The sequence below is a fragment of the Haliotis cracherodii genome, unplaced genomic scaffold (assembly GCF_022045235.1).
Source record: "Haliotis cracherodii isolate W230 unplaced genomic scaffold, xgHalCrac1.p SCAF_4, whole genome shotgun sequence".
Classification (NCBI taxonomy): Eukaryota; Metazoa; Mollusca; class Gastropoda; order Lepetellida; family Haliotidae; genus Haliotis; species Haliotis cracherodii.
The window spans coordinates 65,499,607-65,560,554 of record NW_027266297.1 but is presented as its reverse complement, the minus strand read 5'-3'; the positions used below and the strand labels follow the sequence as shown (position 1 = coordinate 65,560,554).

The 60,948-nt window shown below is 42.0% G+C and overlaps 4 protein-coding genes and 1 pseudogene across 4 annotated transcripts; all 5 read left to right on the top strand.

Annotated features, from left to right (window-relative positions):
• Positions 1–6,284: 6,284 nt before the first annotated feature.
• On the top strand, positions 6,285–15,895 carry LOC139479812 (actin, cytoplasmic-like). Its single transcript, XM_071262692.1, has 3 exons — positions 6,285–6,410; positions 9,138–9,906; positions 15,159–15,895. Exons 1-3 carry the CDS (start codon positions 6,285–6,287, stop codon positions 15,893–15,895), a joined length of 1,632 nt encoding a protein of 543 aa, XP_071118793.1.
• A 1,702-nt stretch (positions 15,896–17,597) lies between these two features.
• LOC139478286 (actin-like) lies at positions 17,598–22,796 on the top strand. Its single transcript, XM_071260701.1, has 3 exons — positions 17,598–17,684; positions 20,084–20,210; positions 21,652–22,796. The coding sequence occupies exons 2-3, from the start codon at positions 20,088–20,090 to the stop codon at positions 22,651–22,653; spliced, it is 1,125 nt and encodes a 374-aa protein (XP_071116802.1). The 5' UTR covers positions 17,598–17,684; positions 20,084–20,087; the 3' UTR covers positions 22,654–22,796.
• A 1,154-nt stretch (positions 22,797–23,950) lies between these two features.
• On the top strand, positions 23,951–24,752 carry LOC139478287 (actin-2-like; annotated as a pseudogene).
• A 958-nt stretch (positions 24,753–25,710) lies between these two features.
• On the top strand, positions 25,711–48,349 carry LOC139479604 (actin, non-muscle 6.2-like). The gene is made up of 6 exons (XM_071262444.1): positions 25,711–25,922; positions 33,848–33,904; positions 36,310–36,412; positions 44,489–44,594; positions 46,001–46,160; positions 47,368–48,349. The coding sequence occupies exons 1-6, from the start codon at positions 25,711–25,713 to the stop codon at positions 48,347–48,349; spliced, it is 1,620 nt and encodes a 539-aa protein (XP_071118545.1).
• Positions 48,350–53,674: 5,325 nt separating this feature from the next.
• Positions 53,675–58,844, top strand: LOC139478753 (actin, cytoplasmic-like). The gene is made up of 2 exons (XM_071261366.1): positions 53,675–53,981; positions 56,707–58,844. Exons 1-2 carry the CDS (start codon positions 53,856–53,858, stop codon positions 57,709–57,711), a joined length of 1,131 nt encoding a protein of 376 aa, XP_071117467.1. The 5' UTR covers positions 53,675–53,855; the 3' UTR covers positions 57,712–58,844.
• Positions 58,845–60,948: the final 2,104 nt, after the last annotated feature.

Genomic DNA, 60,948 nt, shown 5'->3' with positions numbered 1-60,948 from the left:
TAAGTCTTACTCATCCATAAGAGTTTCAGATAAAACTGAAAACTCAGTGAACAAGTGATCCTTTATTTGCTGCCTACAGTATTGTCAGATCAAAGGTTTTCGAACATCATACGTTTCCGGGGATATACGCGGTACCGGTACCTTTTGCGGCCATCCAGCCTACCCCTGCAACCTTGGCTTTCTGTATGGCCAGTTCCATGCTGAAGTTGCCCACCACCGGACCAAGGACGTTGTTGCCGTCGACGTGGGCTGTAGCGGCCGACTCCCGGATAATGCTGGGCTCGGCGTCGCTAACGGTTTTCCTGACTCTATGTCATGGATGTACATATCTGTAGGAGACAGGACAAAACAAGCAAAATGAAGCTATAGTGTCAATCATGTCTTACTGATATTCAAACATACCAAGACAATGAAGGCAGAAATACAAACTGTCAGGGTTTCTTGGAGGTAAAGTAAAGTAAAGTAAATGGTAGTACACACAGATATTGCAACTAATTAAGGGACCGGTCATTTAAAAACGTCCATTTTATCATGACCATCCCCCAATAAGTGTATACGCATCCCTCAAGGGATAAAAGGAGTATATATATATTTATCATCCAAAACTGGCTCCCACAGTAGATATCGCTTGGGTGAGATCAAGCGATATCTACATTGTAGATATCGCTGGAATGAAATTTGCATCACAATGCTTTGCAGACCATTGTGATGTCATTGGTTACCATGACATCACAATCATCTGACATCACTAATGGCTCTGCTACTGAAGCTGTTAGCAGTGCTTTTTATACTTAAGACACTGATTATTACTGTGTACAAACAGAAAAAGATGGAAGAATGATGTTGGATGATAAATAAAATCTCACCCTTGTGTCTTTTGATATAAAATATATCAACACTTGTTGATAAAAGTGGAAAAGTCCTCGGCGATAAAAGTGGAAAAGTCCTCGGCAAGCCTCAGAGTTTTTCCACTTTTATCAACTCGTGTTGATATATTTTTTATGAAAAGACACTCGATTGAAATTCTCTATATTTATATGAGAATAAAGCACCAAATTTTGTGATATTCCCGTTTTACAAATGTGAAAATGATGCACTGAAAAAGATAAAAAAAAGTTATTTTATTAATTAATACTTTCAAACCAAAATTAAATGGCCTAAAATAATTGAATTATTTTATACAATTATTGTACATTTCAAGGCTAATACAATACTTATTTCTGTTCCAAATTACTTTTAGAATCTGTGGAAGCATATTTATCCATGGACGTCTGTTCCGCGACAGCCTTATACAACCTGGTGAAGTCCCATCAGCGGAAGACGCACCTAGTCTGTTGACGCCGTGGCTATAGTGTCCTCTGTGATCAGCTGTGACCAAGGAGTTCGCCAGAGAGGTGGCATGGTCCGCGCGGGTTCCAACAGTTGCCATGCACTCTTCTATAAATCGCTGGACTTCCTGGACGGGAACAGCCGGCCATGAATCCGATGCACTACTGTAGAAGCACTGACACTGTGTCTGTCTCCCCGCCTGCAGCAGTCGCATAGCACGGAAAAGTTGACAAAGTGTTGCCATTTTGTCAAAGGGAGGTTACTCTAATATAATATGCCAATTATTCATTTATAAAGAAAAGAGAACACCACGGGCTCTTGAACAAGAAGCAGGACAATGGTATTAGTATAATACAGAACGCATGTCTTTATAAATCTGGGTTCGGGGTTTATCAAACACCACCATCCTGCTTCGTGGAGTTATAAAAATGTAGTAATCAAGTAAACAATTTTGATCTTTACCAGCTAAACTGTTTATGGCATAGATCAGTCTGGTATAATGATTAGCAATTTAGGTCGTGATTAATTTAACAAGACAATTAATGTCTCAGTCACAAGAACCACTGTAAAACATCTCGCTCACTTATAAAAGACGACTTTATCTTAAAACAGGCCATCATCTGAGAACTTCAAAAGAATGTTTGAATGCATTCTTGTATATAATATTGTTGAATTTTTTATCATCCAAAACTGGCTCACACGGGACATTGCGTGAGATGATAGATCACTTAGAATAGCTTATGCAAACTCAATGACTCCAGCAACCCCGTTGCTAGGCTGACGTCACATGGCATTGTTTCGCCGGTGGATCTTGCAACAAAGAAACAGAAACATGATGTTTCACGAGACACATGGATTATCCTATTTATTATATACTTTTTTAGGTAGCTGTCTACCGGGAAATTAAATTATTTCATAACAAATGTAAAACCTTGGAACGTTAATTCTCCCTACCTTACACATGGGGACGGGCCACTACCCCTTGTACTTGCGACTAAAAAAGTAGTTTCGTGTTTGCATAATCATAACCAATATAAACAATAGTAACAAAACACATTTCGGGTCGCGAAAATTCTGTATCATACATATAAATATGATTATATACAAAATAAACTTTAACAAAAAATATTCTTGAAAACTTCGAGACCGCTGTTTGAAGCGAAAGATACACACTGGTCAAGTTACAAAAATGGCCCTTTGTGAAACGAACTGTCTCGATTGACGACTTAAGTGATAACTTTAGTAAATTTACAGTTCATAACGGAACATTTTCAAGAGAATAACAAACGCCATGAAACGATATTAACTCCATAAATGACCATCTGTCAATATTTTGTCTTTTCAATGTGGATCTAACGTAAAATGGAAGTCAACAGTTTGTGAACGTGCCAGACACTTACGATAAAGGGAGACAATTCGAGGGGAGGTCACTCTTGTATGAAAGTTATGTTCAGAGCAGTGAAATATCAATTGTCATGTTCACTGCAATGAAAATATAACTATTCATTTGATTATGCCGGATTAACGCGTATGTCGGATAAGGGAAATTAAGTAGTATCAACTACACAGTTGATAACGATACGAACACGTAATAAAAAAATATAAATGAAAAATTCATATTGTTATCCCACATTGTTAGCGGAATATGTTTTCTAATCATGCAACAGAAAACAACTGCGTTCTTCTGTATATTCTTTATTTCATATGCCGTCGATTTGTTTTGTATCATGATCTTTATAAGAAACATTTAATACTTTATTCGTAACATATGATATTTGTCCTTTAATCAACTGGTGTATTTTTTACTGATTGGCCGCCCAGAAAAAAAACACTTTCATTCATTCATCAATGTCATGGTTGAATATGGTTTAACGCTGTTTAAGTAATATTCCAACCGATATCAAGAATGTACCGTTAATAATGTATACAGTTTAACGTATTGTCTTCGACCAACGTTTGTCTATAAATGAAATAAATAGAGGATATTTCATGTGTCGAGTGAAATATCATGTTTCTCTCATCGAGTGACGGGGGGAAAGGAGATATTTTCACGAGTGGCGTAGCCACGAGTGAAAATATCTCCTTCCACCCCGTCACACATGGACGGTTTTCCACCCCGTGTAAGTACGACTAAAAATGTAGTTCCGTCTTTGCTAAATCTTAAAAAAATATAAACAAAAGTAACCAAAAATATTTGATGTCACTAAAATTCTTTAGTATATACTTTTGGTGTAGTTGTCTGCAGGAAGATTAAATTATTTCATTACAAATGTAAAACCTTCAAGCGTAAATTCTCCCTACATAACACACATGGACGGTTTTCCCACCCCCTGTAAGTACGACTAAAAATGTAGTTCCGTCTTAGCTAAATCTTAAAAAATATAAACAAAAGTAACCAAAAATATTTGATGTCACTAAAATTCTTTAGTATATACTTTTGGTGTAGTTGTCTGCAGGAAGATTAAATTATTTCATAACAAATGTAAAACCTTCAAGCGTAAATTCTCCCTACATAACACACATGGACGGTTTTCCACCCCCTGTAAGTACGACTAAAAATGTAGTTGCCTCTTTGCTAAATCTTAAAAAATATAAACAAAAGTAACCAAAAATATTTGATGTCACTAAAATTCTTTAGTATATACTTTTGGTGTAGTTGTCTGCAGGAAGATTAAATTATTTCATTACAAATGTAAAACCTTCAAGCGTAAATTCTCCCTACATAACACACATGGACGGTTTTCCACCCCATGTAAGTACGACTAAAAATGTAGTTCCGTCTTTGCTAAATCTTAAAAAATATAAACAAAAGTAACCAAAAATATTTGATGTCACTAAAATTCTTTAGTATATACTTTTGGTGTAGTTGTCTGCAGGAAGATTAAATTATTTCATAACAAATGTAAAACCTTCAAGCGTAAATTCTCCCTACATAACACACATGGACGGTTTTCCACCCCCTGTAAGTACGACTAAAAATGTAGTTCCGTCTTTGCTAAATCTTAAAAAATATAAACAAAAGTAACCAAAAATATTTGATGTCACTAAAATTCTTTAGTATATATTTGGATATGATAACAATAATGTTTTCCTCGTTTTCGATTGAAAATGATACCATTGGCATAGACAGGACCAGTGACCGTCCTGTGACAATAACGACAAACATTCTGAAAAATCCCAGGCCACCATTGAAATGCATTTTCGTAAACTTGAAGTACCATCTTTTAACGTCTGGTATGACGCGGCCGGGATCGAACCCCGGACCTTCCGCTCTCCGGGCAGACGCTCATCCCCTAGACCACTAGTCCACTGCAAGGAAGCAGACATGGCGTATTCACATCTCACCACTGGAACAAATATAAACTTCGTGCAAAACGTTCCTTTTGTATTGACTTGTGCAGTCTGTTATAGACATATACCCTTGACAGGTTAAATTAACATTTGCATTCCCATGTTAGGGGTCGACCATTTGATATTCTGATCTGGTCTCAATACAATCACAGCAACCCCCCGGAAAACCAAATGTTCGGTCCACGAAGCGGCAATGTGGACCATAGTCTATTTGGTGTCATTCAGATTATACATGAGGTGCACACGGTGACACCGGCTGGATATTCAAATGTGTGGCTGTACAGTTTTCTATTCACGTGTATATATCTTTGCTCTATAAATAACACATTCTTACAGAACAAGAAATACTTAAACACTGTATTGTGACGATTGAACGCGCCCTTTCTCCCACAAAACAAGTATAAACCGAGACCTTTCTTTTTTATCATTGGGTTCACCGATATTTGTAGTCCAAAATTATGGCCGGGGGTATTAAAATGACATTTCAAATTATATAAATTTATCTCTTGAGGTATTGTCGGTTGGTTTGATGTTTTTGTTGTGTAATGCTGCACTCAGCAATATTCCAGCAATATGACGGCGCTCTGTAAATATTCGAGACTGGAAAAGACAATTCAGTGCTTGGCATTATGAGAATCGGTCTACGCAATTTGGATGCGATGACATCCATCAACCAAGTCAGCGGGTCTTACGACAAGCATGGTTTGCTGAACGTTAGTTCTAACCCGGATCTTCACGAGTCAATTTGGGTTAAGGGGTAAACAATGTTTGTAAACGATTTGCTTTGAGCGTTTCTTTGAATAATAGTCATTATCAACACTGAAATGTGTTGACCGTCACGACAAAAACAAAACACGTCTTTATTCCATACTTGAGATATGAACGCACCCTCTACCCATGTGAGCTGAGGGCAACAAGTACCACATTTTAACGTCTCTTGGTAGGACGCGGCGGAAGATCAAACCCCCGATCTTCCGCTCTCCAGGCAGTCGTTCTATATACTAGACGACGGGGGAGATGGTACTGTAACGGTGTCGTTAGGCCAAGTCGTCTAAGGCGCCGCGATTCGCAGTGCAGAGTTGCGTCCCTTGGGCACGCCAGAAACCTATGATTGTGGGTTCGAATCCCGGTTCGCCCCGATTATGTTTCTAGGTTTGTCAGCACCCTACCCATGCTCGTGGGTTTCACTGAAGTGGTAAACGTCAGAGACCTGCATGATTTCGGGCTTTCCTCCCACATTAAGCTGACACGCCGTGATATAACTGTAAAACTGTTTTAAGCGGCGTTAAACCCAACTCACTCACTCACTCTCTCACTCATTTTGTCTGGTTGTATTGCACAAAGGCCGTATACATGTAGACGCGACAAGACAGTTTTCCAAGAGAGACTTAAATGTATTTTTGAGAACACCAGGCTTTCCTCGAGAGAATCCGATTGTGTGGCGCCACAAAAGCCTGTTAACCAAAACACTATGGTGCCGATCACTTGTATCCATGTAAGGGATACATTGACGACTTAGAAGTATATAAACCCACCAGTCCAGACTGGTACTATCAGCGTTACACCCCACAGAAGTGAAACACATTTTATACCTTTCTGCCCAAATGTGTGACGGCGATGTTGCTGCGTTGGTTATCGACAACGGCTCCGGAATGTGCAAGGCCGGGTTCGCCGGTGACGACGCCCCCAGAGCTGTCTTCCCCTCTATCGTCGGCCGCCCAAAACATCAGGTAAGTATTCTATGATGTGTGTGAAGGTTCTTGGATACTGCCATCACTGTTTACTGGTAAGCTATGGATATACAGGACCCCGTTAATACGGACGGTGGGGTTCCAAGTGAAATCATCCCGTGTTATAGATATCCGGATTAACGAGACATTGTTATAGAGAGATTTTCTTTGTGTAAATGCAGACTGGCATCGTCAAACAATCCTGAACTAAGGGTTCGGATTAACGAGGGTTCAACATATAAGATTCTTTCTGGGTGTAAAAACCGCCGCAGAGCAAAAGGCACCAATCAGCTCTCACCAAGCAGTGACCGCGTCAACCTGGGGCCCTGAATCTGTACAAGTCAATTCAGACCAGTGAAGGTCGCCAGCTCGGAGCGATGTCATTATTTGTAGAAAACATATAATGATAATTGTTTGTTAACAAAGTAATAACGCTCTCTCTTTGAAGGTGGCGATATTGAAAATAACTTTGACAGTCCCTCGAAGTTCCTGATTTACTTACATCGAAATTGCAATTAACCCAAATCAGTTCTAATTGTACTTCTCAAAGATTGCATAGCTACTGAAATTCAAATGTTAATATTGCGTGAAGACATGAACAAATGTCCGTTGCTATGCGCCACACAATGCCAATTACCAACATAATACTCAGTAAGATCATCCCTCAAATTGAGAGCACCTGACCAAAACTGAAACGTCCTCATTCTCCCAATAAGTGTCTGGGCGGTTGCCAAGGCAAGATTGTTCCACCCTTCAGTCAGAACATTGCTGAGTTCCTGCAGAGTTTCTGAAGGACAGGGCGTCGTGAGTGGGCGATGTGTGTGATAGGGTTGATGTTTTGTTGAGATTGTGTTCCAGGCATGGTTAAAAGTCACAACTGATTTTACATGAAAATTCCATGACGTGTATACAACCTAACATATGTTATATATGTTTTATATTGAGACCCACAGTTTTCCCACTCATGAAATAGTGTTCATTTTCACATGTATTAACCTTTGTGAGGTAACACAGTGTGTGAGTTTGCGCGGTATAATGTTGATGAACTGCGAATGTATTCATTGACCAGGAAATCCACAAGGTAATGGACCCGTAAAGATCCGGGGTAGAATAGATCTTCAGCAACCCATGCTTGCCGCAAAAAGGCGACTATGCTTGTCGTAAAAGGCGACTTACGGGATCGGGTGGTCAGGCTCGCTGACTTGGTTGGTGCATGTCATCGATCCCAATTGCGTGGATCGATGCTAATGATATTAATCACTGGATTGTCTGGTCCAGACTCGATTATTTACAGACCGCCGTCATATAGCTGGAATATTGCTGAGTGCGGCGTTAAACAACAAACCAACTAATCACAAGGAAATGCCCCAGCATTAATTGAATTGTAAGATTATGTTTTTTTCTGTTGTATTTTATAATCTTAACTTTTCATATGAATCTAATGTTGATCTTTCATTTGTTAAAAGTAACATTTTTTTGCACATAAAAATTCCTAGGGTGTTCAATCTTACATGTCAGGACTTCAGTTGTGTGCATGCTGCCCTTTGTCTTTCTCTCGCACACTTTTATCGAATTCCATTATACCGCGACGCACTGTATTATTTCATTATAAGTTATCCCGATGTCTTTTTATACTTTCTGGACATTTCTTGCATTTAGACGGTTTATAAGTTGGATAAAAAGTCGCCTCTGTTTTGACTGAGAATGTAAGCTGGGACGCTGGGATATTGGGTGGGCTTACTTGATAACAAAGAACAAATGAAATAAAATATTACAAAACTGTTGTTTCTGTATTATTAGACAATAACCCAATTTCGTCCCGTCAATGTTTATTTTATTGAAAATAATTGTGAAAAATCTGGTTCCAAAATGATGGTTGCGTTAATATGATGATGCAACTTATATTCACACTCACAGACAATTTTCTTGAAATTCTTGCAATTACCAAAAAAGAGACAAGTTTCACACAAAAAATGGGAAGGGGTTTTAGATCGTGGAGTTGCGTGCCTTGGGTACGCCAGAATTCTATGACCGTGAGTTCGAATTCCGGTTCGATATTTCAAGATTTGTCGGCATCATACCCGTTCTCGTGGGTTTCACCAAGGTGGTAAACGTTTGAGACTTGCATCACTATCAGGATTTTTCTCAAGTGATATAACTTTAATGCTGTTCAAAGCGGTGTTAAACCCAACTCACTCACCCACCCGCTCGACACTGTACATGAATATATAGCCTGTAGAGATCTATACGTCCTGTTTGATCGTGCACCAACCCCTGCGCAACTAACGGACTCCAACAGGTCTTGTGACGAGCCGGGGAGATTGGGCTTCTCAGCGTCAATTGAAAACATCTTTTATTGACGCTCTGATTTCATGAATAGACTTTTGAATCTTTATGAATCTCACCCAACTCTGACTAACAATCCTGGTGTTATTGAAGGGGGGATATGTTTGTCCATACTGCGTTTTGCCCGGCATGAAGTTCATGCAATAGCTTTTGTAGAGTGAGTGAGTGAGTGAGTGAGTGAGTGAGGGAATGAGTGAGTGAGTGAGTGAGTGAGTGATTGAGTGAGGGAATGAGTGAGTGACTGAGTCTTTACGCCGCTTTCAGCACATTCCAGATTACCCCGTCGTTTGAACATGGCTAAAACCGGCGTTAAACCATACCTACCCAAATTGTGTGCCTGGGATATTCACATACAGACAGCTCGATTATACGAAGCACTAGTTCAAATGCTTTCTCAATTCTTTCCTGGGTGTGATGGTCGGTATGGGACAGAGGGACAGCTACGTCGGTGACGAGGCTCAGTCTAAGAGAAGTATCCTCAACCTTAAGTACCCCATCGAGCACGGTATCGTCACCAACTGGGACGACATGGAGACGATCTGGCATCACACCTTCTACAACGAGCTCCGTGTGGCCCCAGAAGAGCACCCCGTCCTCCTGACTGAGGCCCCTCTCAACCCCAAGAGGAACCGTGAAAGGATGACCCAGATCATGTTCGAGACCTTTAACTCTCCAGCTATGTATGTGGCCATCCAGGCTGTCCTGTCTCTGTACGCTTCCGGTCGTACCACGGGTATTGTTCTGGACTCTGGTGATGGTGTCACCCACACTGTCCCCATCTACGAGGGTTACGCCATTCCCCACGCCATCATGAGACTGGACCTTGGCGGGCGTGACCTTACAGACTACCTCATTAAGATCCTGACCGAGCGTGGTTATTCCTTCACCACCACTGCCGAGCGAGAAATCGCCAGGGATATCAAAGAAAAATTAGCTTACATTGCTTTAGACTTTGAACAGGAAATTAAGATTGCTGCCTCTTCCTCTTCATTGGAGAAGAGTTACGAGCTTCCCGACGGTCAGGTCATCACCATTGGCAACGAGAGGTTCCGTTGTCCAGAGGCTCTCTTCCAGCTTTCCTTCCTGGGAAAATCTTCTGGTATCCACGAAAAAACATACAAGTCCATCATGAAATGTGATGTTGATATTTGTAAAGACTTGTATGCCAACATTGTTCTCTCAGGAGGTACCACCATGTTCCCCGGTATCGCCGACAGAATGCAGAAGGAGATCAAGCCCTTGCTCCAGCAACAATGACAATCAAAATCATCGCTCCTCCAGAGAGGAAATACTCCGTCTGGATCGGTGGCTCCATCCTTGCCTCCATGTCCGCCTTCCATCAGATGTGGATCAGCAAGCAGGAGTACGATGAGTCCGGCCCATCCATTGTTCACAGGAAGTGTTTTTAGGGACTGACGTTGCACACGATAGTGACATTTTAGCGAATACTTTGAATGATTTATAGGGCCTCTAATAATTATTGTTCTTCTGATTGTTGTTCAAATCTGAAGATACGGAGGGCGATCTGTTTTGTTATTGAAATAACTAAGTAAATTGTATCAGGAGCCTTTGTGTATTTACTCACATACTATCACTCTCATTTGGTATTGATGGCTTGATGTTTATCGCACCTGTCATATACCAACAGTACAGCTACATATTTGTATTCGTTGATACAGTAAAATATATTGGATAACTTGTGTTGGTGGAGAGGGCTACTCCACAGGCCTTGCAGCTTGATAATACACAGAACGAGGGCATCTTTAACCTCAACTACATGTGGACAATCTGAAAAACAAAATTAATATTTATTCACGCGAGAGATTAAAACAAACAAACAGACAGACAGATATCCCCTCACACCCTTCATACATCCGGATTAGTGGGGCATTTGATTCCCCAAAACGTTTAGTTTTCCACTGAAAATTTGCATATATTTACGTGCGTGTAAAACGGGTTGTTCAAGTCAATATGATATCGACTGAATATTCATATATGTTTGCGTGTTTCACGATAGAATAAGGAAACACAGGGATTATTAATGGTAGATATTTATAAAAAGGAAACCTACCCCCCCCCCCCCCCCCCCCCCCCCCAAAAAAAAAAACAACAACAACAAAATAAAACACACAAAAAAACGAAGAACAAGAAGAAGAAATGGTGAAAAGGAGACAGTGGGCATCTTCTGTACACCTACAGGGACTGAGGTCGATATGTTCCAAGAGGCAGGGAGAATGATATCGGGGTAGTTAGAACGATGTTATACTTGGGGCATACATATTCAGCTATGCATGGCGGGAGATGTTCGGTATGTGCATGTCAGAGTTGTCTCCCTTACATAACCTACTTCTATTCATGACCTATTTTATAACTTCCTACTTTGCCCGCCTGTTGATACCACGGTGGTTGCTTGGCGACAAGTTCGTTCGGTCGTTGGTTGGTTTGTTGGTTTGTTGTTTAACGCCACACTCAGCAGTATTCCAGCTATATGACGGCGGTCTGTAAATAATCGAGTCTGGACCAGACAATCCGGTGATTGATATCATGAGCATCCATCCACGCAATGGGGATCGATGACATACATCAACCAAGTCAGCGAGCCTGATCACCCGATCCCGTAAGTCGCCTCTTACGACAAGCATAGTCACCTTTTACGGCAAGCATGGGTTGCTGAAGACCTGTTCTAGCCCGGATCTTCACGGGTCAGTTCGTTCGGTCACATTCTTATCCTGTCACAGACACGGAGTTATATGCAGGGGACCGGTGTCGCGTACAGCATCGTAATTACATCCACAAACGAGACCATGTTCAAAACACGGGAGTCAATATAAGGTTATATTAAGCACTGCATCCCACTCAGCCTGGCAGTGGTGAAGGGATTGACAAGGGATTGGTCTGGATCAGACAATCAAGTGATTGACATTATGAGTATCGATCCACGCAACTGGGATACGATAACATGCATCAACCAAGTCAGCGAGCCTGACCACCCGATCGCCTCTTACGACAAGCATAGTCGCCTTTTATGGCAAGAATGGGTTACTGAAGACCTGTTCCACCCCGTATCTTGACGAGTCACACGTTAGAGTGAATGCAGCATGCTAGGGGAATTAGTGCAACATGTTAGGGGAGTTAGTGCAACACGTTAGTGGAGTTAGTGCAACACGTTAGGGGAGTTAGTGCCACGTGTTAAGGGAGTTAGTGCAACACGTTAGGGCAGTAAGTGCAACATTTTAGGGGAGTTAGTGCAACACGTTAGGGGAGTTAGTGCAACATGTTAGGGGAGTTAGTGCAACACGTTAGGGACCGAGTTAGTGCAACACGTTAGTTGAGTTAGTGCAACATGTTAGGGAAGTTAGTGCATCATGTTAGGGGAGTTAGTGCAACATGTTAGGGCAGTTAGTGCAACATGTTAGGGCAGTTAGTAGGGGAGTTAGTGCAACACGTTAGGGCAGTAAGTGCAACATGTTAGGGGAGTTAGTGCAACATGTTAGGGGAGTTAGTGCAACATGTTAGGGGAGTTAGTGCAACACGTTAGGGGAGTTAGTGCAACATGTTAGGGGAGTTAGTGCAACACGTTAGGGATCGAGTTAGTACAACACGTTAGGAGAGTTAGTGCAACATGTTAGTGGAGTTAGTGCAACATGTTAGGGGAGTTAGTGCAACACGTTAGGGGAGTTAGTACAACACATTAGGGGAGTTAGTGCAATACGTTTGGTCATGGTCAGGGCATCAGTCTGTTTGTGACCGTTGATTATATTGATTATGCATGAGGTGCACACAGTGACACCGGCTAGGTTTACAAATAGGTGGCAATACAGTATTCTATTCACGTGTATAAATCTTTGTTCTATGAATAACAATTTTCTTTTTAAAGCACTGTATTATGACGATTGAACGCGCCCTTTCTCCCAAATAACACAGTATAAACTGAGATTTTTATTTTTTTCTTTGGGTCAAGTGATAAACAGTATATGTAAACGATTTGCTTTGAGCGTTTTTTTTAACATTTAACCAGTGACCATCTACTGCAATCGTCTCTGGAGATTGTGATGATTAACACTGAAATATTTTGACTGCCACGAAGAAAATTAACAAAGGCTCCTCTCGGATTTCACAAAGACCGTATACATGTAGACGCGACAAGGCAGTTTTCCAAGAGAGACGTGAATGTTGTTGAGAATGGCAGGTACTCCCCGAGAGAATCCGATTGTGTGGCGCCACAAAAGCCTGTTAACCCAAACACTATGGTGCCGATCACTTGTGTCTATATTCCATATAAGGAATACACTGACAACTTGGAGGTATAAAAATCCACCAGTCCAGACTGGTACTATCAGCGTTACACCCCACAGAAGTGAAACACATTTGATACCTTTCTGCCCAAATGTGTGACGACGATGTTGCTGCGTTGGTTATCGACAACGGCTCCGGAATGTGCAAGGCCGGGTTCGCCGGTGACGACGCCCCCAGAGCTGTCTTCCCCTCTATTGTCGGCCGCCCAACACATCAGGTAAGTATATTATGATGTGTGTGAAGGTTCTTGGACATTGCCATCACTGTTTACTGGTGAGCTATAGATATACAGGACCCCGTTAATACGGACGGTGGTGTTCCAAGTAAGAAATCATCCCGTGTTATAGATATCCGGATTAACGAGTCATTGTTATAGAGGTTTCCTTGTGTAAATGCAGACTGGTATCGTCAAACAATCCCGAACTAAGGGTTCGGATTAACGAGGGTTCAATATATAAGATTCTTTCTGGGCGTAATAACCGCCGCAGAGCAAAAGGCACCAACCAGCTCTCACCAAGCAGTGACCGCGTCATCGCTGTGGCTGAGGTGAAAACTCGTCAGTGAAAAGAACTTGTCCCCACTGCATGGCCGTCCAGCGTAGACGCTGTCTGCACCACTGTAGACGTGCTTGACGTTAAATTGTCTTGCAACATCACGTTGACTCGATCCCGCTTCAAGCAGACCAATGGCTCACAGGGGCTCATTTTCGGACAGGCGTGGAATTTCGTAATGTTGAATAATTGCGTAATTTTGTTGTTTTTCTGAGTGGTTGTTGTCAGCAAGATGCTAAACATTGCATATGGAATCCCGTTAACGCACATATGTTTATACCCATTCTTGGGTAGTGAAATGCATGGGGCTTGCATAAAGGTCAACTTTTGCATGGAATGCATGCTTTTCTGTAGCAGTTGCGTTTTTGTGACTTGATTCCATAGATGTAATACAATATTGAAAACCAAACTTTACTTGTTTGAAAAGTACACTTAAATATTGGTATCACAGGTATCAACTTTTGTTGTTGAGCATATATTTTATTGAAAATAATTGTGAAATTCCGGTTCCAAAATGATGGTTGCGTTAATGTGATGATGTAAATTATATTCACTTTCACACACAAATGTTCTTGAAATTCTTGTAATTACCAAGATAGAGACAATGAGTAAGTTTCACACAAAAAAATGGAAAGGGGCTTTAGATCGTGGAGTTGCGTCCCTTGGGTACACCAGAATCCTATTACCGTGAGTTCGAATTCCGGTTCGATATTTGTAGGTTTATCAGCATCATACCCTTGCTAGTGGGTTAACCAAAGTGGTAAACGTCTGAGACTTGCATCACTTTCAGGATTTTCTCCAACATAAACCGACACGCTGTGATATAACTTTAATACTGTTCAAAGCGGTGTTATACCCAACTCACTCACTCACTCACACGCCCCATTCTGTACATGAATATATACTTTTTTAGGCTGTTTAGGTCTTGTGACGAGCCGTGGAGATCGGACTTCTCAGCGTCAATTGAAAACGTCTGTTATTGAAGCACTGATTTCATGTATAGAGTTTTGAATCTATTATATATGTATCTCCCCAAACTGTGACTACCAATCCTGGGGTTATTGAAGGGGGATTGAGTTATTTCCAGAAGAGGCTCAGGCCATTTGGTAGTTTCAGCACATTTGAATCATGTCCTGAAAACACCACTTTTGCCAGCTACAATATGACATATGGGTCATTCTATTTTTTTTTATTGTCAGTGGAGTACGGCTGTGATATTCACATGCAGGTTTGACAATGATAAGAAGTTATTGTACAGAATATATATGTTGTCATCAATTTTTCCAGGGTGTGATGATCGGTATGGGAAAGAAGGACAGCTACGTCGGTGACGAGGCTCAGTCAAAGAGAGGTATTCTCACCCTCAAGTACCCAATCAAGCATGGTATCGTCACCAGCTGGGACGACATGGAGAAGATCTGGCATCACACCTTCTACAACGAGCTCCGTGTGAATCCAGAGGAGCACCCCGTCCTCCTGACTGAGGCTCCCCTGAACCCCAAGGCCAACCGTGAATGGATGACCAAGATCATGTTCGAGACCTTCAACTCTCCAGCTATGTACGTGGCCATCCAGGCTGTTCTGTCTCTTCACGTGACTGGTCGTGTCACGGGTATTGTTCTGGACTCTGGTGATGGTGTCACCCACACTGTCCCCATTGACGTGGGTTACGCCCTTCCGCACGCCATAACAAGTCTGGATGTTGCTGGTTGTTGCCTCACAGACTACCTCATGAGGATCCTGACTGAACGTGGTTACTCCTTCACCACCAATGCCGAACGAAAAATCGTCACGGACATCAAGGAGAAATTAGCTTACATTGCTTTAGACTTTGAACAGGAAATGCAGACTGCTGCCTCTTCCTCTTCATTGGAGAAGAGTTACGAGCTTCCCGACGGTCAGGTCATCACCATTGGCAACGAGAGGTTCCGTTGTCCAGAGGCTCTCTTCCAGCCTTCCATCTTGGGTATGGAATCTGCTGGTGTCCACGAAACAACATACAACTCCATCATGAAGTGTGATGTTGATATTCATAAAGACTTGTATGCCAACATTGTTCTCTCAGGAGGTACCACCATGTTCCCCGGTATCGCCGACAGAATGCAGAGGGAGATCACAGCCCTTGCTCCAGTAACAATGAAGATCAAGGTCATCGCTCCTCCAGAGAGGAAATACTCCGTCTGGATCGGTGGCTCCATCCTTGCCTCCATGTCCACCTTCCATCAGATGTGGATCAGCAAGCAGGAGTACGAGGAGTCTGGCCTATCCATTGTTCACAGGAAGTGTTATTAGGGTCTGAAGTTGGACACGATAGTGACATTTTAGCGAATACTTTGAATGATTTATAGGGCCTCTAGTAATTATTGTTCTTCTGATTGTTGTCCAAAACTGAAGATACGGAGGGCGAACTGTTTTGTTATTGAAATAACTAAGTAAATTGTATCAGGAGCCTTTGTGTATTTACTCACATACTATCACTCTCATTTGGTATTGATAGCTTGAATTGTATCGCACCTGTCATATACCAACAATACAGCTAACTATTTGTATTCATTGATACAGTAAAATATATTGGATAACTTGTATTGGTGGAGATGGCTACTCGTCAGCCCTTGTTGCTTGATAATACACATTATTATGCCTCAAAGTGAGATTGACCAATCAGAGAGCAAAACTACTGACCCCACATGAGCCTGTATACCCTCAGTATAATCCAAGATGGTTGTTACTGACCTGAGACCGTATACCGTCAGTAACAGCCATCTTGGATTTTCCAACACCCACCTCACATATTTCCCATGGCATTTCTGGCACCGAAATTCGTTATTTGACACTGTTTTGTGTTTTACAATCATTAATTGTTGTGTGCAAAGACATTGATATGTGTTTTAGATCACGTTCGTGACTTTATTGATAAAGATTATAAATAAAACTGTCAACAAGGTTTGGCCTCTAAAGTTTGAAGAGTAGTCTCCCTTTGACCCTTAACCTTCAACGAGCTGTTGTAAGTGTCAAGTTACCAGAGAGTGTAAACTATTCGACATCATAAATTCGTTATGGTGTATTTAGTTGCTGTATACATACGGTGTCATATTAAGTTAGCAGAAACATGTTTGGCTCGTCTCACGCCTCGCCCATTATATTTTTCTGCTAATTTAATATGACACCCTATACGGCAACTAAAGTCACCATAAAGAATAGAATGATGACATCATTGACCTCCACTACATCTGGAAAATTGGAAAAACAAATATTGATTCAAGCGAGAGAAAAACGAGCAGACAGACAGACAGACATTCCCTCGCAAACTTTATACATAGTTGGGCGTTTGGTTTTTACAGAGTCCCCAAAACGTTTTAATTTTTCCATTGAAATTTTGCACATTTTCACGTCGATGTAAAACGGGTTGTTCAAGTCAATATGATATTGACTGAATATTCATATATGTTTTCGTGTTTCACGATAGAATAAGGAGAAACAGAATTATGAAAGGTAGATATATTCATAAAAAGTAAACCTACACAAAATCACAAAAATGTGAAACTGTTGAAAAGGAAGGCGGTTTTATTTATACTCCAGTTAATCGGTCAATTTAAGATAGTGTCAAACCGCTAGAGTGAGTGATTGAATTGGTTTTAACGCCGCTTTTAACACTATTCGAGCTACATCACGGCCTGTCAGCTGAATGTGGGAGGAAAGAGAGACGGTATGGTGCTGACAAACCTAGAAACATAATCGGGGCGAACCGGGATTCGAACCAACAATCATAGGTTTCTGGTGTACCCAAGGGACGCAACTCTGCACAGCGAATCGTGGCGCCTTAGACGACTGGGCCACCCGTGCCCCCTCATACATGTATCACAAAAGAAAGAAAATATGCTGAAAAGTAAGGCGGTTTTATGTATACGCCAGTTAATCAGTCAATGCAAAATCGTCGAACCGCTAGAGGCGTTCGTACAATCTGAAGCAGACGCGAGAGGCATTCACGCACCACCGGCCATCAGAGGATGTGACAAGTCGCGGTCCGCGCACAGGCTGAGACAGTGGGCGTCCTCTGTACACCTACAGGGACAGAGGTCAGGTATGTTCCAAGAGGCAGGGAGAATGATATCCGGGTAGTTAGAACGATGTTATACTTGGGTCAAACATATTCAACTATACATGGTGGGCGGTGTTCGGTATGTGTATTTCAGGGTCGCCTCCCTTACATGACCTACTTATATGACCTATTTTATAACTTCCTATTTTGACCGCCTGTTTTCATGTCAGTGGTTCCCCTGCGACAAGATCGATGGGCCACATTCTTATCCTGTCACAGACACAGTGTTAAATGCAGGGGACCGGGGTCTCGACTTTACGTACAGCATCGTAACTAAATCCACAAACAAGACCATGTTCAAACACGGGAGTTCATATTAAGATTATATTTAGCAGGTGCCTCCCACTCAGTGGTGAAGGAATTGACAAGGGATAAGCTGAGAACGACTCTTAGCAGGCCAGGCTTCTGACGACTGGGACCACCCCCGAGGTGTTATGGGAGTTAGTGAAACACGTTAGAGTGTTTGTTTGTTTATTTGTTTGTTTGGTTGTTGTTTAACGCCGCACTCAGCAGTATTCCAGCCATATGACGGCAGTCTGTAAATAATCGAGTCTGGACCAGATAACCAGTGACTGACATCATGAGCATCGATCCACGCAACTGGGATACGATGACATGCATCAACCAAGTCAGCGAGCCTGACCACCCGATCCCGTAAGTCGCATCTTACGACAAGCATAATCGCCTTTTACGACAAGAATGGGTTGCTGAAGACCTATTCTACCCCGGATCTTCACACGTTAGAGTGAATGAGTGCAACATGGAGAAGTTATGCAACACGTTAGGGGAATTAGTACAACACGTTAGGGGAGATAGTACAACACGTTAGGGGAGTTAGTGCAACATGTTAGGGGAGTTAGTGCAACATGTTAGGGGAGTTAGTGCAACATGTTAGGGCAGTTAGTAGGGGAGTTAGTGCAACATGTTAGGAGAGTTAGTGCAACATGTTAGGGGAGTTAGTACAACATGTTAGGAGAGTTAGTGCAACATGTTATGGGAGTTAGTGCAACATGTTAGGGGAGTTAGTGCAACGTGTTAGGGGAGTTAGTGCAACACGTTAGGGGAGTAAGTTCAACACGTTAGGGGAGTTAGTGCAACACGTTAGGGGAGTTAGGGGAGTTAGTGCAAAACGTTAAGGGAGATAGTACAACACGTTAGGAGAGTTAGTGCAACATGTTAGGAGAGTTAGTGCAAGATGTTAGGAGAGGTAGTGCAACACGTTAGGGGAGTTAGTGCAACATGTAAGGAGAGTTAGTACAACATGTTAGGGGAGTAAGTGCAACACGTTAGGGGAGTTAGTGCAACACGTTAGGAGAGTTAGTGCAACACGTTAGGGGAGTTAGTGCCACGTGTTAGGGGAGTTAGTGCAACACGTTAGGGGATTTAGTGCAACATGTTATAGGAGTTAGTGCCACGTGTTAGGGGAGTTAGTGCAACACGTTAGGGGATTTAGTGCAACATGTTATAGGAGTTAGTGCAACATGTTAGGGGAGTTAGAGCAACATGTTAGGGGAGTTAGTGCAACACGTTAGAGGAGTTAGTGCAACACGTTAGAGGAGTTAGTGCAACACGTTAGGGGAGTTAGTGCAACATGTTATAGGAGTTAGTGCAACGTGTTAGGGGTGTTAGTGCAACGTGTTAGGGGAGTCAGTGCAACATGTTAGGAGAGGTAGTGCAACATTGTAAAGGAGTTAGCGCAACATGGTAAAGGAGTTATTGCAACATGTTAGGGGAGTTAGTGCAACATGTTAGGAGAGTTAGTGCAAGATGTTAGGAGAGGTAGTGCAACACGTTAGGGGAGTTAGTGCAACATGTAAGGAGAGTTAGTACAACATGTTAGGGGAGTAAGTGCAACACGTTAGGGGAGTTAGTGCAACACGTTAGGAGAGTTAGTGCAACACGTTAGGGGAGTTAGTGCCACGTGTTAGGGGAGTTAGTGCAACACGTTAGGGGATTTAGTGCAACATGTTATAGGAGTTAGTGCCACGTGTTAGGGGAGTTAGTGCAACACGTTAGGGGATTTAGTGCAACATGTTATAGGAGTTAGTGCAACATGTTAGGGGAGTTAGAGCAACATGTTAGGGGAGTTAGTGCAACACGTTAGAGGAGTTAGTGCAACACGTTAGAGGAGTTAGTGCAACACGTTAGGGGAGTTAGTGCAACATGTTATAGGAGTTAGTGCAACGTGTTAGGGGTGTTAGTGCAACGTGTTAGGGGAGTCAGTGCAACATGTTAGGAGAGGTAGTGCAACATTGTAAAGGAGTTAGCGCAACATGGTAAAGGAGTTATTGCAACATGTTAGGGGAGTTAGTGCAACATGTTAAGGCATGTTATGTGCCACATACTAGTATACGGTTTGTCAATATTTTTTAGTTTTTCAGGACGATGGCTGAATTATCTTCCCCTGTTGTCATGGACAACGGTTCGAGCACGAGCAGGGCGGGGTTTGCAGGAGCCTCCCAGCCGTCATGTGTCTTCCCGTCCATTGTCGGCAGGCCCAGGGGACAGGTCTAAAACCAACAAATATATTCTTGTATTTGTACATTTGTACGCGCGGTAGGGCAGGACACCCGGTGTCGTCATTGATTTTCAGTGATCCATTCATGTAGTTATCATCGTTATTTGGCAATGGAATATATTTTTTCGGACAATCGAGACCCGTGTGTTGTTTTACACCACAGTGGGCCATGTTCCAGCTGTATCGAGTGTGGACCAGGAAAAAAACGGCGGGAATAAATCTTATTCAGAATTTCCACAAGGCACTAGTAATGACAAAACTATACATGTGAACTGTTAAATAACTATAAGGGTCCTTACTTGAACAGAAGAAAAGTTTTGGTAGTGACTGGGTGAGTTTGTAACGCTGCACCATGCAATGAAATATTGCGGTCCCATGTCATATTTGTCCCTTATCACATTGATCTGCAGCACGGAAACATTATCGTCAAATACAGTCATTGTTGTAAAAAAATGATTAACGTTATCACAACGAGGACACCGGATGTCATGGGTCAGGATATCATGTACTTCCGGTAGTATTTGACACGTTGCAAGGTCAAGGTCATATGTTTTGTCAATAGAGAATTCGAATGTTATAATTATGTCAGTATGTTGTGGAAGTAGAGACAAAATGTTATTTATATTATTCATGTGTTTTACCCCAAAAGTTGTTTTGTTATTAGCTGAGTTTTTTTATGAATATAAAAACACTTTCTCGCTTTTGTTTACACGGCAGTAGAGTCCAGTCAAGAAAATATGAACCTCATTGGCAACCATAAACTATCGGTTCGTTCACAATCTGTCAGGGGAATGTTGCTCATCCTCTCCATCAATTGGTCAAATTGTGCTTACAAAGTATTTGATTTTCTGCGAAAACGTAAGCTGTAACTTTGATCAAACAACAGTTCAACAGTCTCCTATGACTTTCTTTGAACTTTTCAGTGAAAGAACATGCTCGATTGTACCTACAAAGTTATGAAATGTAGACACCGAAAGTTGATTCAGCCGGAATTTTCGACAAAAAGGGAAGTTTGGATGTCATCCCTATTGTCATACAGTCTTGTGGATATTTTTAGTTGTCTATACTCTGATACCTTTTGCATAGATCCAAATATGATACAAATGAGGCAGTGTATTAGTCTATTATATCCAGCTCAGTAGGGTAAAACAGTGGAAGGGTGTTGACATTTTGACCATTTTGAAACCACAATGAGTGCATGTTTTGAAGAGACGAGTATAAATTGGACAGTGATTTCATGACAAAGCGAATGATGCTTAGACCTTGCCCTGGTGAATATGTTAAATTCTGATAAATTGTTGCTAACTGTTACATGTCGTCTCATGGTTAGGTCGTATAACTGTATACACATTTTAGTCGTGACATAATTATATTTACTGCTAGTATCATGATATCCTTCATCATATAAAATACCGACAATCTTCCTTCCAGGGTGTGATGGTCGGTAAGGGACAGAAGGACAGCTACGTCGGTTACGAGGCTCAGTACAAGAAAGGTATCCTCTCCCTCAAGTACCCCATTGAGCACGGTATCGTCACCAACTGGGACGACATGGAGAGGGTCTGGCATCACACCTTCTACAACGAGCTCCGTGTGGATCCAGAGGAGCATCCCGTCCTCCTGACTGAGGCTCCCATGAACCCCAAGGCCAACCGTGAAAAGATGACCCAGATCATGTTCGAGACCTTCAACACTCCCGCAATGTCTTTGGCCATCCAGGCTGTTCTGTCCCTGCATTCCTCTGGCCACAAGACGGGTATTGTTCTGGATTCCGGCGATGGTACAACACATGTTATTCCCATATATGAAGGATACTATTTGCCACACGCTGTTTGTAAGACGATAATATCGGGACGAGATATAACAGATCACATGCTTAAACTGCTCAACGACAGTGGATGCAACTTCACCACCCGTGCAGAGTATGCCATCGTCAGGGATATCAAAGAGACGCTCTGCTACGTGGCCCATGACTACAAACACGAGCTGGATACGATGACCAAGTCTACAATAAACAAAACCTATATACAACCAGATGGGACGTTCACCACAGTGGGTGACGAACGCTTCAAGTGCCCAGAGGTGATTTTTAATCCTCTATTGATGGGCGTGGAAATGCCCGGTATACAGGATATTTTGTTGAGGTCGTTACAGAAGTGTGACAGCTCTATCCATGGTCAGCTGTATGGCAACATTGCCTTGTGTGGAGGGTCGACACTTTTCCCAGGATTCTCTGACCGCCTCCGGAAAGAGGTAGAAAATGTAGCACCTGCTGGAACTACTGTCAACGTGAGAGCCCCACCCCATGGACTCATGTCAGCGTGGGTGGGGGGCTCGATGAAGGCGGCCCTGCCCTCCTTCATGGATGCTGTAATGACGAAGGATATGTACGATGAATCTGGACCATCTCTAGTCCATCGATGTTGTTTTTGATCATGTTTTGACTTTCTTTACTTTGTAGAAAGTTTAATTGTTTTGTTATTTCATACATATATTGTATACCTAATATGTAAAATATGTGTATATAGTGAGATATCATCATTGTTTTCGATGGGGTACTGGTGTCTGTTCTATGTTTACGGGTTCGAATCCCAGATTTGTCCCTCTTGTGATTACGTACGAAGTGTAATTGTTTTGTTATTGCATATTGTATACCCAATGTACCAAATATGTAAAATATGTGTATATAGTGAGATATCATCATTGGTGTCACTGGGACACTGGTGTCAGTGATATCCCTCAGAGGTGTCAGTACTTTGATTGTGGGTTCGAATCCCATTTGGTCATGGGTTTGCAACACTGCGTCCAGAAGTAACACCAATGACCTGCATTACTTGAGGCTTGCCTGCCACGTTAAGCTGACACGCCGTGATTAACCCGATTGCTGTTCAAAGCTTCGTTAAATCCAACTCACTCACTCCTCCCACGTTAAGCTGACACGCCGTGATAGAGCTGAAATCCCATTCAAAGCAGGGTTTATCCAAACCCTCTCTCTCATTATTTCTGGTGCTGTTTCTCTAGAAGCAATTCCCGACCCCTACAAATGTGTTAAGAGTGAGTGAATTGGGTCTAACGCCACATAGAACAGTTTACAGGTACAATGTATAGCGTAATGACATCTCATAAGTTCAATATGAGATTAAAGCCCAAAGTTGCGAAGGTCACAGATATTTATGACTTTTTATTGAAACCAACGATCTCGAGGTTGGTGCCTACAAACTATGGATTTAAGGGAGGAGTGTTCGATCTCACACCGATCCCTTGATGCCCCTTGTGTGTGTGTGTGTATAACACCGAGAGAGACAACAAATGAGAGACAATATGGCTAATATAGGAATAAGTTTAAACATTTGAAAAAAATATGATAAATCTTCGAAATTTCGATTTTCAGGAGATGGGATAAGTTTCAAAATTTGATATTATTTTCTCGAAATTGTGATGACTTTCCTCGTTTGTTTCGATTATTTTCTCGAAATTTCGAACTCTTGAAAAATTAAACTTAAGACAAATGATTTGAAATAACGATAAATTCAAGAAAATAATCGAAATTAGGAGAACATAATCGAATTAATGAGAAAAACCCCAACATTTTTAAAATTCAATGACATAATTCATATAACGAGGAAGTGACACCATTAGGTGATGTACAAAACGTCAAAGCCAGAGAAAAATTGGTCCCGACTACTAGTATTTGCTGACAAGGCTCAGGCCATTTGACAGTTATAGCAAATTTGAATACCAGAGTATGTTCGAGACCTTCAACTCTCCACCTTTGTATGTGGCCATCCAGGCTGGTCTGTCTCTGTACGCTTCTGGTCGTACGACGGGTTTTGCTTTTGATTTTGGTGATGGTTTCACCCGCACTGTCTCAATCTACGGTTTACACCCTCCCCACGCCATAACGACACTGGATCTCACTGGGCATGAACTGACAGAATACTTCATGAAGATCCTCACCGAGCGTGGTTCATCCTTCCCAACTGCCAAAAGGAAATTGTCAGGGATATCAAGGAAACACTGGCCTATGTAGCACTTGACATCGAACTGGGAATGGCTACTGTTGCGACGAGCTACGAAGCTACGAGCTTCCCGACGATCAGACCATCACCATTGGTAACGAGAGGTTCCGTTGTCCAGAGGCTCTCTTCCAGCCATCCTTTTTGGGTAAGGAATCTGCTGGTGTCCACGAAACAATATCCAAATCCATAATGAAGTGTTATGTTGATATTTGTAAAGACCTGTTCGCCAACACTGTTCTCTCAGGAGGTACTTCCATGTACCCTGGTATCGCCGACAGAATGCAGAAGGAATCACATCCCTTGCTCCAGCAACAATGAAGATTGAGGTCATCGCTCCTCCAGAGAGGAAATACTCCGTCTGAATCAGTGGTTCCATCCTTGCCTCGATGTCCGCCTTCCAGCAGAGCTGGATCAGCAAGCAGAGTACGATGAGTCATTGCTCACAGAAAGTGTTTTTAAAGACTGACGTTGCAAGTGATAAGGACATTTTAGCGAATACTTTTCATCATTGATAAGGCCACTATTAAACATTGTTCTTCTGAACGTTTGTTCCAATGATGATTTATGTTTCTTTTTTAATACTTTTACGCAGCTTATCTGATTGCTTTAGTATGGTAAGTAACTTTGATTGCTATTTTGTTTTATATTTTAACTGTTTATCGCTTGTGTTGTTTTTGCAAGCCCCACGCCTTTCGCTACCCAAGAATGGGTATAAAAACATGTGCGTTAACGAGATTCCATATGCATTGTTTATCATCGTGCTGACAACCAACAAACAACAAAATTACGCAATTAGTCAACATTACGAAATGCCACGCTTGTCCGAAAATGAGCGTCTGCGAGCCATTGGTCTGCTTGAAGCGGGATCGAGTCAACGTTATGTTGCAAGATAATTTAACGTCCACAGAAACACCATTTGGCGTTTATGGCAACATTGGCAACAGACGAATGCAGTCAGAGACCATCCTCGGAGTGGCAGGCCACGCGTAACCAATAATCGACAAGACAACTGGATTCGAACAACACACCTACGAAATCGATTCCAGCCAGCAACAGTGACTGCAAGAAGCATCCCTGGCCTTCGACGAATATCTTCACGTCGTCGCCTTAGATGTGGAGGGATTGTCGCCAGAAGACCCGCCAGGAAACCACCGTCAAGTACGTCTACAGTGGTGCAGACAGCGTCTACGCTGGTCGGCCATGCAGTGGGGACAAGTTCTATTCACTGATGAGTCTCGTTTTCACCTCAGCCACAGCGATGGACGGATTCGAGCTTACCGACGTCGAGGTGAACGTTACGTCAATCGTTTTGTCACGGAAGAAGATCGGTTCGTGGGCGGCAGCGTTATTGTATGGGTTGGGATTACAGCAAGACAGAGGATCCGTTTGATAGTGGTTGAGTGAAATCTTATTTGAGAGCGCTATCGCGACGAGATCATCGGCCCAGTTGTTCTACCCTTTAGGCGTCGTCATGGTCCAGGCGTTACATGACAACGCCCGGGCTCCTATTGCTCGACTTGTTCAGGATTCTCTTCAACAAAACAACGTGAAAGTCATCCCATGGCCAGCTCGCTCTCCTGATCTCTCACCAATCGAGCACATGTGGGATGAGAAGGATCGGCGCCTTCGACGTCAACCTCGTGTTTCACAGACACTCCAGGAACTTAGGACACTCCAGACTTTGTGCGACGCCTGGTCCATTCCATGAGACGAAGATGCGTTGCTTGCATCGCAACCAGAGGTGGACACACACACTATTGATTTGTAAATTGACATTTTTGCCGTCATGTTTTTTTTTTATGAAATCACGCATTTTCTGAAGTCAGTATGGCAAATTAAACCATTTGAACACTTACAGGTGTCTTTTATCTGTTGCAAACCGAAATTGTTTCAAATTTGGTAAAAAACATAACTTTGCATTAAATCTTATTCAATGTCACAGGAACTTTTGTTGTTCAGTATGTATTCAGTTGAATCATATGAGAATATAAAGATGTTTTCAGGAGAACAATTGACTTCCCCTTGCATGTGTTTGTGACGGGTGCCACCGGTGGGGCAGGATACGCTCACCTTTTCGCGAACACCTGGTATCATCACTATTTGATAGTGATTCATAAACACATGCGCATTATATAGTCGGAATCGTACAATCGACTCTGCTTGATGCAGATATTTCTATTGGATATGGAAAGGGTTTTTGTCGCTTTACTTATTATTGTCAACGCATTCACATATACACCACATCCTGTTTGGCAGTGAAGCATATGCTGATTGATCTGGTACAGAGATTATATCTCGATTATTGATACAACACTACACATTTACACCTTCGGTATGTTACCAACATAATGCCTTACACTGATCGCTGCATACCCGTTCAATCAATCCACTTGTATACGTGGTATTTATGGCGGAAACTCCGGAAACAGACTGGTTGATTATTACTGAAACTGGTATCAAAGTTCCCAGGCGGCAGTGATTCATATTACTGGCCCATATCGTCGGAATACGACGTCAAGCAATCAAAGTAACCTGATCGACCGGTTCAAATTAGATAAAGAGCACTCTGCACAGCGAAATACGCGTCGTCATAGACCGCTGGGATACCAATGTCAAAAGGAACTGTCCACAAATGAATGGAAATTATACAGTCTGTACAGTGATAGTCTCCCTGGCACAACGATAGCCGACTGTGTAACCGTGGGTGTATTATCCCTGACTGTCGGTCAGTGTTACAGTGATAGTCTCCCACACAACGATAGCCGATTGTGTAACCGTGGGTGTATTATCCCTGACTGTCGGTCAGTATTACAGTGATAGTCTCCTGGCACACCGACAGCCGACTGTGTAACCGTGGGTGTATTATCCCTGACTGTCGGTCAGTGTTACAGTGATAGTCTCCCTGGCACACCGACAGCCGACTGTGTAACCGTGGGTGTATTATTACCTGACTGTCGGTCAGTGTAACATTGATAGTCTCCCTGGCACAACGATAGCCGATTGTGTAACCGTGGGTGTATTATCCCTGACTGTCGGTCAGTGTTACAGTGATAGTCTCCCTGACACAACGATACCCGACTGTGTAACCGTTGGTGTATTATTCCTGACTGTCGGTCAGTATTACAGTGATAGTCTCCCTGGCACAACGATAGCCGACTGTGTAACCGTGAGTGTATTATCCCTGACTGTCGGTCAGTATTACAGTGATAGTCTCCCAGGCACACCGACAGCCGACTGTGTAACCGTGAGTGTATTATCCCTGACTGTCGGTCAGTATTACAGTGATAGTCTCCCTGGCACAACGATAGCCGACTGTGTAACCGTGAGTGTATTATCCCTGACTGTCGGTCAGTATTACAGTGATAGTCTCCCTGGCACACCGACAGCCGACTGTGTAACCGTGAGTGTATTATCCCTGACTGTCGGTCAGTGTTACAGTGATAGCCTCCCTGGCACACCGACAGCCGACTGTGTAACCGTGGGTGTATTATTACCTGACTGTCGGTCAGTGTTACAGTGATAGTCTCCCTGGCACAACGATAGCCGATTGTGTAACCGTGGGTGTATTATCCCTGACTGTCTGTCAGTATTACAGTGATTATCTCCCTGGCACAACGATAGCCGACTGTGTAACCGTGGGTGTATTATCCCTGACTGTCGGTCAGTGTTACAGTGATAGTCTCCCTGGCACACCGACAGCCGACTGTGTAACCGTGAGTGTATTATCCCTGACTGTCGGTCAGTGTTACAGTGATAGTCTCCCTGGCACACCGACAGCCGACTGTGTAACCGTGGGTGTATTATCCCTGACTGTCGGTCAGTGTTACAGTGATAGTCTCCCTGGCACACCGACAGCCGACTGTGTAACCGTGGGTGTATTATCCCTGACTGTCGGTCAGTGTTACAGTGATAGTCTCCCTGGCACACCGACAGCCGACTGTGTAACCGTGAGTGTATTATCCCTGACTGTCGGTCAGTATTACAGTGATAGTTTCCCTTGCACACCGACAGCCGACTGTGTAACCGTGAGTGTATTATCCCTGACTGTCGGTCAGTGTTACAGTGATAGTCTCCCTGGCACACCGACAGCCGACTGTGTAACCGTGGGTGTATTATCCCTGACTGTCTGTCAGTGTTACAGTGATAGTCTCCCTGGCACACCGATAGCCGACTGTGTAACCGTGAGTGTATTATCCCTGACTGTCTGTCAGTGTTACAGTGATAGTCTCCCTGGGACACCGATAGCCTTCCTATAATGATAATGAAGGTCAAGGTCATCGCTCCTCCAGAGGGAACATACTCCGTCTGGATCGGTGGCTCCATCCTTGCCTCTCTGTCCACCTTCCAGCAGATGTGGATCAGCAGATGTGGATCATTAATAAGACCACTATGAAGTTTTGTTATTCTGATGGTTGTCCCAAATTGAAGATACGGAGGACGAACTGTTTTGTTTTTTGAAATGAGAAAGTAAATTGCATCAGGACTCCAGATAATGTTTTGAGACTTTGGGGTATTGACAGTTTTCTTTGGGTGTTTAATATACACTGGCCAAAAAAAGAAACGCATAACAGAATAATCAGTGTTTCATTACACCTTTAATGAAATAGGATTACACAATAAATAATGAAGATACAACAACCAAATTTTACACAGGATGAGGCACATGTTTCTTACACTACAAACAGTCTTTTGATGTTTTGTGATGGCACTGTGCCAAAGTCAATACCGGGTGTTACCACCACGAGCATCGATCACAGCTCTGCACTGGGCATGGACTGTATGAGTGGAATCCTTCTCCACTCATCCTGCAATGCATGGTTCAGCTGTTGAAGCGACTGTGGTTGAGGCTGTCGGCGTCGTACACGTCTGTCTAGCAGATCCCACAAATGTTCAATGGTTTTTAGATCAGGCGATTTGAAGGGCCATGGCAGTACAGTAACATTGTTGTGGGCAAGATAATCCATGGTAACACGTGCTGTTTGCGGTCTTGCGTTGTCTTGCTGGAAAATCTCTCTTCTGACGTCAATGGTGGGAATAAGGTGACGTTGAAGGATTTTATCACGGTAGCGTACAGCAGTTAAATTACCCTGCACGTGCACCAGATCTGTCTACCATTCACGGATATGCCTGTCCACATCATGACACTTCCACCGCCGTATCGGTCGACTTCATGAATACAGTGTCAAATGTAGCGTTCATTTCACCGTCTGTAGACACGCATCCTACCATAATGGCGATACAGCATGAACCGCGACTCATCACTGAACCATATCCTTCTCCAGTGCACTAGGGTCCATGGTCGAACATTTCTGCTCCATTGCAGGCGTGCACGACGATGATGTTGCCGCAGAACGGGCGCTGTATATGGTCTCATTGGCCGTATCCCATGTCGATTCTGATATCCCGTGTCTTAGACGATTTCTGATGGTTTGCGCTGAGACTACGAAGACCAGGAACACTGTTAGCTGTGTATGCTGCAGTGATTGTCCGGTTGCGAAGATGCAACACCCGGATGAAGTGGTCCTGCGCCGCAGTTGTGACCCTGTGTCTTCCACTTCTCGGTCGAGTTGTGGAGTCTGTAGCGCTGCCACAGACGAGAAATGGTACTCTGCCTCACGTTAAAGTGCCTGGCTACTGATGTCTGACTTCCTCCAGCTTCCAGACGTCCAATGGCTCTGTTTCTACAGTCTTCATTCAGTCTTGGCATCATGAGAGTCACGTATACAGACCATCGGAGAGTGATTCGCAGCAGGACTGCCAATTTTTTATACCCATCGGTATAAGGTTAAGTAGCCGTATTTGCACGTGCAGCATGCTTACAGCTTTTTCTCCAAGCAATTCCTCCCAGTTTGGTTTCAAGATGCTGTATTTTGGCGACAAGTCACTAAATGTTGTGTTCGGGTGCAATAAACTAGTGTAAGGTCAATATTCACAGTTAGCAATGACATTTATATTGAGTTCAAGCCTTCAACTTTAATAACAGTCAAGTTTGAAAAACAGATTTCAGGTATGCGTTTCTTTTTTTGCCCAGTATATATTACTCCCTTGGGTCCAGCCCAATGGTTATTTTTCAAAGTTACAAAAGGCTTTGTAACGGATGGTTGTTGTACATTATGCACTACAATATGGTTCGTGTATGCCTTTATTCGATTAGTAAATACATTTGTGTTAGGAAATACAGTTAACTAAACTGAAACGGCTACATTGGATAATTATGGTCAATTGTGTTTTTGATTTTCATGCGTATTGGTACGCAAGCAACTCAAATATGTTTGGTTAATGCTAATTTATGTATGCAAATATGCATCGTATCTGGAACTCTGATTGCTCTTAATATTCAAAATATGATTACTATTTTACATTTGATCTGTTTATCTCTTCTTAGGTGAGAGCGTTATATATCCTGATCCCTCTTTACCCGGACATGTTTTGCAGAAACTACTGAAGTTAAATGTACATGAATAAAAAGCTTATTTAAGAGAATATATACTTATCAGGACTGAGTTCTAAAAATTGGTGCCATCAGTTATTTTTTCCAGACAACGGGCCTTTTGTGTTTATTACTTTCAAATTTGATAAGACTTTATCATGAAATAAAGCCACCATAGTGCCCATATCTCTTTACAGGACTCTTTTTTATAGTTAACAGTAACTTTCACTACCTTATGAACAAACAGAATTCTAATGTACCCCATGCTAGGATAGGTGGCACGGGAGGTCCAGTCGTCTATGTGCAGAGTTGCGTCCCTTGGACATGCCAGATTCATATAATCGTGGGTTCGAATCCCTGTTCGATCGATTACGTTTCTAGGTTTGTCAAAACCATACCCGAGTCGTAAACCTCTAAGCCTTGTATCATTTTGAGCTTTACTCCCACAATAAGCTGACACGCCGTGATATGACTGGAATATTGTTTCAAGCTGTGTTAAACCCACTCACTCACTCATGGCTGGGTGATAACGCTGTTTTCTTGCTGACATCCACATTGTGGCAAAGTAGGTACTTGGTTAGCTTAAGAAAACCAAACTTATCGTCATAATATTTTTGGTCAGTTTAACAGTGATAGTCCCTCTGGCACAACGATAGCAATGATATGTGAGGTGTAGCGTGTCTAATATTATGAATACAGCATATCTCAGTCTCATCAGTCCGGAATTGATTGATATATTTATTATAGACATACTTTACGGTATTCACACCATAAGATGATGAAAAATGTATCCTTATTTCACAAAGCATCATTTGAGAAGTACTGATGAAGTTACCACCCGCATTTATTTCAAGGCAGTTTCTAAGATGTGATTGATCTATGAAAGAAACCCAAAATATGTTGTACTTTACAACCAGATCTACGTTTTAGGAGATTCGGGTTTTTGACCATCTGACCATCTGAGTCATTCGCTGCTGGGTGAACACGAGTGGTTCAGTGTTGGGCATGACCGAAGCCTGAGCAGCATTCTGGAGTCAAACCAGTTCCAGAAACATAATAATGAAATTGAGTGGTTCAGTGTTGGGCAGAACCGAGGCCCGAGAAGCTCCCTGGAGTCAACCCTACCAAGCTATGAACATTGTTTTGTGTTTTGCAAACTGAATAGCCAGTTTCAGAAACATAATGATGAAACTGACTGTGTACTGGGGAAAAGCGAAAATCCACAACAATCTCAACATTAATCTATCAAATGAGGAATCAATTATCACCCATATTACATGAGTACATTCAGTCAGCACGAAGTGAGCTCCCCTGTTGATGTTGCATAGTGTTACGTATACATCCCCGTCGATCAATGACATTTTACCCAGCATACTCCCAGCCAGGAAATGCAGAGAGTTTATAAGGGATTTTTCAGAATGAATACTCCAAAATATTTCGTAATTGTTAGAAATATATTCGAAAAATAATTTGGTGTGATTGTTAAAAATGATTCAATATCGTACCCTTAAAATGTTTCTTGATGACACACACTTGATAATAACAAAATATATGACGAACAAGCAGCTCTTAGGCACCGATATGCAACAACGGATAACTTGTTCCCACTAACTTGCATTCATACATACTTAAGTACACGGTAAGGTAGACGATTCCCATTGCCTTTGTGCCTCACGAATGTACTCCTTCTTCCAGAGGCAAGGGAGTTAACTGCCAATAAAAGTCCAGTTTCCACCCTTGACGAACTAGGCTGGTATTATGGAGTTACATTTTGGCTGGACTAACGAGTCTATGCATAGTCCAATTAAAATCCGCGCACCGAAATCGAAATCTGATTGTAAACTATCGTGCAGATTTCGGTCGATTGCAGGATTTGCAAAGCATGTGCAGCGCCAACTCGTTGTCAACAGATATTTTCTAATTTTCTTTTCATGTTTTTAAACAAGGTTCTCACGTGATTTTATGCACTTCGCGATGTAAGACTCGTTTTATCACAATATAGAGCTTGATTATCGATCAGATGGTCTTGACTGGGCGCCGCCATTTTGTTTGAAGCAAATGTAAGTGATACGAGAGGTGGAATCTGATTGGTCCTTAGGAGAGGCATAGAAGGGACATAACTCGTAATAGCCACAGGTGACGCGACGATTGAGCCCAGGAATACCTCCCTAGTTCGGCAAGAGTGGAAACTGACTTTTAAAGTCAGTTAAATCTCTTGCATCGGGAAGATGAATGTAATCTTGTTACAGTTTCCTGTTTATCTGGAGTACTAAATCGTCATAAGAACCAGTCGATTGATACTCACCTTGGTTAATAAAGTATATTTTCATCTGACCCCATAGGGTAAGAGGCACACAACCTCTCGTTATATTCGGGATAGACTGTAACAGCACAAATAGTATGGCTGATTTTTAGAGAATCGTTTCACGTAAAGAAATGTTATACCATAGGCCTGATACCACAGGAGTAACCTTGACCAAACTGCTGGTCTAGATTGCTGACGAGATTATTCTTTAAGATCTTTTTAAACAAATATTTAACACCTTCAAAATATTTCTTTCTGAAATTTACATTTCTTGTATAGTTTAGAACCGAATATAAAAGCCAGTTATCAGCATGGAGTAACGGAGATATTTTCACAATTATAAAAGGATATATACCTCGTTAATATTTTTAAGGTAACTATGTGTTCTTACTTGATGTTGAGAACAAAGTATTTTAAAACTGACAAGTCCAAATGTTATCCTAAAGTATCATTGCCTTCTAAGGTGGTGAGGTGAAATTGGGTTTAACGTCGCGATCAAGGTTATTGCACTTATACAGCGACGTGCATGGACGTGTGTGTGGCTGCTTGTACTAGTCCGGACTGATGCCGATTTATAGTGCTAGCCCACTGAAAAACCATGCCACAGTTTAACATGAATACCCCACTCAGACACAGTATTCTGACTCCGAGCCGACCAGTCCTTGTTTTAGCCCCTCAATACCGAGCGCCAGACAGGGTAACATCAAGTACCATCTTTTCACGTCTTTTGGTCTGACGCGGCCGGGCATCGAACACCTGACCTTCCGCTCTCCAGGCAGACGATATACCACTAGACACCACGGAGGCGGTAATTTCCTTGTAATATGTATTCAGTTTGTTTATTATGTATTTCTTTTTCTTCTTCTTCTTCAGATTAGAAGAATCAAATGTAGCAAAGAGGGTTCTGGTGATCCTGGCACAGTCAGGCTGGTTAGGCTCATCATCAGCTCGGGGTCCTTGCCCCCTTTTTATGCAGCCCAGACAGTGAATGGGACTTCTCCCAGGAAGCGCTGCCTAGTCGAACCCATCGACAATTTCTCGGAGAACGTGAAGACTCCCCAACAATGCAGCCTTCTCCCAATGTCGGTCAACAGATTTTGAGGTACTAAACCTCCGGACAACTTTGTCCTTTGGATGCAATCTTGACATTTCGAAAGCGAGGTCTGCATATTTGCCATTCACATTTGTGTCAAAAGGGACAGAAAATTCAATGATATAAATGATTTCATTGGATTTATAAAAAAAGACAAGATCAGGTGTGTTTGCCTGGATAGGTCTAAGGTTGTATACGGGCCTATTCCAAAGAATTTTGTATTTATCATTTTCCATGACACAATCTACATATACTGGGTGATACCATGGATGGACCTGTGTCAAAACAACAAGAATGGCGAAGACGGTAATAAAAGGCTGCTTACTCCAACATGACACCGACATGGTACTAACAAAATACCCGGTCACCAACAAACAACTTCCTCAATGTACATCAACAAGGCATCCGGTGTTAACAAATACCGTTCCAATATGCGGCTGCTTCACAATGGAACTCTCTTCCACTCAAATCCATAAATCCTACTCTCTCATCTTTAAAAGTCAAGACTAAAGACACGCCTCTTGGGATGTTACGAAAGTCAAATAGCATTATTGTTATTATTATATACAGGTTAAAAAAAAGAAATGCAGCAAAGAGTGTTTGGTGATCCTAGCACAGTCAGGTTGGTTAGGCTCATAATCAGCTCAGGGTCCTTGTCCCCTCTACACACAGCCCAGACAGTGAATGGGACTTTTAGTCAAACCCGCCCAGAACTTTTCGGAGAATATGAAGACGCTCCCAACACTGCTGCCTTCTGTATTACCCATATTGTCAGAAGGGCTTATTCACGGCAGCGGTGTTAACATATTGTATGGTATTGGGGAGGGTGAAGTTGACTGAAACACAGAGAAACATGTTTGATGTTGGTATAAATGTACGTCCTGTCATCGCAGGCTCTTATAGAGGTTGTATCTTGGAAATGTTCCATCACAACTACGACAGGTAAAACACACTAAGTAGTTATTTGTATATTTCATGTGTGGTGAACTTGATACAAGAAATCCTTTTAAAGTTTTTTCATGAAGCTGTTTCCCGACATTTTCTAAAATCCTTAGGAAACACTAAACATGTAATGTGTGACCCCATTTCTTGTGCGATTAGCCTTCGATCGATTAAAAAAGGCGAGCGCCGACACGCCGATCAAACGGCAGTAGTTACCTTGCCAGAGGACAGGTTTATTTGCTCAGGCAACCCAGTCAGTGCATGGTGTGAGGAGGCAAACTCAATGAAGCATTACTGATTTTGGATCAGTTCACCCCACCCACGTGGTGTGATGTTATCGTAGTAAGTAAGCGATAGCTAGTTGCAGTTTCTTAGCTACTTAATCACTCCTGTGACCAGGTTTGTACGAAGTTCGAACAAGTACTGACGCATCGCCAGACAGTCAAGTAATAAATCTGATTGTGCACCACGAACCCCCGTAACTCAACACCACTAATCTGTTGTATGTACATATGCCATATCAGGGAATACTTTGAGCATACAGAAGTATATTAATCGACCAGTGAAGTCAAATTCAAAGATATTTATTGTGTTTTAAGTCGTCATGGGAGCTGCATGTACATGTAAGTACAAAGCTTTACTTATTCGGATAAATCTTAAGTTTAAAGGTGAGGGATAACTAGACAGATAGCGTTCAGGTAAAAGGCCCTTTTTCTTAAATCACAATGATAAGGAGTTGGTGGGTTGGTGATGGGGGGGGGGGGGGGGGGGGGGGGGAAATTATGTTTAACGCCGCTTTTAACAGTATTCTAAAGTATCACTGAGTGTCAGTTGAATTTTAATGAGGGAGGAAATGTGGTGAATGCCTCAGACGTTTATCACTTTGTTGAAACATAATCGGGGCGAACCGGGATTCGAACCCACAATCAAAGGTTTCTGGAGTGTCCAAGGGACGCGACTCTGCACAGCGAATAAGGACCGGCAAAAGTGAAGTGGATTTCATAGCTAATGACAATATGGGATTACCACTTCGATGTTTCAGTGGATCAAATTTAACAGACCAAGTTTAAATTGTATAAGGAGATGTCTGAAGTATTTTTTATGTCAATATAGATGACTATTTTTCTGTTTGAATAAGGCTCTAAAATAACATGGACGACATCCCCAATAACCCTCTGTGTTAAAATCCAGCTTACTCAGAAAGATTCGATTACAAGACAACATCCTTTCCTTCAGCCAGTTCAAGACCGGTACAATCAACATTACAGCCCAAAGTAGTGAAACAAGTCTCTGTCAAAAGGTATGATGAAGATGTTGGCTCCCGCGTGTGTGGGGCCGGGATCGCCGGTGATGACGCCCCTAAAGATGTCGTTTCCTCCATCGCCGGCCACTCAACACAAAAGGTAATACTTATGCTGTCATGTGTGGGGAGGTTCTTGGACACCGTCATCACTGTTTAATGGTGTAATGTGGAAACAGGAAAATCCCATTGATACGGACGGTGGGGTTCCAAGTGAAATCCTCCGGTGTCATGAAAACACCACTTTTGCATGTCAGTTCAAGTGTAATGATATATACGATTTAAAACGTAAACGCCAGACAATAATCAGTCTTGATTATCTTCTTTATCTCGATTAACACATTTTAGCCTGCGCAAAAGGCAAAATCGTGATGGAAATGATATAAATTGATCACTGAAACTCAGTGATGAAAAAAGTAAGCGTGTCCGATCCGACTCTCCTGGTTGCACCCACCACTCACAATTTCATAAAAGTCTTGCTGTGACATGTACATAGACAATGACCACGTTTCACACAAATGACAACGTCAAGACCTACAATTTCATAAAAGTCTTGCTGTGTCATGTACATAGACAATGACCACGTTTCACACAAATGACAACGTCAAGACCTACAATTTCATAAAAGTCTTGCTGTGTCATGTACATAGACAATCACCACGTTTCACACAAATGACAACGTCAAGACCTACAATTTCATAAAAGTCTTGCTGTGACATGTACATAGACAATGACCACGTTTCACACAAATGACAACGTCAAGACCTACAATTTCATAAAAGTCTTGCTGTGTCATGTACATAGACAATGACCACGTTTCACACAAATGACAACGTCAAGACCTACAATTTCATAAAAGTCTTGCTGTGTCATGTACATAGACAATGACCACGTTTCACACAAATGACAACGTCAAGACCTACAATTTCATAAAAGTCTTGCTGTGTCATGTACATAGACAATCACCACGTTTCACACAAATGACAACGTCAAGACCCACAATTTCATAAAAGTCTTGCTGTGACATGTACATAGACAATGACCACGTTTCACACAAATGACAACGTCAAGACCTACAATTTCATAAAAATCCTGCTGTGTCATGTACATAGACAATGACCACGTTTCACACAAATGACAACGTCAAGACCTACAATTTCATAAAAGTCTTGCTGTGTCATGTACATAGACAATGACCACGTTTCACACAAATGACAACGTCAAGACCCACAATTTCATAAAAGTCTTGCTGTGACATGTACATAGACAATGACCACGTTTCACACAAATGACAACGTCAAGACCTACAATTTCATAAAAATCCTGCTGTGTCATGTACATAGACAATGACCACGTTTCACACAAATGACAACGTCAAGACCTACAATTTCATAAAAGTCTTGCTGTGTCATGTACATAGACAATGACCACGTTTCGCACAAATGACAACGTCAAGACCTACAATTTCATAAAAGTCTTGCTGTGTCATGTACATAGACAATGACCACGTTTCACACAAATGACAACGTCAAGACCTACAATTTCATAAAAGTCTTGCTGTGTCATGTACAGAGACAATGACCACGTTTGACACAAATGACAACGTCAAGACCTACAATTTCATAAAAAATCCTGCTGTGTCATGTACATAGACAATGACCACGTTTGACACAAATGACAACGTCAAGACCTACAATTTCATAAAAGTCTTGCTGTGTCATGTACATAGACAATGACCACGTTTCACACAAATGACAACGTCAAGACCTACAATTTCATAAAAATCCTGCTGTGTCATGTACAGAGACAATGACCACGTTTCACACAAATGACAACGTCAAGACCTACAATTTCATAAAAGTCTTGCTGTGTCATGTACATAGACAATGACCACGTTTCACACAAATGACAACGTCAAGACCTACAATTTCATAAAAAATCCTGCTGTGTCATGTACATAGACAATGACCACGTTTCACACAAATGACAACGTCAAGACCTACAATTTCATAAAAGTCTTGCTGTGTCATGTACATAGACAATGACCACGTTTCACACAAATGACAACGTCAAGACCTACAATTTCATAAAAGTCTTGCTGTGTCATGTACATAGACAATGACCACGTTTCACACAAATGACAACGTCAAGACCTACAATTTCATAAAAGTCTTGCTGTGTCATGTACATAGACAATGACCACGTTTCACACAAATGACAACGTCAAGACCTACAATTTCATAAAAGTCTTGCTGTGTCATGTACATAGACAATCACCACGTTTCACACAAATGACAACGTCAAGACCTACAATTTCATAAAAATCCTGCTGTGTCATGTACAGAGACAATGACCACGTTTCACACAAATGACAACGTCAAGACCTACAATTTCATAAAAGTCTTGCTGTGTCATGTACATAGACAATGACCACGTTTCGCACAAATGACAACGTCAAGACCTACAATTTCATAAAAGTCTTGCTGTGTCATGTACATAGACAATGACCACGTTTCACACAAATGACAACGTCAAGACCTACAATTTCATAAAAGTCTTGCTGTGTCATGTACAGAGACAATGACCACGTTTGACACAAATGACAACGTCAAGACCTACAATTTCATAAAAGTCTTGCTGTGTCATGTACATAGACAATCACCACGTTTCACACAAATGACAACGTCAAGACCTACAATTTCATAAAAATCCTGCTGTGTCATGTACAGAGACAATGACCACGTTTCACACAAATGACAACATCAAGACCTACAATTTCATAAAAGTCTTGCTGTGACATGTACATAGACAATGACCACGTTTCACACAAATGACAACGTCAAGACCTACAATTTCATAAAAATCCTGCTGTGTCATGTACATAGACAATGACCACGTTTGACACAAATGACAACGTCAAGACCTACAATTTCATAAAAGTCTTGCTGTGTCATGTACATAGACAATGACCACGTTTGACACAAATGACAACGTCAAGACCTACAATTTCATAAAAGTCTTGCTGTGACATGTACATAGACAATGACCACGTTTCACACAAATGACAACGTCAAGACCTACAATTTCATAAAAGTCTTGCTGTGTCATGTACATAGACAATGACCACGTTTCACACAAATGACAACGTCAAGACCTACAATTTCATAAAAATCCTGCTGTGTCATGTACAGAGACAATGACCACGTTTCACACAAATGACAACGTCAAGACCTACAATTTCATAAAAGTCTTGCTGTGACATGTACATAGACAATGACCACGTTTCACACAAATGACAACGTCAAGACCTACAATTTCATAAAAAATCCTGCTGTGTCATGTACATAGACAATGACCACGTTTGACACAAATGACAACGTCAAGACCTACAATTTCATAAAAGTCTTGCTGTGTCATGTACATAGACAATGACCACGTTTGACACAAATGACAACGTCAAGACCTACAATTTCATAAAAGTCTTGCTGTGACATGTACATAGACAATGACCACGTTTCACACAAATGACAACGTCAAGACCTACAATTTCATAAAAGTCTTGCTGTGTCATGTACATAGACAATGACCACGTTTCACACAAATGACAACGTCAAGACCTACAATTTCATAAAAGTCTTGCTGTGTCATGTACATAGACAATGACCACGTTTCACACAAATGACAACGTCAAGACCTACAATTTCATAAAAGTCTTGCTGTGTCATGTACATAGACAATCACCACGTTTCACACAAATGACAACGTCAAGACCTACAATTTCATAAAAGTCTTGCTGTGACATGTACATAGACACCGACCACGTTTCACACAAATGACAACGTCAAGACCTACAATTTCATAAAAAATCCTGCTGTGTCATGTACATAGACAATGACCACGTTTCACACAAATGACAACGTCAAGACCTACAATTTCATAAAAGTCTTGCTGTGACATATACATAGACATTGACCACGTTTGACACAAATGACAACGTCAAGACCTACAATTTCATAAAAATCCTGCTGTGTCATGTACATAGACACTGACCACGTTTCACACAAATGACAACGTCAAGACCTAGAACGGAAAAGGGCTATCGATCTTCAAGTCTCTCTTCAAGACACACATGAACTTAATCCCGTACATGCATATATATATATATATATATATATATATATATATATATATATATATATATATATATATATATATATATATATATATATATATATATATATATATATATATTGTAGAGATTCTTAGCTTCGTGTTTGATCGTGCACCAATCCATTTAAACTAGTGTACTCCAACAGCTCGTCTGACGAGTCGGGGAGGTCGGGTTTATCAGCGTCAATTGTAAGCTTCTGCTATTCGGGGCATGACGCTGTTTCATGGATAGTTTTTGAATCTATACGAAACAACCTGCACAGTATACACATATATTCTACTAACAATCCTGGCGAAGAGGGTATGCGTCATGCTGCGTATTCATTGAAGTACTTTCAGCAACATTTGTGTTTGTATTGTGAACATAACGCCTACGAAAGGCCTTATCACGTTCAAATATGGATATGAAAAGTTCCACTCTTTGGTGTAAATACTATATACACAAGTAGGTTAATCCTCTCCATTCTTCCATTCCTCTTCCATCTCTTCCATTCAAGAAATGATAGTACAAGTGACATCTGATTTTAAGGTGTTTATTCTGTAGATTGAGGTTCACATGAAGGATACAGGGCCGAAAGACGTATTAACATAAATGGTTACTTAACCTGATCGCTGGCACATAGTATACTGTTTAACAAATGGTGTCATCACTTCAGGATAATTTCGGTAGTTTTCTTTACAACGAAAATAACAACTTTTAGCCCGTAATGTAGCATATTTTAAAGTGACACACTACAACGATAATTAAGTAAGAAGTATCCTTTTACATGTAACCTTTATCTGAGAATGGGTTATAAATGAAATTTACCATGTAGATTGAATGCGACTGCATATTCAAAAGAGCGGGAGCACTTCATGATACATTATGCTACAACAGGTCAAAGAAACGATACACAAACACTTCTAACCAGACTTTAGTGTAAATACTGCCAATACTCACACTGTGGTGTGTCACAAGTGGCCAAAGCTACATTTTCCCTAATGCGAGCGTGAACGACATGGTTCGTCTAGCTTACCATTACACAGGAGAGTTCGGACAGTCAGGGAGTGTACATTGTGGAACATTGTTACTGTAACAGCACACTCACCGCCTGATATCTCACGTAGATATCACCAAAGATTCAGCAACTGAGTATAATAAATCAAATCTACATCTTAAAAAGACTCATATAATACATGTGAAGCCCATTTCTGGTGCGTGATATTGCTGGAATATTGCTATATTGCTAAAGGTGGCGTTAAACCATACTCACTCGCTCACACATGAAAACGTTTTTTTCATTTGAGACGTCATCTTGAACTTGACAGTATATGAAGTTTCAAAGTCTGGAGACAACAGTGTGTCCTACTCTGTAATTGAACGGGTGTACCTTTCAACAACTGGCCACTCGTTTCTAGCACTGCTTTGTTCATTCAGTAGGACAAGATCAAATTGTTGCACGTTACACTGATCCTGAAACCACTTTCGTCTTGCCTGTAGAGTGTGGAGATATTCCTGTCTCCAACGATTCCATAACGTGTTTTCGAGGGATTACACTCGCTACCATTGTGATCGAAACAAGTCCTTGGGGTTACAAACTTCCATTGGTTTAACCTCATGATTAGTCTTCTGCATCAAGAGAGTAGCAGGGGTAAGAATTTCAGGCGACTGGGGATCCTAGGAGACTGAGATGGTAGGTTGCACATTCACAATCGCTGATACTTCTGCCATGAATGCCACTTCATGGATCAAATCCCTTTGGCGGGTTTCCGCCAACATTGAGTCCAGAATTCTGTGTGTGACTCCTATAATTCAATCCCAGAAACCACCCATGTGTGAGAATTGTGGTGAGAGCAAGGCGAGGTGAGGCTGTTGGTGGTTGGTGTAGGCAATGTCGCCGTGTGTGAAAAGAAGTGTGCTGAATGTCCTTGACATTAGTTTTTGCGCTGGCTAAACCTTTTTTAGTTGTATGGATATGGATGATTTAGCCAGCGATCGTCGCAGAAGACAGTCCGCACTTGAGATCCTGAATGTGAAATAATTTCTTCGTTATGTAGGTGTTGTTTGAGTCATTTATCATTAAGTTTTTTTAATAGTAAGCCAATGACATTTTTGGTATTTATCTGCAATCCCCATTTGGTAGACTATTTTTGGATGATATTTTGTGCAGATTGTATTTCAGTTTGGGCTTGCTTTTATTGAAATGAGAAGAAGTCCAGAAGGAAACGTTATCTGCAAATTTTGCTGTTTTAATTCTTTTATATATTACTGGCTACTGTTTATAGTAACTGTCTATACTACCCCTCTCGGCAACATTGTCAGATCTCGTCAACTTTCAGTTCACTTATACACTTATGATACTCAACTGTATCTATCATAAAAGCCATCATCAGTGAATTCCTCAGATGATTGGCTGCACAGAAGACATAAAAGACTAGATGACAACAAACTGTTTAATGTTAAACAGTGATAAAACGGAATTCCTTGTATTCAGCAACAAACTGTCTAAGAACAAATTCTCACTTCCGGCCCCTGAAATTGGAGGACATGTCATCAAACCAAGTGAGGAGGCATGGAATCTTGGAGGAGTGTTTGACTCTACTCTGAGAGCTGAGACCCACGTACACAAAGTGTGCCAGAAAGGGGTGTGTGTGTGTGTGTTTGTGTGTGTGTGTGTATTTGTGTGTGTGTGTGTGTGTGTGTGTGTGTGTGTGTGTGTGTGTGTGTGTGTGTGTGTGTGTGTGTGTGTGTGTGTGTGTGTGTGTGTGTGTGTGTGTGTGTGTGTGTGTGTGTGTGTGTGTGTGCAATGGGTAGATGTCAGGTAGTGTATTATGTGATTTAACTGTTATGTGTCTGTCAGTAAGAATGAAGTGAATAAAATTTAGAATGCGCTAATTAATGGCTTTATTTTTCAGTTTTTGCACGCGGCCGTTTTGCCAAACGATGTTTAATGCCTTACTAAAATCTATAAATATGGCCAGAATGTTATTGATTTTTCTTCTAAATGTAAAATGTGGTCTAATGTTTGTCTATTGGGTGTGAAGCCGCCCTGGTCAAGGCCAATTCTTTTAACAAATATACTATATACTGTTAAACAAAAGGTGCAATCATTTTAGGATAATGACAACTTTCAGAACTCTCAGAACTTTCAGCTCGTAATGCATTGAAACAGATTTAAAAAAAATACTACAACGATAGTTACCAAAGAAATATCCTTTTACATGTAACCTTTATCTGAGAATGGATTATAAGGGAATATCTACACTGAATGTGACAACATATTCAAAAGAGCGCGAAAACTTAGTCACTGTACACAACTTGTCTAAGCGAATTCACGATACATTATGCTACGACAGGCCTAGAAAGCTATACACAATTCTAACCAGACTATACCGTCAATACTGTAGTGTCACAAGTGGTCAAAGTCTAATCTTCCTTATGGCGAGAGCGAATGGCATGGTTCGTCTTGCTTACCATTATATAACGACAATTTTAATTCATGCACAGGAGTGCATACATTTAGGAACATTGTTACGTTGTAACAGCACAACCGCACTCCCAGTATCATCGAAGATCACAATAAACAAAACATGAATCCAACTTTTAACGTTCGTTGGTGTTGGCTCGTCAAGCCGGTGAATTTGTGAAATGTCCTGAAATCTCTTCATGCATATTTACAGCATGAAAACCAGTTTGTCACTTTATCACCACAGTGAGGATTAATAAAGGATGGGTTGGCCCTCCCATTATCGTAGGAGATCACAATGTACAAACAACGTATCCAACTTCTTCAGTCCGAGGAATGGCTGGACGCCTAATGGTTCAAGTAGTTGCACCTGAAGCTGAGGACCCTGCTTCCCCAACTACTAGTTGTTACTGTCCCCACCGTGACGTGGTTCGATCATTGCTAAAACCAGCGTAAAACAATACTTAATACGCAATTCCGTGTGCCTGTAATATTCACATACAGACTTGTCAATGATAACAAGTAATGGTAGAGAATATAGACGATATCATAATCTTTTCCAGGCTGTGAATGTCGGTATGGTACAGAAGGAAAGCTACGTTGACAACAAGGTGACAGGTATCTCCGCCATTATGACGAACAGGGACGACCGTGAGGGGACTTCGAGGGGTAAGATTCAAATCTTATACACACACAACCTACTGTCTAAAGATACGGCCACGTCATAGCAGAAGGGGGGAAGGGGAGGGAAAAGTAAAACCTCGATACAGTTGCTTTGCATCATTGCGATATTGCCTAGAAATGGCCTCCATTTTGTTCTTGCCTTTCCGAGTTCAGATCTACAAATCATATTTGCTGTTAGTCTTCCTGGTTTGTTGTGACTATAATGGCGTGGTGGCAACTTAACAAATAGCCAAACAAAGGCTTCGGGACATTGTTTCGTGTTGATTCCCAAATTGAAACTATATGTTATCCCAGAAATCGGTACATAATAGAACTTTAATAGAACACTAACATCTAAATATAGTAACTTCCTGACGACTGATTACAATCAAAACACAATGCAATGAGCGTCTACCGAATCTCAACAGAAACAATGTACGAGGGCTGGTCAAAATGTTCAAAGCCCATCAAACAAAACCAACAATTGTGAAAGTGTTTATAACTATATTTTTCAACATAATCTCCCTTTTAATACACTTCTCATATCGATAGTCAAGCTTTTCCAAAATGGCTCAGTCTACCGATTAGTTTGCTCTTCGCAGCAGATGTTCTTAAAGTTCATGAACTCGTAACCTCCTTCACTTTTGTTGAGGATGAATCATACAACCCCTTGCACGGTGCACTACTTCAGTTGTGCATTTAACTCAAACGACTTTCACAGAGGGCCAGTTTATCTCTTCACGTTACTAAATTTAATACCAAATACAAATGGTTGGTTGGTCCGGTTTCACGTGGACGATATAATTTATTTTTATAACACTAAGACCAAAGTTACCCCTTACACTGATTTGAACTCCTCAACATCTGGCTTAAAAAACATGTTGCGAGTTGTCAGCACACGGTTTATAACATAATTGACAGCATATGCTTCTTGCATACCCCTGGCGAGCTATTTTTAGCATGTCATCACCCCAGCGGGACCTTTCTTAACCAATCAGAATGCGCGCCTTAGCTCCTGGTGCAGAACTCTTGTTTCCCTATGATCAATTACCAACAGCTTTTCCACATTTTAGGTGCATCTAGAGGGAGAATGTGTACTATCATTAAGTTTCTCAGCTTAAAATTACACAAATCAGATCAAATATTTCCTACAGGAGACTGTGTATATATTTCTATTAGAATCAGTAGGTCGACATATAAATGCCCTCAATGCTTTTCGAACGTATTATCTAGTAATATTGTATCCATCACTTAATGGTGCCTTACTATGTTGATTATGCATACTCTTATTTCTTTTCTTCATACAATTTGAATTAACTGAGAACATGGACGACATCAAGAATAGACGCATCTATTTTAAAATCCATTTTACTCAGAAATAGTTGGTCACAAGACAACACTCTTTCCTTCAGGCTGTTCACGACAGTTCACAGAAGAGAAACCCAAGTTGGACAGCAACGATTCTGCGCTGGTTATCGACAACGGCTCTGGCAAGTGTAAGGCTGGGTTCGCCGGTGACGACGCCCCCAGAGCTGTCTTCCCCTCTATCGTCGGACGCCCCAAACATTATGTAATTATACTTTCCTGTAAATGATATTGTCAAGATTCCTGGACTAAGGGGTTCGGATTAACAAAGGTTCACTTTATGATATTGTTTCTAGGTATAATAAGCTTCACAGTGCAAATGTCACCATCTAAATCTCACCCAGCAGTGTCCGCGTCAACCTGGGGCCTGAATCAGTATAAGTCGATGCAGACGAGCACTCACTTGCTAACTTGGAACAAGATCAATGAGTGAGTGAGTGGGTGTACTGATCAAGTGTTTAACGAAATATTGTTAATAATAAAGGCGAAAACTACATGTGATACCTAACGAAAAGGGTAAGCGTGTCCTGCTCTACTGGTTGCACCCGCCACTCACATAAGTTTCATAAAAGTCTTGCTGTGACACGTTCAGAGACAATGACCAAGTTTAACACAAATGACAACGTAAAGACCTCAAAAAAGGGCTATAGATCTTGGAGTCTCATTTAAAGAAACCCATGAATCATAACTATATGTGCTGTAGAGATCTATACTTCGTGTTTGATCGTGCGCCAATCCCTGTACAACTAGTGTACTCCAACAGGAGTATGACAACCGGGGAGGTCGGGCTTCTCAGCGTCAATTGTAAACTGATGCTATTCAGGTCAGGACGTTCTGATTTCATGAATAGTTTTTTTAATCCATACAAATTAACCTGCACAACATACAAATGTTTTCTACAAACAATTCCCCCGGTGAAGAGTGGAGTATTTGCAGTGACTTTTGTCTTTGTATTGTGAACATCACGCCTACAAAAGGCCTTATCACGGCCAAATATGGATATGAAAAGTTCCCCCTATTTTGTGTAAATAATAAAAATTATAGATTCACCCTTGCCATAGGGCTGTGTTTAAACGAGTTTTCCCAAGGAACTAAAGACGAACCTTATACAGGCTGGGTTGCACTCCCACTATCATCGGGGATCACTATAAACAAAATATGAATCCAACTTTTTACGGCGTTGGCGTTGTCGTTGGCGTTGGCGTTGTCGTTGACTCTTCAAGCCGATAAACCTTGTTCCCCAATTCTTGCTGTGCTGCATCGTGATATTGTTTGAACAGTGTTACAACCGGCGTAAAACCACTGTTGGTCAATGCTGTGCTGTTTTGAACGCCTGTGATATTCAAATGCAGATATCACGCAATAGTACAGATTATTAATGTTATCCCTGTTCTTTCCAGCGTGTGATGGTCAGTGTGGGACAGAAGGACAGCTACGTCGGTGACGAGGCTCAGTCTAAGAGAGGTATCCTCACCCTTAAGTACCCCATCGAGCACGGTATCGTCACGGACTGGGATGACATGGAGAAGATCTGGCATCACACCTACAACGAGCTCCGTGTGGCTCCAGAGGAGCACCCCGTTCTCCTGACTGAGGCTGCCCTCAACCCCAAGGTCAACCGTGAAAAGATGACCCAGATCATGTTCGAGACCTTCAAGTCTCCAGCTATGTATGTGTCCATCCAGGCTTTCCTGTCTCTGTACGCTTCCGGTCGTACCACGGGTATTGTTCTGGACTCTGGTGATGGTGTCACCCACACTGTCCCCATCTATGAGGGTAACGCCCTTCCCCACGCAATCATGAGACTGGATCTTGCTGGGCGTGACCTCACAGACTACCTAATGAAGATCCTGACCGAGCGTGGTTACTATTTCACCACCACTGCCGAGCGGGAAATCGTCAGGGACATCAAGGAGAAACTTGCCTATGTCCCACAAAACTTCGAACAGGAAATGCAGACTGCTTCCTCTTCATTGGGGAAGAGCTACGAGCTTCCCGACGGTCAGGTCATCACCATTGGCAACGAGAGCTTCCGTTGTCCAGAGGCCCTCTTCCAGCCATCCTTTATGGGTATGGATTCTGCAGGTATCCATGAAATAACAAACAACTCCATCATAAAGTGCGATGTTGGTATCCGTAAGGACTTGTATGCCAACACTGTTCTCTCAGGAGGTACCACCATGTTCCCGGGTTTTGCCAATAGAATGCAGAAGGAGATCACAGCCCTTGCTCCAGCAACAATGAAGATCGAGGTCATCGCTCCTCCAGAGAGGAAATACTCCGTCTGGATCGGTGGCTCCATCCTTGCCTCCATGTCCACCTTCGAGCAGATGTGGATCAGCAAGCAGGAGTACGATGAGTCCGGCCCATCCATTGTACACAGGAAGTGTATTTAGGGGCTGTCATTCCATACGATAGTAACATGTACCAAACACTTTTCATCATTGATAACGCCACTATTAATTATGGTCCTTATCCAAAATTGAAGGTGCGGAGGACAAACTGTTTTGTTATTGAAATGACAAAGTAAATTACAGTATACTGACTCCGAGCCGACCAGTCCTTGTTTCAGCCCCTTAATGCCGAGCGCCAGACATGGTAACAACAAGTACCTTCTATTAACGTCTTTTGATATTACGCGGCCGGGGATCAAACCCCGGACCTTCCGCTCTCCGGGTGGTTGAGACTTTGAGTATTTACTCACATGTTGACATTCCCATTTGGTATTGATAGTTTTTGTTGGGTATTAAATATGTTTTTTCTCCCTTTGGTACGACTGTCTATTATATTTTATTCTCGGGGAGACGTACGGCTTTTGTGTATTATGCACTGCTGTATAGTTCGTGTAATCTCGATGCATTAAACGATAAGTAAATAAAAGTATGCTACGAAATACAGTTACACAAGTGAAGAGCTTAGAGCTAAAAGGGGCCAAAATGCACTTTGGTCTTTTTTGCATATTATTGCATAAATAACATCTTTGAGTTCATGTCTATCTGTAGATAGAATATTGTATGTTTTCATTTGCGCGTTTTTGAAATATAGCTACTTAAAATTCTATAAGAGGACCAAAGTCAAGTTCCAAAAGGGTCAAAGTCACTTTGCTGGATTTTGGTCGTTCAGCTCTCATTTCCGAGTGTGGTTGAGAGATTTTGAACGTTTGCACACGTTATTATAATGTTTCAACTATTTCAACAAATGGGAATAGTTTATATCATTTAAAAGTAGTAGTTTATCAATCTCACATGTTAAATCGCATGCAAATGCCTGAGGGTCAAAAAGGGCCAAAATACAGACATTGGCCCTTTCCACCCTTACACGAATTAAAAACGTAAGTTTATTTCCTTTTTTGAATGCTTCTTTAAACAACATTTATATCTATGCTGTCAGAATGCGTTAATGTCTAGGAATTTATCAGTAAATAAATTTCATTAACTTGCATATGGTTATGGTTTTAATCACTTTTCTCCACGTGACATTGGCCTCTACGGCTCATCGCTCTTCAAGTTGGAAATGTTATTATGGCTAAATATGGGTAATTTGTTGAACGGTTTTATGTGTATTTGCATGTAAGCAATGCGTAGCTTTATCTGGAGCTCTGATTGCTTTCAATATTGTAAATATGATTACTTTTACCTTTTACAATTTAGCTGTTTATCTTTTCTGAGGTGAGGGCGTTATATATTCTTATCCCTTTTTCACAGCCACACTGGGGCAAAGTAGGTACTCGCTTACCTCAATAGAACAATGTTTTCGTCATCTGAAAATATAAAGTGTTTTGGTTAATATTCAAAAGGAAACCCCGATTAAATATAGATAATTGATCAACATAGTTGTTTACAACAAAAACATATACAATCAGTTGATTCACATGTGAATATAAGGATGTTTTGTCAATGCATTCACATATACAGGAAAGCAAATGGTGATTCATCTGGTACGGAGATTATATCTCGATTATCGATGCAAAACGTTACATAGTTACACTTTCTGCATATTTCCAGCATGATAGTATACATTGTTCGTTACATACCAGTTAAGTCAATCCATCTTTTAACGCGACATTTGTTGGCGTCAACTGCAGTAGACGATTATTGCCGAAACTCCTGTATAAGTTCCCTTTTCCCAGTCGTAGTGATTCATAGTACTGACCCATGTCTTCGGACTACGATGTCAAGCAATCAAAATAACACCGAGTCTGACCACCCGATCCAATGTTGTCGTCTCCTGAGACAAGCAATAACATGATATGGACCTATTCTCATCCGAGCTTCACAGGATTTTATTCAAATCAAAAGTCTAAGGATACACTCACGAGCATAGGGGCGGTCGAGTAGCCTAGTGGTTAAAGCGTTCCCTCGTCACGCCGAAGACACGGGTTCGATTCCCGACATGGGTACAATGTGTGAAGCCCATTTCTGGTGTCCCCCGCCGTGATATTGCTGGAATATTGCTAAAAGCGGAGTAAAATCAAACTCACTCACTCACTCACTCACGAGCATAAATATGGTGCTGACAGCGAATCTGGGATTCCTTGCGGATCCTTGCACGGATAAGGGACGCCATTCTGCACGTCGAAATACGCGTCTCCATAGACTATCTATGGACTACCTATGTCAAACGAATTGTCCACATATGATGGAAACTGTCTGTGCTGTCCGTGAATGTCGGTCACTGTAACGATGATAGTCACAGCGATAGCAGCTGACTGTGACTGTGGGTGTGCTGTTACTGACAAGTCGTGGTCTGCGCACAGGCTCAGACAGTGGGCGTCTTCTGTACACCTACAGGGACAGAGGTCAGGTATGTTCCAAGAGGCAGGGAGAATGATATCGGAGTAGTCAGAACGATGTTATACCATTTACTTGGGTCAAAGATATTCGGCTGTACATGGTAGGCGATGTTCGGTATGTGTATGTCAGAGTCGCCTCCCTTACATGACATACTTCTATGACATCTTTTATAACTTCCTACTTTGACCGCCTGTTTTCATGTCAGTGGTTCCTCAGAGACAAGATCGATGGGCCACATTCTTATCCTGTCACAGACACAGTGATATATGCAGGGAACCGGTATCTCGACTTTACGTACAGCATTGTAACTACATTTACAAACGAGACCATGTTCAAAACACGGGAGTCCATATTAAGATTATATTTAGCAGATGCCTCCCACTCAGTGGTGAAGGAATTGACAAGGGATCAGCTGAGAACGACTCTTAGCAGGCCAGGCTTCTGACGACTGGGACCACCCACGAGGTGTCAGAAGAGTAAGGGAAACACGTTAGAGTGTTTGTTTGTATGTTTATTTGTTTGTTTGGTTCTTGTTTAACGCCACACTCAACAATATTCAAGCTATATGACGGCAGTCTGTAAATAATCGAGTCTGGACCAGACAATCCAGTGACTGACATCATGAACATCGATCTACGCAATTGGGATACGATGACATGCATCAACCTAGTCAGCGTGCCTGACCACCCGATCCCGTTAGTTATCTCTTACGACAAGCTTAGTCGCCTTTCATGGACAGCATGGGTTGCTGAAGACCTATTCTACCCCGGATCTTCACGAGTCACACGTTAGAGTGAGTGAGTGCAACGCGTTAGAGGAGGTAGTGCAACGTCTTAGAGAGTTAGTGCAACATGGTAGAGGAGTTAGTGGAACATGGTAGAGGAGTTAGTGCAACATGTTAGGGCAGTTAGTGCAAGATGGTAGAGGAGTTAGTGCAACGCGTTAGAGGAGTTACTGCAACACGTTAGTGGAGTTAGTGCAACACGTTAGAGGAGTTAGTGCAACATGTTAGGGAAGTTAGTGCAACACGTTAGAGGAGGTAGTGCAAAGCGTTGGGGAGTTAGTGCAACATGTTAGTGGAGTTAGTGTACCATGTTAGGGGAGTTAGTGCAACACGTTAGGGGAGTTAGTGCAACACGTTAGGGGAGTTAGGGGAGTAAGTGCAACACGTTAGGGGAGTTAGTGCAACACGTTAGGGGAGTTAGTGCAACACGTTAGGGGAGTTAGGGGAGTAAGTGCAACACGTTAGGGGAGTTAGTGCAACACGTTAGGGGAGTTAGTGCAACGTGTTAGGGGAGTTAGTGCAACACGTTAGGGCAGTTAGTGCAACACGTTAGGGGAGTAAGTGCAACATGTTAGGGGAGGTTGTGCAACACGTGAGAGGTGTAAGTGCAACGCGTTAGTGGAGGTAGTGCAACACGTTAGGGGAGGTAGTGCAACATGTTAGGGTGAGTGAGTGAGTGAGTTGGGTTTAACGCCACTTTTAACAGTATTCCAGTCATATCGCGGCGTGTCAGCTTAATGTGGGAGGAAAGCCCGAAGTGATGCAGGTCTCAGACGTTTACCACTTCGGTGAAACCCACGAGCACGGGTATGGTGCTGACAAACCTAGAAACATAATCGGGGCGAACCGGTATTGGAACCCACAATCATAGGTTTCTAGCGTGTCCAAGGGACGCAACTCTGCACAGCAAATCGCGGCGCCTTAGACGACTGGTCCACCCCAACATGTTAGGGAAGGTTGTGCAACACGTTAGGGGAGGTAGTGCAACTTGTTAGGGGAGTGAGTGCAACATGTTAGAGGAGGAAGTGCAACACGTTAGAGGAGGTAGTGCAACACGTTAGAGGAGGTAGTGCAACACGTTAGAGGAGGTAGTGCAACACGTTAGGGGAGGTAGTGCAACACGTTAGTGGAGGTAGTGCAACACGTTAGAGGAGGTAGTGCAACACGTTAGTGGAGGTAGTGCAACACGTTAGGGGAGGTAGTGCAACATGTTAGGGGAGGTAGTGCAACACGTTAGTGGAGGTAGTGCAACACGTTAGAGGAGGTAGTGCAACACGTTAGGGGAGGTAGTGCAACACGTTAGTGGAGGTAGTGCAACACGTTAGAGGAGGTAGTGCAACACGTTAGTGGAGGTAGTGCAACACGTTAGGGGAGGTAGTGCAACACGTTAGTGGAGGTAGTGCAACACGTTAGTGGAGGTAGTGCAACACGTTAGTGGAGGTAGTGCAACACGTTAGTGGAGGTAGTGCAACACGTTAGAGGAGGTAGTGCAACACGTTAGAGGAGTAAGTGCAACACGTTAGTGGAGGTAGTGCAACACGTTAGAGGAGATAGTGCAACGCGTTAGAGGAGTAAGTGCAACATGTTAGGGGAGGTAGTGCAACACGTTAGGGGAGTTAGAGCAACACGTTGGTGGAGGTAGTGCAACGCGTTAGAGGAGTAAGTGCAACATGTTAGTGGGGGTAGTGCAACACGTTAGGGGAGTTAGTGCAACACGTTAGTGGAGGTAGTGCAACGCGTTAGAGGAGTAAGTGCAACATGTGAGGGGGGTAGTGCAACACGTTAGGGGAGTTAGTGCAACGCGTTAGGGGAGAGAGTGCTACATGTTAGAGGAGTAAGTGCACCATGTGAGGGGAGGTAGTGCAAGACGTTGAGGCCTTTTAGTTTAGAAAGATGTGTCATTTTACACAACTATAAAATGTTAAAACCCAATTTAAAGAATTGAAACGACCGCAAATCCTGGTCAATACTCAAAGCACAACTCTGCATGTTTTCACTTCTGGGTCATACGTTACCTGTGCCCTGGTTGGATTGTACAAAGACCGTACACGTGAAGACACGTCGCTAGGCCGTTTTCCAATAGAGACACGCGAGTTATATTTAATGTTTCGCAATACATTGTACTCGACTTTCCCGAGAATGTCTGATTGTGTACAGCAAAAGCATGTTTAACAAAACACTAACATGCTGCCGATCTGTTGTATGTCTGTATGGCATATAAGGGGACGCATTGACCAGACTGAGGTATATAAATCCACCCGTCCAGACTACCACTATCAGCGGTACAGCCCTCAGTAGTGAAACGTCTCCTACCTTTCTGCCAAAATGTGTGACGAAGATATCGCTGCGTTGGTTATGGACAACGGATCCGGCATGTGTAAGGCCGGGTTCGCCGGTGACGACGCCCCCAGAGCCGTCTTCCCCTCCATCGTCGGTCGTCCCCGTCATCAGGTAATTATACTTATCTGTGTGAAGGTTCGTAGACGCGATGGGGTTCCATGTATGAAATCCTCCAGTTTTTTAGATACCCGGGTAACGAGTCATTTTTATAGAGCAATGTCCTTTGTGTAAATGTAGACTGATAATTGTCTTTCAGATTAACAAGGGTTCACTGTATAAGATTGTTTCTTGGTATAATAAGAGCAAGCGCCTCTAACTATCTCTCACCAAGCAGTTTCCGCATCACTCCTGTACTTCAGTCTGTATCAGGTAATGAAGGTCGCTCTTTCCAGTGGCAGTATTGAAAATAACTCTAAGCTCTTCAGTTACCTATTCAAGTTGCGATTTTCCTGCGATTATCGAACCATTTAGAATTCGACTATCCTTATGTATGTAAGTTCCGTGACTTTATATGAATGCCACTTCTTCAATAGAAGCGGTTTTACTTACTGGAGAAGGAAGCATTTAATGATGAGGTTATGTGGGAGGACAAAAACAGGACACCATGATGGTTTCTGATCACAGAATGTTATAGAAAGACAAGTAACGACACAACACTCAATATATCTCCAACGTATCGGCTTATATTGTGTGAATATGATGCATCGGATGCAGATAGTACGTTTATTCATCTATCTATCTATTCATTTACCTACCTACCTACCTACCTACCTACCTACCTACCTACCTACCTACCTATATCCGGACCGCCTCCGTGGTCTAGTGGTAGAGCGTCCACCCGGAGAGCGGAAGTTCCGGGGTTCGATCCCCGGCCGCGTCATACTAAAAGACGTTAAAAGATGGCACTTGTGGTTACCATGTCTGGCGCACGGCATTAAGGGGCTAAAACAAGTACTGGTCGGCTCGGAGCCAGTATACTGTGTGTGAGTGGACTGAGTGGGATATAAATCGGCATCAGTCCGGACTAGTACAAGCAGCCACACAAACACACACCTACATGCACGTCGCTATATAAGTGCAATAATCTTGGACGCGACGTTAAACCCCATTTCACCTAACCTCACTATCTATATCCATTTATTTCTATATGTCTGTCTATGTATGTCTGTCTGTCGGGGGCACGGGTGGCCCAGTCGTCTAAGGCGCCGCGATTCGCTGTGCAGAGTTGCGTCCCTTAGGCACGCTAGAAACCTATGATTGTGGGTTCGAATCCCGGTTCACCCCGATTATGTTTCTAGGTTTGTCAGCACCATACCCGTGCTCGTGGGTTTCACCGAAGTGGTAAACGTCTGAGACCTGCATCACTTCGGGCTTTCCTCCCACATTAAGCTGACACACCGTGATATAACTGGAATACTGTTAAAAGTGGCGTTAAACCCAACTCACTCACTCACTGTCTGTGTGTCTGTATCTATCTATTTATTTCTTTTTCTATCTATCTATATTCATCTATTTCCAAATGTCTGTATGTGTGTTTGTGTCTTTCTATATCTATTTCCATATGTCTGTCTGTATCTATTTCTATATCTATCTGTCTGTCTGTCCATCTATATATATTTCTTTATGTCTGTCTGTCTGTCCATCTATATCTATTTCTATATGTTTGTCTGTCTGTCTGTCCATCTATATCTATTTCTATACCAGTCTGTCTATCCATCTATATCTATATGTCTGTCTGTATCTATTTCTATATCTATCTGTCTGTCTGTCCATCTATATCTATTTCTATATGTCTGTCTGTATCTATTTCTATATCTATCTCTCTGTCTGCCCATCTATATCTATTTCTATATGTCTGTATGTCTGTCCATCTATATCTATTTCTATATGTCTGTCTGTCTGTATCTATTTCTATATCTGTCTGTCTATCAGTTTATCTATAATCTATTTCTATATGTCTGTCTGTCTATATCTATTTCTATATGTCTGTCTATATCTATTTCTATACCAGTCTGTCTGTGCATCTATATCTATTTCTATACCAGTCTGTCTGTCTATATCTGTATCTATCTATATATATCTACTCTTCCTGTTTGGTCGTGCGCCAATCCCTGCACAACTAGTGTACTCCAGCAGGTCACGTGACGAGCACGGGGTGATCGGGCTTCTCAGCGTCAATTGAAAACTAACTTCTGTTATTCAGGGCATGACGCTCTGATTTTATGAAAAGGCTTTTCAATCAAAATGAACTGAAGAGTTCGATGCGTTTGTTATGCCCCGCATGAATTACTTGCAATGACTTTTGTGTTTGTATTTGGAACATGACGGCTACAAATACCTTCGCCCGGTTTATGTGTTTACAATATTGTGCCCAAATATGGAAATGAAAAGATCTACTATATTGTATACATGTAAAAACACAGTTGTCACAGGGTTGTGGTTAAACGGGTTTTACAAGCGAACTAAATACAATCTGTGAAATGTTCTGAAATGCAGTTTGTTCGTGCATTGTTAAAGCATGAAAACCGGTTTGCTTGTATATTAAACTTAATACAGGCTGGGTAGGCGTGATATAGCACTCCCACTTTGATAGGAGATTGCAATGTACAAAATATGTACTCCCAATGGTTGAAGCGGTGGCTTGTCAAGCGGGGGAACCCGGATCCCAACTGCATGTTGTTTCTGTCCGCCGCCGTTTGAACATTGCTAAAACCGTCGGACAACCTTACTTACGCAATATTGTATGCTACGTATGCCTCTGATATTCCCATACAGGCCGCTGGCCGATCGTAACAAGTAATATACATGATATAGATGTTATTTCTGTTCTTTCCAGGGTGTGATGGTCGGCATGGGACAGAAGGACAGCTACGTCGGTGACGAGGCTCAGTCAAAGAGAGGTATCCTCACCCTTAAGTACCCCATCGAGCACGGTATCGTCACCAACTGGGACGACATGGAGAAGATCTGGCATCACACCTTCTACAACGAGCTCCGAGTGGCTCCAGAGGAGCACCCAGTACTCATGACTGAGGCTCCTCTCAACCCCAAGGTCAACCGTGAAAAGATGACCCAGATCATGTTCGAGACCTTCAACTCTCCAGCTATGTATGTGTCCATCCAGGCTGTTCTGTCTCTGTACGCTTCCGGTCGTACGACGGGTATTGTTCTGGACTCTGGTGATGGTGTCACCCACACTGTCCCCATCTACGAGGGTTACGCCCTTCCCCACGCCATAACGAGACTGGATCTTGCAGGGCGTGACCTCACAGACTACCTCATGAAGATCCTGACCGAGCGTGGTTACTCCTTCACCACCACTGCCGAGCGAGAAATCGTCAGGGATATCAAAGAAAAATTAGCTTACATTGCTTTAGACTTTGAACAGGAAATGCAGGCAGCTGTCTCTTCCTCTTCATTGGAGAAGAGTTACGAGCTTCCCGATGGTCAGGTCATCACTATTGGCAACGAGAGGTTCCGTTGTCCAGAGGCTCTCTTCCAGCCACCCTTCTTGGGAATGGAATCTGCTGGTATCCACGAAACATCATACGGTTCCATCATGAAGTGTGATGTTGATATTCGTAAAGACTTGTATGCCAACATCGTTCTCTCAGGAGGCAGCACCATGTTTCCGGGAATCGCAGACAGAATGCAGAAGGAGATCACAGCCCTTGCTCCACCAACAATGAAGATCAAGGTCATCGCTCCCCCAGAGAGGAAATACTCCGTCTGGATCGGTGGCTCCATCCTTGCCTCTCTGTCAACCTTCCATCAGATGTGGATCAGCAAGCAGGAGTACGATGAGTCTGGCCCGTCCATTGTTCACAGGAAGTGTTTTTAGAGACTACGATTGAGACATTTTAGCGAACTTTTTTCGTCATTAACAAGGCCACTATGAAGTATTTTCAATCTGATGGTTGTCCCAAATTGAAGATATGGAGGACGAACTGTTATGTTTTTTTTAAATGAAAATTGCACCAGGACTCCAGAGATTTTGAATATTTACTTAATGTTGTTCATTCTCATTGGGTATTGACAGTTTTCTTATGGTATGTATTATATATTACTCCCTTGGGTCCAGACCATTGGTTATTTTTTAAAGTTACCAAACGTTTTGTAACGGATGGTTGTTGTACATTATGCACTACAGTATAGTTCGTGTATGCCTTTATTCGATTAGTAAATACATTTGTGTTAGGAAATACAGCCAAACTGAAACGGCTACATTGGATAAATAGAGAATCTCACCCGAGTGTCTTTTGATATCAAATATATCAACACGAGTTGATAAAAGTGGGAAAACTCCGAGGCTTGCCGAGGATTTTTGCCACTTTTATCAACGAGTGTTGATATATTTGATATCAAAAGACACGAGGGTGAGATTTTATTTATCATCCAACATCATTCTTTCAACTGTTTCAATTTGTAGACAGTAATTAGCAGTGTCTTCAGTGTAAAAAGTACTGAAAACAGCTTCAGTAGCAGAGCCATTAGTGATGTCATTTGATTGTGACGTCATGGTAACCAGTGACGTCACAATGGTCTGCAAAGCATTGTGATGTAATTTCATTGCAGCGATATCTACAGTGTAGATATCGCTTGATCTCATCCAAGCGATATCTCCTGTGGGAGCCAGTTTTGGATGATAATTAAGGTTAATTGTGTTTTTGATTTTCAGGCGCATTGGTACGTAAGCAACTCAAAATGGGATATGGGAGTGGAGTTCGTCCGTCCTTCCTTTTCTCACCGGCTATTTAAGTTGGAGAAATTAACTTTTCCACATTGATGTCACTGGTCGCGATCTTAAATGAATTCGAAAATGTGTATCTTAAATTCATTTTGTACAGATGTATGACCCTTGCTCCATGCTTTTCAACTTACTGCATACTGCGTTTAAATGGGGACATGTTTTATCAGAAACTACTGAAGTTTCATGTACATGAATAAAAAGCTTATCTAAGAGAATATATACTTATCATGACTGAGTTCTAAAATTGGTGCCATAAATTATTTATTCCTGACAAGGGACCTTGCTCGATAGATTACGTGTGTAGGTTTGTCAGCACCGTATCCGGGTGGTAAACTTCTAAGCCTTGTACCATTTTCATCTTTACTCCAAAAATAAGCTGACACGCCGTGATATGACTGGAATATTGTTCAGAGCGGTGTTAAACCCACTCACTCACTCATGGCGGGGCAAAGTGATCACGCTGTTTTCTTGTTGACATCCACATTGTGGCAAAGTAGGTACTTGGTAAGCTTATATAAACAAACTTTTCGTCGTAATATTGTCGGTCACTTTAACAGTGACAGTCCCGCTGGCGCAACGATAGCAATGATATGTGAGATATAGCGTCCCATATCATGAATACGGCATATCGCATCATTCCGGAATTGATTGATATATCTATTATAGACATACTTTACGGGATCAGATGAAGAATAGATCCTTATTTCACAAAGCATCATCTAAGAGGTACTGATCAAGTAACAACGACCCGTATCAATATCAAGGCAGTTTCTCAGATTTGAGTGATCTGTGAAAGAAACCCATAATATGTTGTACATTACAACCAGATCTGCGTTTAGGAGATTCGGGGTTTTGCATTACCATCTGACCATCTGAGTCATTCGCTGCTGGGTGAAATAAGGCACATTTCGAACACGAGTGGTTCAGTGTTGGGCAGAACCGAGGCCCGAGAAGCTCCCTGAAGTCAACCCTACCAAGCTATGAACATTGTTTCGTGTTTTGCAAACTGAATAGCCAGTTTCAGAAACATAATGATGAAACTGACTGTGTACATGGGAAAAGCGAAAACCCACAACAATCTCAACGTTAATCTATCAAATGAGGAATCAGTTATCACCCATATAACATGAGTCCATTCAGTCAGCACGAAGTGAGCTCCCCTGTTGATGTTGCATAGTGTTACGTTTACACTAATCCACGTCGATCAATGACATTTTACCCAGCATTCTCCAAGCCAGGAAATGCAGAGAGTTTGTTAGGGATTTTTCAGAATGAATACTCCCAAATATTTCGTAATTGATGGAAATTTATTCGAAAAATAATTTGGTGTGATTGTTAAAAATGATTCAATATCGTACCCTTAAAATGTTTCTTGATGATACACACCTGAAAATAACAAAATATATACAAACAAGCAGCTTTTAGGCACCGATATGCAACAACGGATAACTTGTTCCCACTAACTGCTTGTATTCATACATATTTAAGTACACGGTAAGGTAGATGATTCCTATTGCCTTTGAGGATTTTAAGGACAGTATTTGATTCTGTAAATAGAAACAAACTTATTTATGTTCTTCGAAACTGTGGTCTTCCTGTTTAAATGTTGAATATGATGAAGTTCATGTATTCGTCTGCTACAGAATGGGGACGGTGTAACGCTGGTTTTACCGAGTATTTCGACCGACTTATTTGACTGAAACAGGGCTGTGTATTAAGGCCAATTGTATTTACATCTTTTATTGATGAATTGGCTGCTGAAACTATTGACACATATCGAGGAGTCATTTTTTCGCTTATTTAGCTGAATTGTTTGTGTTTATGTTTGCTGATGGGTATGTCTAATTATGATAGAATATGTGGGCTGTAAGAGCAACTGAATATTCTAGATGTTTTTTGTTTCTGCGTGGAAGTTAAACGTCAACCTACCGAAAACCTACTGTTAAACTGTTAGAAATGTTATAATCCTAATACAATTGTCGAAGATGTATCAGAATGTGAGTACTTTGGATTATGAATGTCTCCATCTTTAAAAATAACAACAGTGTCACGTTGGGAGAGGATCACCAGAAAATGTTATAAACTTGGTTTCGACATATGGTAAAATCCCACTTGGAACATTTAAAAGAATAAACCTATCCTTTATGGGTGCGAAATACGGGGACATCAAAGAGGTATTCGAAAGGGTCCAATAACTAGCATGTAAATACTACCTTTGTACAGGTATTAACAATCTCAATGTAATGGACGGTACCCATCACGTTGAAACGGTTCGGTTACATACATCAACAGCTATAACTACTTCATATGCCAACCAACAAGCCTCTC

Excerpts from the sequence above, each read along its gene's own strand:
- LOC139479812 (XM_071262692.1), top strand. The coding sequence starts at position 6,285 with ATGTGTGACGGCGATGTTGCTGCGTTGGTTATCGACAACGGCTCCGGA. Across the intron at positions 6,411-9,137 it reads TCGGCCGCCCAAAACATCAG|TTCAAATGCTTTCTCAATTC; the intron begins GTAAGTATTCTA and ends ACGAAGCACTAG. Across the intron at positions 9,907-15,158 it reads GAAATGTGATGTTGATATTT|CTATGTACGTGGCCATCCAG; the intron begins GTAAAGACTTGT and ends TCAACTCTCCAG.
- LOC139478286 (XM_071260701.1), top strand. The coding sequence starts at position 20,088 with ATGGCTGAATTATCTTCCCCTGTTGTCATGGACAACGGTTCGAGCACG. Across the intron at positions 20,211-21,651 it reads TCGGCAGGCCCAGGGGACAG|GGTGTGATGGTCGGTAAGGG; the intron begins GTCTAAAACCAA and ends TCTTCCTTCCAG.
- LOC139479604 (XM_071262444.1), top strand. The coding sequence starts at position 25,711 with ATGGTCCAGGCGTTACATGACAACGCCCGGGCTCCTATTGCTCGACTT. Across the intron at positions 25,923-33,847 it reads CTTAGGACACTCCAGACTTT|ATTAGAAGAATCAAATGTAG; the intron begins GTGCGACGCCTG and ends CTTCTTCTTCAG. Across the intron at positions 44,595-46,000 it reads CCGTGAGGGGACTTCGAGGG|GCTGTTCACGACAGTTCACA; the intron begins GTAAGATTCAAA and ends TCTTTCCTTCAG.
- LOC139478753 (XM_071261366.1), top strand. The coding sequence starts at position 53,856 with ATGTGTGACGAAGATATCGCTGCGTTGGTTATGGACAACGGATCCGGC. Across the intron at positions 53,982-56,706 it reads TCGGTCGTCCCCGTCATCAG|GGTGTGATGGTCGGCATGGG; the intron begins GTAATTATACTT and ends TGTTCTTTCCAG.